At 37.2% G+C, this 72,089-nt stretch overlaps 1 pseudogene; it reads left to right on the forward strand.

Moving 5' to 3' along the window:
- The first annotated feature begins 1,236 nt into the window (after window positions 1-1,236).
- On the forward strand, window positions 1,237-33,828 carry LOC114897921 (annotated as a pseudogene).
- The last annotated feature ends 38,261 nt before the right edge of the window (window positions 33,829-72,089 follow it).

The raw sequence follows: 72,089 nt of genomic DNA on the forward strand, positions 1-72,089 counted from the left end.
AATGTGATAGAGAAGGAGCCCAGGACCAAGGGATGAATTGTGATAGGTCGAACTAAATCATAGAAACTCAATTTCCAAGTCTTCCTTGCATCTAGGCTTGGAAATGTAAACTAAGTTTAGCCAATAATACATAAGGGGAAGTGAGTTGTGCACTTTAGTAATGTTTTGCTCCCCAATAAAATGTAAGATTTGAACCATAAGTTTTTTCACCATTGTTTCCTGGCTTTGAATATTCTAATGATGTCTAACACTGTGGGAGCTCTCTTGAAGCCTTGAGCTGACAAGGAACCCCCAAATTTTTGAAAATTAATTTACTAATTCAATAAATATTTGGTCTATGGAAAAGGGGAGAATTGAGTTACCAGTCATTGTGATGGGAATTCTGTAGATAAACATATTTTCAGCGGTAGGTGAAGAGTTCAATTTTAGACATTCTAAATTTGTGATACTTATTAGACAGTCATCCAGAGATGTCTAGTGAAGCAGCTGGAAATATTAGACTTGAGTTCAGGAGAGAAGGGGATGGTGAAAAAGATGTTCATTTGAGAAGAATGTAAAAAGTAAGAAATAAATAGTTATTTAGGAATAAAGGAAACTGAGTAGACTGGGGAGTTTCAGGATTATTCGAAAACACTAAGAGCCATTTGATCTTGGGGGTCATGAATTTACGTGAGTGTGATTATCATGAATGATCATGGAATTTAAGGTTGATGAAGATGGAAGTCAGAAACTGAGGAAAATTGAGGGACAGTGAAAATTAAAGCCCCATGGAAGTGAGACACTAAGATGGAATAATAGGAGATTGTCTTTAATGAGTGAATGCCTGAAATTGAGTTTACTAATGGGATGTAATTATTATTAATGTGGAAGGCTAAGGAATGAACCATGGGATCAAGTGGCTGAAATAGGATAGAAGATGAAACTTTTGGAGGATAGGAGGTCAAGGAACTGAGAGGCCAAGGAATTGGAAGAATCATATAAATGGATAATTAATTATGAAGAATTATGAGGGAATGACATTGGAGAAAGTGATCGTGATCCAGGAGCTAAAGTTTTCAAAGAATTACAGTGAGGGCCTGTGGATGATGGTAATCTGGAGAGGATGCTAGTGACATAGTTTAATGGCATAAAATTTAAAGCTGGGAGATTTAAAGGAGAAGGAAGGAAAATGGTCATGAAGTACTAATGTGAATCAGGGAGGACACCTGAAACTCTCAGGTTCAGGGTGTGAGAAACATGGGAGAAATACCATCAGTACTAATGAGTGACTTTGCAAAGGAAGTGGAGTCTTCCAAAGAGAGCAGGTAACCATGCAAACAACAAAGGGAAGGAAACATTTTGAGAAGTATGAGTAATTAGGGGATTTTGATGATTATGATTTGATGATTTTGTATTGCAGAAAACAGAGTGCTAGGATAAGTAGAGAAGAGGTGGGAAATAATATCATATTAATCTGAGAATGGAGCAATAGATTCATGGATTTAAAGCAGCTGAGTCCTTCCTGACAGTGTTGAGTCCCTGACCTACCTGCCTCTAGTCCCCTGTTAAGTGATGTTATTTGTTTAAGCCTCTGATATTTGGGTTTGTTGTTACTTTTAACCAAACTTATCCTAATATAGCAGATATTGGTTAATTTTTAGCAGGAGTCTGAGTTAATCTAATGTACTTTGTAAAAAGAACATTCTGGCTGCTCTGTGGAGAATAGGCTACATGACAGCAAAGACAGAGGCAAAATTACAAATGGCCAATAATTCATAAAAAGATGCTCATACTGACTTTTAATATTTATTGACTGTGTTGTTTTTTATGCCATTCGCTTGGTGTGTTACTTTCTTAAGGCTGCTGTAACAACTTACCAAAACTGAGTAGTTTAAGACAACAGAAATTTATTCTCTCACAGTTCTGGAGTTCAGAGTCTGAAATCAAGTGTTGGCAGGGTCATGCCCCCTCTGGAGCCTCTAGGATAGGAGCCATTCCTGCCTCTTTCTATATTCTAGTTTCTGGTATCTCCAGGTATTCCTTGGTTTTTGACAGCATTAACTGTATCTCCGCCGCCTTCTTTTTTTTTTTTTTTTTTTTTATTTTGCGGTACACGGGCGTCTCACTGTTGTGGCCTCTCCCGTTGCGGAGCACAGGTTCCGGACACGCAGGCTCAGCGGCCGTGGCTCACAGGCCCAGCCGCTCCGCAGCATGTGGGATCTTCCCGGACCGGGGCACAAACCCGTGTCCCCTGCGTCGGCAGGCGGACTCTCAACCACTGCGCCACCAGGGAAGTCCCTGCCTTCTTCTTTAATGGCCAGCTAATCTGTGTGTCTGTGAGTCCTAGGGTTCCTTGCCTTACAAAAACACTAGATATTGGATTAGGGGCCAGTTCAAAACATACAACTTCATCATATCCTCTGTTTATTATTTTTACTGGACTATTTATCTTTCCTACTATTGTTTTATAAATTCTTTAAAAATTTACATGTGCTACAAACACTTTTTAAGATAGTCTTTTACTTTAAGAAAAAATAATCACTGGAAACCTTTAATTTTTAATAAATAGCACTCTTTTTAAAATTTATAGCAGTGTGTTACTTATAAAAATGTTTATCATTCCAAGATTATCCTTCGATGCACCCATTTTAATCAATTATCTTTTTTAATATTTAAAGAATTGATTTGTTATTATTTCAGAATTTGATTGGGATCTTAATTACATTGTCTTCCTTCATGCCCTTTAACCTCTTCCATTAGCAAAGAGGTCAACCTGTGTTTATTGCCCACATAATCAATGCTTGCCTCAGGCCAGAAAGATGCATATACAGGCCCTTCCATCACCTGGACTGGTCCCCTAATGTTTTTTCCTTCCAGTTATCAGGATGAACTAAGTTATTTATGATATATTCCCAAGATCTTCTGGGTAAGTAGACTTGGAATTTTCCAGCCTATTCCTTCTGGTCTGAATCAGAGGTTCCTCCTGGGAAATTCAGCTCTTGCAAATTTAACTTTTCCAAGTGTGTATGTAGACAATCACTAAATGGGTGTACTCTTGAGGGATTTAGGAGAGGAAATAGCCTTGAGTAGAGGGGCAGGGCAAAAGCACTAGTGAATAGAGTGTTCTTGAACCAAGATGCATCGAGTTGTTACTGTCTGCTCATAATTTTTTTTTTTTTTTTAAAGAAGGACTTTCAGTCTTATGGTTGGCAGTCATGCTTCCTTTAGTGGCCATAAATCTCTCCCAAATGCTAAGAACCTGCTCAGATTTGGTAAGCCAGCTGAGTTAAAAAGTCATCTTCTTGCCTAATGGCAAATTCTGTAGTTTTTACCACACAATTCCCTTTATGGTCATAACTGTCCCTTGCAAAAATATAGTGTTACAGCAGAATTCAAACTGCTGCCTCTGGAATAAACAGGAAAGGGCACATTCTCATTTCAAAACAACATGTGCACCAATAGAGTTTAGCTTCCATTTAAAACGATTTTACTAACAATGCAATAGTTTTGATAGACTGCCTGTTTGACCTTTTAGTGCATAGATGAATCTGTTTGCTCTTGTTTAGACAGGTATATCTTTTGGATTATAGATACGGATATGACTCTCACATACATTTACAGTTCCTATAGGGCAGAGATTGTGTCTCTTTGGTTAGTCCAGGATGCAGCACAGTTTTAAGTACAAGTAGGAGCTTAATAAAACATGTGTTTTCAGCATTTTCAGTCCTGAAAAAAAAGCAAAAAGAAAAAGAAAGAAAGAAACAGTGCCTGGTGAAGAATGGGTGCAACCTCAACCTGAAAGAGAATTTAAATTGATCTCTACACTTTGAAGTTAGCAAGAACATGATGTGTGGAAAAAGAAAAGAGGAACAGTAAAAATCCACACATGCAAAACTATTTCTAAATCAGACAGGGTTTTAGTTGGTTATTTCACAGAAACAATAGCCAAAGCCCCCTTTTAATGGGGGAAATGGTAACTTTTACATTCTGGGATGTGCAAAAGGAAATAAAAATTTTGAGAGGCAGGTTAACTGGGCAAATAGCCTTACCTTCCCAAGGATCCTGATCTGTAGGGAAAAGAACATCTCATAGGTATGTAGCTACAGGGAGGTAGACTATGGTGTGTAGATACTGAGAGCTCTAGAATCTGGATCCAAACCTATATCCTTAAATCTATTCATGTGAACAAGTTACTTACTTGTTACTTGTGGTTAGTTACTTGTTCGTTACTTAGTCTGCTTTTTCTATAAAACGAAGCTAATAATAGTACTTACCTTATGGGGTTTGTGTTGGAATTAAATGGGTTAGTAAATGTAATTCCCTTAGATCAGCTCCTGGTACCATATAAGAACAAAGTTGTCAGTTATTGGAAATAGTTGTAGAAAGAGTAATAGAAGTTGTATTAGTTTGCTTGGGCTATGATAAAAATGTACCACAGACAGGGTACATTAAAAAATAGATATTTATTTTCTTACAGTACTGAATGCTAGAAATCCCAAATTAAGGTACCAGCAGGCCATGCTCCTTCCTTGCCTTTTCTGGTTTCTGTTGGTTCTTGGTGTTCCTTGGTTTGTGCCAGTGCAACTTCAATGTCTGCCTCTACCTCTACCTGGCCTTCTTCCCTGGGTCTCTGTGTCTCAAATCTCCCTCTCCTATCTCTGGTAAGGACAACAGTCACTCAATAGGTATTTTTACACCTGGATTATTTAAAGTCTTTCATGTTTTAAATCTCAGTAATAGGTTTAGAATGGGTTGGTAATCAAGTCTTTCCTGGAGTTTTGGGACGTTTCTGTCAAAGTGATTTACTATTAGTCTTATGTAAGCAGGAGTTGGTTGTGACCACTATACCTAATCACATTGAGGAAGCCATTTACGTTCCAATACAATGAAGGCAGCTTGCAAAAAGAAGCACACATTTGGCGGTGGGAAAGCTGAGAGAGAGGAAGGGCAAGAGGGAGGGAGGAAAAGAAAGAAAATACTTTCTCTTTGTGGTTTAAATAGAATTCATCTCTTCCTCACTTACAGTAAGTATTTGTCACTATATACCATTGTATATGGACATCTCCTGCATGTCTTCTCTCTTTGGTTACATGAACGATTGCGGACTCCTTGAAGGTAAGGTCTGTATGTGATCAATTTATGTAACCTCTCACAGTTTCCATCCCATTCCACTGGGAACTCAGTAGACGTGAATGGGAGTGGGTGAAATTAAGGAAACTAATCTTTTAAAATCTCTTACTATGTTCTACACAATGTGCTAAAGACTTTCCATAAATTACGTCACTTAATCCCTGTAATGTCTTTGTAAGGCAAGCATTATTACCTTTCTTTCAGAGATACTTGAGTCATGACTCAGGAAGTTTTTGTAGATTTCTAAATGCCATATAGCTTTTACGTTGGTAGAATTGGGATTTGGACCCAAGCTACCTAGTTTCAAAACTTGGACTTCAAGTCTATCTAGTCCCCATACCTGATGTTCTAACAGAGTTCCTAATAAGGAGGAACATTTTGATCAGAATGTATAGAAATGGCCTAATGATAGAGGGGAAATGCTTGAATTGAACTTTGAGGAATGGAATTTCTATATCTAGAAAAGTATTAGGAAGATGCTTAAAATACATAAGTGAGCTCATTCAGACTCCTATTCCAAAACTCTCCACTAGGTTCTCCTTATGCTTGGAACAAAATCCAAACTTCTGTCTCGGTCTTAAAAAGCCTTTCATGACCTGTCACTTGCCTCCTACTTTAGGCTTTTCTCAGACCTCATCTTCAACTGTTCTAGAGCCTCCTTTCTATTCCTACCCCCTCACAACTTACTCCTGCCTACTCACACTAGTTTTCTTTCTCTGATACACTCTCCTGGTCTTCTCATGGCTGGTTCCTTTGTGTCATTCTGATTTCAGAGAGACCACACATCAAAAGCAGCTTCCTATTCACTTCCATCATATAAACCTACTCTAATTTTAAATTTTAACACTTTGCACTATTTGACATTTTCTTGTGAGTTTACTTGAATGTGTTTGTCTTTTATTTTCCCCGTCCGTTTCATTGGAATGTAAAATATCCTAAAAGCTAGGCTCAAGCCTGTCTTGTTGTTGGTTGTATGTACCCTCTTTAGATCTCTTGCAATCACCATCCCTCAGTAGATAACTTTTGAATGAATGAGTGAGACTACAGTAAGTAGCTTGAAGTGACTATGTATTGGCAGGGCCCACAATAATTGAACTTAAACTCAGATGTAACAGAATAAATATTTGAAAGTAGTTGGCTAGAGTACAAAGTGCATTAAGGATAGCAGGATGTAAAGCAGGACATTTTGATAGGGCCATTTTGATGCTCTAGTTTTTTTTATGTGTTTGCATCAGAATGTTTCTGGCAAAATAGAAGGAACGGTGACAAATATATCACATGAGAAGTATTCAGAGGCTTTTCTTCTCGTATAGCTGCAAAGGAAGTGCCTGAATTTTCTCCCTTTCTCCATCTTGCTGTGTTGATCACTTATTGGTAATTATCTCCCACTAGAGAGATATCATCAACATCTCTGTCTCCAGTAGAGAAGAACTGGAGGAAAGGAAAGGTGTGATTGATTTACTTAAGAAACAAGAGAATTTATCCTGAGGCCAAGGAGTCAGGGAAAGAGGGCTGATGATCAGATAGAGAAAGGAGAATTTAAGGAGTAGCGGCTGTCTGGCAAAGAGGACTTTTGAGGCGTTAGATGGGTAAACGGGACTGATTAGGACTTTGGAGGGTTTTGAATGATATTCCTCACCTACTTCACCACCTCGTCAAGGTACTTTGGTAGAGAACTGTATGATTTTTTTTCAAGGCTACTGGAATTGGATTTGTTTCTTCTGGATGTGACAAGGCCAAGATGAGCTTCTAAACTGTTTTAAAACACAGATTCATTTGGGCTACATGTGTTGTTTAGTTTTATTAGTAAGTCAAACTGCAACGTATCCTCTGATCCTGACTTCTTTTCTAACCTCCCTTTCTGACCCTCAATGAGCATTCTTTTTTACAACAAGAAAACAACCAATACCAGGATAGCAGTTTAGGAGTTTAACAACTGATGCTTTCTCGTTATTATAAAAATATTTAACAAAGTAAAACACAATATGTGAATGCCATTATTATTAAGAGAAATAATAATAGAAATATCATTGAGAATTTTCTGTGCAATTTGATGCAGAGAAAAGTAATCATATTACGACCCAACTCTCTGCTGTATTTCCCCATAAATCACCTTTCTCAAATAAATATTCTCAATGAAATAACATTGGCCTGTCGACTGAAAAAAAAAATGCTTGACCTAAAAATTGAGAGTTATGTTTTATTCAGTGGACAAAACTGAGGACTTAAACCCGGGACACAGCATCTCAAATAACCCTGAGAGGGTGCTCCAAAGAGGCAAGTGGGGGAGCCCAGACTACACAGGAGTTTTTGCAACAAAAACCAGGTAGTCGGAACATCAAAAGATTCTTGTTAATTAAGGAAAACCAGATATCTCAAGTTAATGAATTTAGTGCTCTCCTATGTATCGGAAGATGCAAGAGTATGGGGATCATTGAAATCATTCCTTTGATATGCACCTCAGCTATCTGGGGTGTATTCTGTGTTTACTCATCCTGAGTCCTCAGGGTATGCCCTCAGGGTGACTGCAGCAGCGGACTGCTAGATGGAGGGGGAATCCTGCCTCCATCCTGAGTTCCCTCAGGGCCCACCGTAGGGGGCAGCTGTAATGTGATGGCTCGATGGCTACAACATCCTTTGTTTACTGATATGGCAGGCAACATTTTTCACAGGCCAAATCAGGAAGCTTACCAAAAACAATTTCCTATATATATATAGGAAAAGTACCATTATTAGACTGACTATTTAGTCTATTTCCATTATGAAATGCTATTTTTAGGTGAGAAATCAAAGGCTGAGAGACAGTTCATACAAGGTATATGTTAATATGGAGAGAATAAGCGAACACTTAGTTTATTTTGATTAATGGTTTTTCCTGAGAAAAGCAGGTATAGTGACATGACTCCTGATTATATGTTGTTTGTCTGCTAGGTGTTTCTCACAAGCCATTTCATCCTTCAGCCCATTTCCTGCCTCACTCACCCCTGATCTCTGCATTATTCCATTCTCCACCTTGGGTTGACCATGAAGTGGTGAAATGGAGTGAGGCTGAAAAACAAGGTAAAAATATATGCTCTCCAGAACTGAAATAGGTGAAAGTTGGTGTTTTCACTTGTTTATTTCAAAATAACCCCCATCAAAAACACTCAGTTAAAATGGTCTCGTTGGAATAACTTTGGTATGAATAAATAGTTGTAACAAAGTAACAAAGCCTCTCAAAAATGCTATGTTCCCAGAGGAAGTGCTGGGAATGATTCATAAAGGATCAGGCTTAGATTTCAAAGGTACATTCATGTTAGATTCTGGAGGGTTGAATGGAAAACTTGTTGTGCATTTGGTCTTGATTTTGTAAGAGATAGGAAACTAGAAAATTTTCCTTTCAATCCAAGAGTAATGAGAATAAGGTGGCATTTTAATTGCTGTATTTAATGGACTGTAGTTTCTTGAGTATTAAAAACCTTACTTTGAAAAGTAAAAAAGTAATAAAGCATTTCCATAGTCACATAAATTTGGAAAATGCTGAGTTAAACAAAGTGAAGCGTATATCCAAGCTACAGGACTTCCAGAGCCTTCAGAGATGGCTGATATTCCACATAAATATCCCAGACGGGGAGAGTAGACAGTGCTTCTTCAACCTGAGGAATTAGTGATCTGAGAACACGCTACAGAATGCAAATGGTTTTGAGGGTAAAAAGACTGGAAGCAGAGGGAATGGTAAAAGGGTTATCCAAAAGCCCAGAAGGGAGATAATACCCTGCCTTAAACATGGCAGAATAATAGATTAGGAAAGAAAGCCTCAATGCTGTAGTATATAAGAAATGTTCCCAAAAATTTGGTATAAAATAGACATCGTTCAGATTTTAACTATCACTTATACAAGTCTATATGTCTATATCCTTAATTTTTGTTAACCTATATTTCTGCCAATTGAATGTTTCTATCTGTAATTAAACGTGGCATGTACCAAACTCATTATAGCTTGCTCTGCCTACTCTCTGCCTGTATGATTTACCTATCTCATTCGTCAATCTCTCAAGCTCTAACATATCAGCTTCATTTTTGAGTTCTCCTTCTCACCACTTGAGAACTCACCAAAAACCTGTCCCTTTTACCTTCTAATTGCTGCTAATCTTTGTCAACCCTTCATCTCTTCTGACTTCCCTTCAAATTCTATTTCCAAAATTATTTTCTTAAAAAAATGTCTAATAGCATCACCTCTATTCTGTGCTTGGAAATACTGTCCTTCCCTGTTGACTAAAGGGTAGAGCCATCCTTTTAAGTGGGGGCTTACATGTTCTGGATCAGACTCCACTTTTGCCATTCCTTCCTCACCTGAGCTGAGGCTGTTCCCTGAAATAACGCAAGCATTAAATCTCTGTATCATTGGCATACCTTGTCTCCTCCACCTGAACTGTCCTTCTATCTCTTCTCTATTTGGCAAAAGCTCACTCATTCTTTAAAATTGTTTGCTCCCTCTTTGCAATCGGTTATGTAGATATTATATATATATATATATATATATATATATATATATATGTCCTGTCACCATCCCTCACGTACTTCAATGTCACCATTTATATAAAGAAAAACAATTTAGTTCTGCCTTTGTTTCCTCTATTGAAGTCAGTTTTCTCTTCATGAGTCAGCGTTTTCTCTAATCATCTGATGAATTTGTTGGTCTGGAACCTTCCCAAGACTTTCTAAAGGTTGAAAGAAATGATTCCCATTGGTTCCCCTTGGTCTCCTATTCTTCAAAATATAAATACCACTTAGTTAAATTTAATTCCATTTTTTTGGCCTGTTTTACCTTTCTATAAAACAACTAAAAACTACTGATTTAATATTTACCACATAATTTACTAATTTTCAACTCTGTAGCAGCAAACCAATTCCAAGGTCACTTTCCAAGTCTTTTAAAAAAAAAGAGATGGCAATGTGCCAATGAATTGGTACAGTGTCCAATCCTAATGAAAGATTAAACATTTTAGCTAGTAATTCCAGTGTCCTCTGACTGCTTTAAAAACATTTGGTTGCATGGCATCTGTTCTTGGTGATTTATTTATGTCTTGTTTGTCAATTTCTTTCTAAAGCATCCTCTCAACTTATTTATTTATTACTCAATTCCTCTGGCCTATGCACTGTGAAAGTCAATATGAATGTATTAAACAGATAACCTGTGCCCAGCCTAGTGCTGGGTAATGTGAGAAATACAAAACATTTGAGATGTGCATCTGTTCTCTAGGAGCTTGTCTTTCATTGGGGTAAAAAGCAAAAACAAAAGAAAAAAAAATGGAGAACATGTAACTCAAATGACCCAGGTGCTATTAGCCGCAGGTACAAAATACATTAAGCTCCAGATTTTAACGTCTGTTTAGTTCCTTCTAGCAGCCCTCTTCACTTCCCTGCCAATCCCTCCCATTACTCTGGAATTTCTAAGACTTTTCTTAAGAAAAGTCTACTCATATTCTTTTGTGTTAGCTTTCTCTTGGGTGTTTATTGCCCAAAAATGTTTTGAGAGAGATATTTCACCATGGCCACTGCTGTCAGTGGTATTGAAATTTTTACCTCTGTCAGGCATAACTGGCACTACTGATACTTCTTGTCTGCTCTCCACTCTGGCTTGATACTACCACTTTGGTAGAAAAATGGGAAGAATTTTGCTATTCCTAAATCTCTGTTCCCTAAGCCCTGACGTGTGGCTGACTACACGCCTAGTTCCTCACTATCCTTTGTCAAAACAATCCCTCATCTTCTGCTTTGCACCTATTTTTTAGAACTTGAGGTGGCTGGACAACTGACTTCATTTTCTATTTTCTCAGCTTGGTTTCCTCTGCCTCTGGTCACCATGCTCCATCCTCTTTCTTCCTCTTGCAACCAAAAATAAAATTTTCCATTCATATAGATTTATGCAAAGAAATGCTGGGAGCTATCATTGGTCTTACATGTCCAATCTTCAGTTGCTACCTACCGAATAAATCCACAGATCTTAATTAATCCTCACAGCAACCCTATAGGGCAGGCACTATTATTTATGTTTTACAGCAGAGTGTACTAAAGTTTAAAGAAAACTAGCTCAAGAATACACAACTAGTAAGATTCCTTTACTCGAAAATGTTGGCAGCCTATTTCGTCAGTGGGAAACTATAGCAGTTTGATTGCTTTGATTTGCATTCCTTTATGCATATATATATATATATAAATATTTTGATTACAGAGAAACAAAAAAAAGTGAATTTAAGACATGATAAAACTTTAAGTTAAATTCACTTTGACTGATTGGTCTCTCCCTTGAAATTTTTTTTTTTTTAACTCTACTCTAACCCTCTAAGCCAAATTTGAAATCATAAACAATAAGGCCAGTGCTCAAATCAGGCATTATCTGCTTCAGAACTGGTCATGTCTCAGTTTCTGATTGGCAAGCAAATCACAGCCAAGTACTTATTAGACTGTTAGGCTGCCTTCCAGTATAGTCTTCTATTATCTTTGTTATTGTACAGCAAAGAATATTTGCTTGATGAAGTAGGGTTGATTTGCTTAGTGTATGTCTCTGCATTCCCATTAATCTCTCCAACTCTGCAATTTGTGTTGGTTTTCTAGTTATTAGTGTGAATTCATGACAGTGTACTTTATTATTAGTGCTGCCTCCTAGCAGTACCTAACCATTTGGAATATGCAGAAAATGTGACAAATCTCCCAGCCCTGAAGTCTTTGGAGGCTGAGTGTGAATGGCTACACTGCAGCAAATAGACAAGCACAGGTGCTGATGTTTTAAGTGATGGACCTAAAGAGTGAATAGAAATCTATTAACATTTTTAGTCATTGAAACAGTTGTCTCTTCCTTCTTCTCATCCCTGTGGCTTAAATGGAGTTTAAAAAATTGTATTTTTATATGTTTTTGCATTGTCACTTCTTCATTTTGGTCCTTTGGCCTTTTGGTAGTATATCTATTCCATGATGACACTATACCCAGGCTCTATTTTACTGTAGGATTTTAATTGGAGAGCGTCTCAAGTCTCTTAACAGAGTTCCCTGTTAGATGACTCACATGAACTCTCCAGCTTATAATTAAATACTGATTAACAAATGTTCTTATTATGTCTCTTCAGAAGATCCCAAATATCAAAAGATTGTATTCTTCGACTTTGGGGATAACCTGTCTTTTCCATTCACAGGACTTTCCTAAGCCTCTTCACATAGTACCTGACCAAGGGCAGATCCGGGTAGGGATCTTGACTTCACTTGACTACTACTTCTAGGAAAAAGGAAACACCAAGAAATTTCAGAAGTTTTCTAATGAAGTTCTCTTCCTCTCAGTAGTGTACTATTTCCATAAGACAGTAGAACTCTTGCTTCAAGGATTGAAAAATGTAAATTTAACACAGGATACAGGGATTCACACACCACATATAAAGCATAGCATGTGAGCAATAGTCAAATGGCAAGATTACTGGAAATAGTTTTTTGGACAGAATTGGAAGGTTTTTCTAAATAATGGATTTTGAAAAGGGGAATAATGGAGAAAATTAAATGTTCTTTGGAGGAAGATGGTAATGATCAAAGTATTTGTGTTTTTGCACATGGAAAATACCTTCATGTTTAATTTCTCTGAAAAGTATAGCCCCATTCTTTCCAGGTAAATATCCTGAAGTAAGGGAAACATACTCTTCAATTTATATCTCTTGTACTTTGTTAACTGATCATTTATGATCTTGTGTATTTTGGAATTGACTATTAGACCTTTCCAGATGCCAATGGGAATGACCATTTCTCCATTTCTGATCAAGTATTATCATATTCTGTATTGTGCAAAGATGCCTGGGAGGTGAAGTATATGAATAATGATGTTTTATGACTGCAATTATTCCTCAGTTGATTTTTCATTACTCATAGTGTGAAATCTGAGTGAAACTTATATTCTCTTCCTATAGTTAAATGTTACTATCAATTTAGTATTATAAATTTCTGCCAGATGTAATCATGCCTCATTTCCAATACTGAATTGTCTTTGAGTGAGTGATCATATTTCTTTACCAAGCCTTTTGAATTAATTACTAATATTTTCAATCTTGTAGAATTCCATAAATCTTATTCATTAAATGAAAAATCATGATTAGTTTGAATCATTAAATGTTAACTTATGACTAAATCTAACTCAATTCACGATAGTATCTTTCTAAATTCCATGTTTGCCTCAATCTCCATAAAACCAAATGTATGTATATGCTTGCTTCACATTTGTATTTCAGCCTTTATCCTAGTTTATTCTTTCCCAAATAGTTCTATATTTGTGCCTTGAAATCTTCCAAAAGGTTTTAAAGCCACTTCCTATTCGGTTCACTGTGGCTTGGAGGTCTCAGATTACTTTTCAAATCTGTATTCTTAGGAAAATCTCAATAGCTTGATTTTTATTTTCTTTTTAAAACATTTTGAATAGATTTTTCATTTGTTTGCTTTCTACACCAAATCATATGTTTGGCCAAAAAATTAAACAATGATTTTGTAAGACATTCATTGCAAACACAAGGGATCATTTTAGTCACATGTACCCTTTTAATTTTTTTTCTATTCTAAGTAAATAATGCTGTGATGAGTATCCTTATACATATTTTTGGTGTATATTTCCACTTATTTCCCTGAGATAAACATTTAGAAGTTGTATCACAGGAAAACATTCTTATTTAGACAAATTTTTATCTTTGCTCAAATTTGATATTAGAATAATATATATGTGGAATTAAGTGTTTGCATATATTTATTGACCATTGATGTTTCTTCAATTATAAATTGCCTGTTTATGAATTTCCTTTGTCCACAAGTCTATTGGAGTTTTCATCTTATTGATTGGCAAGAGATATTCATAAATTTGTGGTATTAACCCCTTGAAATATTCTTTGTATATACACATTTTATTTGCTCAGCTCTATTGTTTTCTTTATAATTCCTTTCTTTGCTTTTCAACCAATAACTTATTTAGTACTGCCAAATTAATATTTACTCTTTTTTAGTTTTTTTCACTTTCCCCTATTTACCACTTTAATAGATTTATAATTTGTTTTGTTTTTCACAAAACTGATCTACTCTACCCACACTCTTGCTTTCACCATTGGCCTCATGCTTAGTATGCCATTAGAATTGCCTTTTAGAACATTTGATTAATATATCCTCTTGCTTATAATGCTCATTTTCCTCTTTCTTTGTCACTAGCAGCTTTACTGCTCTGACTCCAACTGGCCCCCAGCACAAATCAGAGGTGCCACAATATGATAGGCTGAACAATGGCCCACAAAAGATGCCCATGCCCTCAGCTCTGAAACATGTGAATAGGTTACACTACATGGCAAAAAGAACTTGGAAGATGGAATTAAGGTCACAGCCCTTAAAATAGGGAGACTACCTTGAATTATCTGTGTGGGCCCAGTGTAATCAGATGGCCCTTAAAAGTGGAAGAGGAAGGCAGAAGAGTCAGTCAGAGAAATGTGATGGAAGAATAGGCAGGAGACATTCAAGGTATGAGAGAGACTTGGCACTCTGTAGCTCAATTTGACATTGAAGGAAGGAAGCCATGAGGCAGAGAGTTGTTGCCCTTTAGAAGTTGGGAAGAGTTCTCAGCTGACAGCCAGCAAGGAAATGAACACTTCAGTCTGACAACCGCAAGGACCTAAGTTCTGCCAACAACCTGAATGAGAAAGGAAATGGGTTCTCCCCTAGACACTGAAAGGAACACAGCCTTGCCAAACTTTAACTTTAGCCCATGGAGAGCCATGCTAGACTTCTGACCTATAAAACCATACAAAAATAAGTTTGTGGTAATTTTTTACAGGAGCAATAAGAAATTAAGCAAGGCTTTATGGATTTTGATATTGGGCATATCTGGTTCAAATCCTTACTCAATCCCTTAATAGCTGACTAACTGAGTAACTGTTTACCATCTACCTCATGGGGATTTTGTGAGCCAGAAAGTAGTAATGACAGTAGTAATAATAATGACAACAATAATACTAATAATATTTTAACAATATAATACTATAGATACATATGCATATTTAAAAAATAATGATTGTAGGCAGTACTTATTGAATGTTTACTATGTGCCAGATAATTTTTAAGCACATAATAGGTATTACTTCTTTTAATCCTTAAACTACATCTCTGTTGATGGTGTTATTATAATCAATTTTTTTCTTATACATGAATGATATTTATTTAAAAAATAATGAGACAGAGGAACAGAGAGGCTAGATAAATTGCTTAAGCTCATACATTCAGTCAAAGAGTGTTGGAGCCAGTACAGTAAACCTAGACAATGTGACCCAGAGCCTGCATGCTTAATCACCTTGCTGCAGCTGCTCTATTATTTTTGTTGTTGTTTTAATATTATTAACCATTATGTGACAGCTGCTCAGCTATCATTGTTTTTGTTATTACTACTATGTTATTATTATCATCCCAATATCAGTCTAAAGTCCACAAATGATACAAAGATAGTAATGGGAAGACTTGCGTATGGGGTTTTGACTTTGAACAAAGATTGTCTTTGAGCCTGTCGTATGGTTTGATAAAAGGGCCAGTTCAGATACACAGAGCCTTTAGACCTGGTGTGGGAGCTGGCATTTCATCCTGGAGTCAAGTGACCTGCCGTTAAGTACCAGCAATTATTAAATTTGCCTGTGAATTTTGAATAGTTTATTTAATTTCCATGTTCTGATTACTTAACTGATCTCCCTAATAATATCTTTTTAAAATCACTAATTAAATTAGATCAATTGTTATTATAACTATAAAAATAGGAGATAGATTGCTCAAATATGAGGTTTTATATCAGCATAATATTTTTTAAGAGTTAATTGGGAAAAGGACAGAAATATGAATTGTTGGATTTTTCACTTATACCCAGAGGCTCTATATGTTTTGTTCATCAGCATAGTTGCTTTTATAACACGTTTCCTTTGGTTTTCACAGTGTTTGGCTATGGGACTGTGGCTGAAAAAGCAGAGTGTGTGAGAAGTGAGACAGTGAGATACAATGACCAGCTGTTCAATATTATGATACCACTGAAATGAATAACTCTATCTTCCTACGTGAAACAAACAGTACCATGCTCTACAGCAGCAATGTGTGCAGAGAGGAAATAGTCTGAGTGCTTTGGATGTGATGACAAAGACAGGGCTGAAAGCCACAAATGAATTCTTAGTCAGATAAGACCCCTGGCCCCTAGTAAGTAATGTTGTACCAGGTTGGCCTTCAGGATCCCACAGATGGGGCCTGCGTTTCACTTACTGAAAGGGCAGCAATCACACTTCTCCCCCAGTCAGAACAAAAAGGATAATTGGGAGGCCTTGGGGGGTGAGAGCAGGGGGATTGTTCCAGTTAATCCTGGAAGTCCTACAAATCTAAGCCAAAGGAAACAACTTTAATCACTTCTACGATCTTCCTCACCTTGCTCAGTACTCTTCTGGCTTTTCAATTAGCGTTTCACTTCTTTGGCAAACGATTCACTCTGCTTATGATTTATATTTATGGTACTCATTTATTTTCAGTCATGGGTCACGGTAACTCAGGAAAAGTTCTAGCTTACTGATTTCATTATCCTCCTAATCAGCCTCCTGGCTTAACCTTACCATCCCATTCTTCACCCAGACACAAGTGGGATGTCTCTTAAGAGCAAGTTTGATTGTGACCTTCTTACTTATCCCCAAGCCAAAATCCAACTCAAAATCAAAGCCTCTTAGTATCAGTCACCTTACTGTGAGGAGAAATTCCACATTTCTCAATACATCCTCAGAAGTCTTTATGCCCAGGGTACCTCTCCCTTAACTTCTCCAGGCTCATACTTTGCGCAAACTACTTCCCCTGCTTTGCTCTCTGCATGCTCCACTCCTTCAGCCACCATGGACTAGACTCCTGTCTTCAATGTTTCCTGCTTGCTCTTGTTTCCATGTGTTTGCATTAGGTCTTCTTTCTGCTTGAAATATTCTACCACCAAATACTAACCTTTACCTGGAATTGCCTCTTCATCCTGAAACCCTCAGTTTAGGGGTTTCGTAGATACTAGGATGGATTTAAGTGACTTTAGACTGTGTTCTTGTAATGCCCTGAATCTTCCTGATTTTACACTTAGCATCCGCGAATAGCATCTGGCTATTTTCTGTATCTCCCAGTAGACTACAAGTTCCCTGGGAATATGGCCCATCTCTTGTGCGTATCACGGTGCCTGGCACACTGGACAATGAGCATCTTTTTGTGTTAAATCTTTCTGTTAACCTGGTACACTTTCACCACTCAGTGTGTGCAGAAGCATTTGGGTTGATCAGTGAAATCTAAATCCACAAGATAAAAATTCCAAAGTTATGCTTTATGCTTTACCAGATTGCCTTGATACTATATATCAAATAATTAAAATAATAAATGAATTATTATTTTCTGCAATTCCTTTCCCAATTTATTATCTATATGTCTACATGAGCAGGAGCCTCAAAATTTTGCAATCTGATAGAAACTGTTGCTATAACGTCACATGATTGCTTTTTTCATAAGCTAAAAGTATATTATCTTTGCCTTAATAAGCAGAACAATAATCCTTTTATGTATGTGTGCATCTGTCTTTGAATGTTGATGGTAATTTCATATGCATTGTGTTATTTATTCCTCATAATTCCACCTTGAGGTAAATAGTACAATTTTTATTACCTCTATTTTATTGATGACAACTGCACTCAGTGTACTTACTATTTAGCCTGAGCCACCAGACAGTGAGTGACAGACTAGATACATCTGGTTCACAATGTGGAGTCTAGTTTATTTTCAGTTCTGAGTTATTTTGAGACCCCTCTAGTTCAAAGCCTACAATAATTCATACTGTAAACCCCATGAGAACAAAGCCCATGTATGTTTCCTTCACCAATGTGTTCTGCATCATGGGCTTGGCAAAGAGTAGGTACTTAATAATTACATGTTAAGTGAATGAATGAATTAACCTATACTGGGAATTCTTTTCATTGCCTTTCAAGCCTTTTATATTTGCAAATGGCGTACAGAGATGGCACCTTCTAAGGTACCTAACATGAAGAGGGATGCAGGATATTGAAGGGAATAGACAGACTCAGAGATGAATCTTGGCTCTGCTATTTATTAGTTTTGTGTTTTGGACCATTATTTCAATTCTAAATCTCAATCCTATCATCTAGAATTTCCATCATCTGGCTGAAACATAAAGACAATATTACTTGCTTTATAGGGTTTTTGTGGGAGATAAATGAAATAATGTATAAAAAGTATGTACCACAGGGTCTAGCATTTAGTAGACACTAGATAAATATTAGTAGCTCTCTTCCTGCTATGAGGGAAATGTGTTAATTCATAGCCATTTAGGTCAGCAAGAGAATCAATCATTAAATTTTTTTTTCTAAATAGTCATTACATATTTATAATTCCAGGCTGCTTGATTTATATGTACTCTTCTTAGCTGCTTCTAAGCAGTTTCCAGCTTTTGCATACCCCCAGAGTTTATCTCATTCTTCTATATAGGTTGAAAATAAATTTTGAAAATCATACCAATATAACTCAACAGTCTTTCAGGCTAGTGGATTTAGTTGTGAGTTTTAGGTAGGAGAAATAACAACCGTAGTAAAATGTTTTGTAAATCCATACCTGATTGGAGAGAGGATATTAGAAGTTAAGCTCTTGATTTCAATATATCCAGGCATTAAGCTACCTTTTGTATTTTGCTTTGTATGCTAATCCACACAGAAAGCATTACAGAAATCTTTTCATGAAGTCCTCTCTAAATGATTCCTTTAACCATGTGAGTGCCAAAATGTGCAGTTTTTCCTTCCATTCCAACTACCTAAGGACCCACAAAACAACATTAGTTTTGCTTTTAAACAAAAATTATATTAGGCATGAGTTGTGTTCAGGGGGTTAAGAAAACAGTTATACCGGTTTTTGATTCCTTTATGTTGACATATTAATTAAGTTAGTTAAATTAGTTCAATTTGTCCTTTCCTTCAAATGCCTTTGTTAAGAAAAATAAGTTGAAAACAATATGTTCTTAGCTATTTCTACAGCTGATTATTGCTGCTTGTTAAGTTTGGGGGACTCCTTTCCCTGTGAAAATAGGTGTGGATTTCTGAAGCAATGCGCAATCTACATCAATTGTTTTTGTAGTCTTTGCAGTCAGACTGTCCTTGGTTTGCATAGGGGCTCTGATTTGTTAGCTAAGTCGTTTTAACTGATAAGATTCTCAATTTCCCCACTGGTCAAAAGCAGCGATTAATATCCGTCTAACCAGTTAGTTGTGTGGATGAAATAATATATGTAGATCTCTCTGTATGGAGCAGAAGCTCTATAAACATTAATCCCTTCTCCACTTCTCTCTGTTAAGTATTCTTTAACCATTTACATGCTTCTGATGGTTTTATGTGTAGTAATAATACCACTTTGCATATGTAACACATTCCAATTCTGCCAAGCACTATCCCATCCTATATTTTATTCTCATAACAAACCTGAGAGATGGGTACCCCTTCTGTTTGGAAGGTGAAAAAATTTATTAAATTGTAAAGTTCTTAGATGTCAAGGACTATGTCTTTTGCTCTTTTCTTTGTTCTTTAGGCCGAGCTTAGCACAGAACTTGGCATACATTCGGGCTGTATAAATACTTGTTGGACAGAACTGATTGATGGGAAGAACAGTAACTTGTCCAAGGTCACACACAAGGTCTTGATGGCAAGATGAGAACAGGGTTCCTCTGACTTTCAGATTTTTCCATTAGACAAATCGTGAATTACATTTTTTTCTCCACAAGGTCAATTCAGGGAAAATAAAAATATTTATATGCCACAGTTTCCCAATTGAAATGAAAATAGCTTTATTGAGTCTTAAGGAAAAATATATTCCTCTACTTAGGTTACTTACTTCTGCTGTAGAAAAGTGCCAATGAGAAATATTAGCACTATTTTTTCACCACTAAAATGTTAATATCTGGGCATATTTGAGAAGGAGCCACCCAGAGGCACTTTACAATCTTTTATCCCTTATATTTGCATAGCACTTTAGAATTCACAGAGTGCTTTCACAGGCATTATCTAATTATGTTTTTGAAACAATCCCAGGAAGAGGTATTACTACCAACCACACTTTGCAAGGGGTGCACTAAAGTTGAAAGGAGGGGGAACGACTGGCCTAAGGTCCCACACCAAGTGTGTAAAATAAGGCATTTCCTTCCATAGCATATATACTGAGGATGTCCTTTGCCTTTTCTGGGTACTGAGAGTGGAGACAAGATATATTCCCTAACTCAAAACAAAACAAACAAAAAATCTGAGCATTTGGGCATTTCTCTGTCTTTGCTCACGAGGCTTTTTTTTTTTTTATTCCAGCTGAGTACAGGAACCTAAGAATGAACCAATCCAAAAAAAAAAGAAAAAGAAAAAAAAACTACCTTATTGACCTGGAGGCTTTCTGCTCTGAAGTCTCTGCTTTGTATGGGTAGGAAGGCTACAGTGAGAATTATACTGTGAGCTACAAAATGAAGCTTTGTGGTCTTTAAGCTGCTCTGCATGACCTAGTTGGATGATTGATGCCACCAAATCAGAGGTCTGTTCTGTTTCATGGAATGCCAGTGATTTGGTACAGATTTGACTTGAAATATCTAGAAATGATCAATTTTGTTATAGTCTGCACATATGATGAGACTTTAGAAATTTTTTACTAAATATGCATGTAGTGATCTTTCCTTCCCACATTTATACATCTTATTTTTTCATATACTCCTCATCTGATTTTGTTTACTTGCAATTGAAGACTAAAATAAAACAAGTTTATCTAACCAGGTTGCCCACTATGGGCAAGTGAACAGAGGTTTTTCCTCACCATTTGTCTTCCGGGAGATCTCCAATCAGGTGCATATTTGCATAAAGCACCAAACCAGGAAGTATGAGGAGAAAGTAAGAATGGTGGTAGAGTGGGGGCGGGGGGCATGGCTTTCTGACGCTGGTCCTGTCTCTCTGCATTCAGTCTCGCCCCACTGGTCTCCTTCTCTGTCTCCCTTCTATGGTTTCTCATTTGTCACCTCTACATGAGGTGAGAATTAATTTGAAGCTTTTTTAAAAAAGATTTTTTCTTCTTTTGATTCTAATACATCTGCTTCCTCCCTCATTTATATTTCACAGTTTAGTGTTGTAAGTGACATCATTTTCCAAATTCCTTTAAAATGTCAGGGTTGTCTACAGTTGTGATACCAATAATATCTTTTGCAGGGAGAAGGAACACTTGGAGAAAGTTTTGTTGACCTCAGACAACTTGCTATCCTTGGAGAAATCCAGAGCTGCTTTATATTTCATTTTCTGCTTTCTGACCCAATAGAAATAATCATTGACTTGTTTTAGACTTGGTTGTGTTTGCTAGCTGATTGATGAAGTCCACATTTAGTGAACTTGCTAAGTTTTTCTGTTCGTTCTTTGAATAATGCTGCTGAAAGTGAAATTAGACCCTCTATAGTAAGTGCTGTCTCAGTGGATGAGTGGATAGATTTAATCCATGGTAGGGAGGTCACCTTAGAGTTGGGTACATATAATTTTTTCTTCTTATATTTTCTTACATCTGCATTTCTAAAATATTGCTATGTACTTTTTAAATCAAAAAAAGAATAAGTGCAAAGATAAATCAATAAGGAGTTCAGTGAGTTGGAAATCTCCACAACATGTAATTTGCAATTATTTTGTCACTTTTGTGATGTTTATTAGTTTCCATATTTCTAACACACTAATGACTATATAAACAAAATTTGGTTCAATGTATCTTTGTTTAATGAGAATCAAAACCCCAAAAACCCATGCTCATGTCCAGAATTTCCCCAAAATATAATTAGTATAAATGATGAGAAAAGCTTGTGCTTTTTTTCTCCCATGTGGTAATTCAGTTTATTGTCAAAGGTAACATTCAGTCCAATGTTGTTCATGTTTAACAAATACTTAGAAGTCACCTAACTGCCCAAGTCACAATGCTCAGCCCTTAAATACTAAGATGCAATCCTAGAGTATTGCAATAACTTCTTAACTGATTTCCTTTCATTCTGTCTCTCTGTACACCCCGATCAAACCTCTACACTGAGAATTCCTTTATGAAGCCATTTCTGATTCCTCATCAGAATAATTTCACCCTCTCTTCATTCATTTATGACACAACGCTTATTCTTGTCTAATGGCATATGATATATGTTATCATTAGACAACATATTCATTACAGATACTGAAGATGATTAGTTACAGATGTGTGGCAGATACAGATGCACTGTGGCTACCCCTACATCCCATGCATTTTTAAGATGAACTATTGAGAATTACAAACACACAAAGAAGTGTACAGATCATGTATATGTTTCTCAATAAATTTTCACAAAGTGAACATGTTCATATAACCCCTTTCCAGAGCAATAAACAAAACATTACCAAGTTCCCAAGTGGGGGCCTCTGCTCCCTCCCAATCACAACTCTCCTCACCAAAGGTAACACCAGCTCACCTCTTATCACCGTAGATGAGTTTTAGTTTTTTGTGTCTGGATTCTTTTACTCAATATTAGGTGTGTAAGTACTGGCATTGTTAGTAGTTTATTCATTAATACTGCTGTTTAGTATCCCATTTTGTGGATATACTACAATTTATCTATTCATTCTACTTTTGCTTACTTGTTTGGTTTACAAGTTTGGGGCTATTAGAAAGAGTGCTGCTATCTACATTCTAACATACAGCTTTCGGTAAACATTTATATACATACATTTCTGTTCATTCATTTATCCGTCTCTTGGGATATTAAATTGCCAACATGAAATCAAGAATTGCATTCTATTTTGTTTTAAATACAGGAATGTGTTTCTGAAAATATTTGAGTTTTGAAGGCAACTAAAGGGAACTTCTTAAGCTGGTCCACTTTCCAATTCCAAACATTAGGACTCTTAAGTCTGTTTCAAGTTCTATTTCCCAGAAGTAAGCAAGCTAATTAATAGAGACTATTAATTTAAAAAAATCCGTTCTCAGTTTAAAACAAATAAACAAACCAAATATTCTGTAATATCAAAGAAAAAGGAGAAATCACAAAATGTAAAGGTAATATGAATTCCTAAAGAGGAACTTTCACATGAATTCCTAGAAAGTTTTATAAAAACAACTCAATGTTTAGTAAACTGAAACTGGATCTTAACAATGAACCCAGAAAGACTGACATAATTTCTAAAGTATAAAAAGTAAAATCTGTATTGAAAACATTTAATATAGTGTAGTTGAATTGTCCTTAAAGAAAATCAGATAAGTGAAATGGAAGACAGATTGGAGCAATTTTATTCCAAGAGGAGAAGGAGAATGAAAATATACTATGTAAGTAATAGGAGCCTCCCGAAAAGAACACAGAACAAAGAGGGATGACTAAATAAGCAAGGACATAATAAAATAAAATTAAAACTCTAGAACTAAAGTAAATAAATTCTCAAGATTGAGAACTAAGTGAAATTAAAAAGGCCTACTATGTTCCAAGTAAAATGTACAAATATAAACTACTACTGAAACACATTAACAATTTTAACTTTAATTTTTAATGCTAAAACTCAAGGAAATAACATATCAAGCAAATACTGATTAAATATTGGTCTGGCCAAAAAGTTCATTCGGGCATTTTTCATAACATCTTATGGGAAACCGAAACGAATATTTTGGCCAACCCAATAATTTTTTAAAATATCTTTTCCTGAATAAAACACTGGCAGAGGTAATATAACATCTTAAACATGGAATTCCACACTTTGAGCTCAACAATGTCTTTTTTCCTTTTGCATTTTCTAGCATTTTGTTCACTTAGTACGTATTCCTATTTTATCTAAATTGATCATACTTTAGTCTTCTTATATAAATACATATTGTGCAGGTTATATCTTAATATATCCCCAGACATTCAAAAAGACTCATGGGATCACTGATGAACACAAGAAGTTAAATAATTGATTTCTCAAAGCGTAGGTACAATTTTGTACCAATAATGGAATATACACTAAATGTGGCTGTTGTTTTTGAAAAGAAACAATTAGGTTTAATTAAACAACATCATTAAGACAGGGGAAAGACTAATAAAAATAAATTAGAATACAGAACACCAAAATTGAAGGAGAGCTAGTACTGAAAAATCTTAACTGGTATAACTGTTGGAGCAAAGTAGGATACAAAAGAAAAAAAAAAGGTGACAATTAATGGACTCTACCTTCAAGATAAAATACAGATATATGGGAAGAGTGAGAAGGTAAGAGAGAAGCTATAAAAGTGTTCAACTGCTCTTTCCTCCAAGGCAGTATGGAAAAAGACTACCCTAGTATTTCAAAACTTGTAATACATTACAAAATGAGTAATTATGCAATTAAGAAGGAAAGAGTAGAGGAGCTTCAAGATGGCGGAAAAGTAAGACATGGAGATCACCTTCCTCACCACAAATACATCAGAAATACATCTACATGTGGAACAAGGGCTACAGAACACCGACTGTACACTGGCAGAAGACCTCATACCTACCAAAAGGCAAGAAACTCCCCACGTACCTGGGTAGGGCAAAAGAAAAAAGAGAGACAAAAGAATAGGGTTGGTACCCGCACCTCTGAGAGGGAGCTGTGAAGGAGGAAAGTTTTCCACACACTAGGAAGGCCCTTGCTGGGCGGAGACTGTGGGTGGCAGAGGGGGGAAGCTTTGGAGCCGCGGAGGAGAGCACAGCAACAGGGGTGCGTAGGGCAAAGCGTAGAGATTCCCGCACCGAGGATCGGTGCCGACGGGCACTCACCAGCCCGAGGCTTGTCTGCTCACCCGCTGGGGCGGGTGGGGGCTGGGAGCTGAGGCTCGGGCTTTGGTCGGAGCGCAGGGTGAGTACTGGCGGGGTGAACACAGCCTGAAGGGGTTAGTGCACCACAGCTAGCCCAGAGGGAGTCTGGGAAAAAGTCTGGAGCTGCCGAAGAGGGAAGAGACTTTTCTTGCCTTTTGTTTCCTGATGCACGAGGAGAGGGGATTAAGAGCACTGCTTAAAGGAGCTCCAGAGACAGTCGTGAGCTGCGGCTATCAGCACGGACCCCAGAGACGGGCATGAGACGCTAAGGCTTCTGCTGCCACCACCAAGAAGCCTGTGTGCAAGCACAGGTCACTATCCACACTGCCCCTCCCGGGAGCCTGTGCAGCCTGCCACTGCCAGGGTCCCATGATCCAGGGACATCTTCCCCGGGAGAACGCACGGCGTGCCTCAGGCTGGTGCAACGTCACGCCAGCCTCTGCTGCCGCAGGCTCGCCCCGCATCCGTATACCTCCGTACCCCCGGGCTGCGTGAGCCAGAGCCCCCGAATCAGCTGCTCCTTTAACCCTGTCCTGTCTGAGCAAAGAACAGACGCCGTCAGGTGACCTACAGGCAGAGGCGGGGCCAAATCCAAAGCTGAACTCCAGGAGCTGTGCAAACAAAGAAGAGAAAGGGAAATCTCTCCCAGCAGCCTCAGGAGCAGCAGATTAAATCTCCACAATCAACTTGATGTACCCTGCATCTGTGCAATACCTGAATAGACAACAAATCAACCCAAATTGAGGAGGTGGACTTTGGGAGCAACGATATATATTTTTTTTCCCCTTTTTCTCTTTTTGTGAGGGTGTATACGTATGCTTCTGTGTGTGATTTTGTCTCTATAGTTTTCCTTTTACCATTTGTCCTAGGGTTCTGTCTGTCCGTTTTTTTGTTTTTTTTTTTCTTTTTGTATAGTTTTTAGCACTTGTTATCATTGGTGGATTTGTTTTTTTGGTTTGGTTGCTCTCTTCTTTCTTTCTTTTTTTTTTTAATTACTTTTTTAAACATTTTTTTGCGGTATGCGGGCCTCTCACTGTTGTGGCCTCTCCCATTGCAGAGCACAGGCTCCGGGCGTGCAGGCTCAGCAGCCATGGGTCACGGGCCTAGCCACTCCATGGCATGTGGGATCTTCCCGGACCAGGGCACGAACCCGTGTCCCCTGCAGCGGCAGGCGGACTCTTAACCACTGCACCACCAGGGAAGCCCTAAAACATTTTTTTTTTGTTTTTTGGGTTTTTTTTTTTTTGTGGTACGCGGGCCTCTCACTGTTGTGGCCTCTCCCGTTGCGGAGCACAGGCTCTGGATGTGCAGACTCAGCGGCCATGGCTCACGGGCCCAGCCACTCCGCGGCATGTGGGATCTTCCCGGACCGGGGCACGAATTCGTGTATCCTGCATCAGCAGGTGGACTCTCAACCACTGCACCACCAGGGAAGCCCACTAAAACATCTTTTTAATAATTATTTTTATTATGTATTTTAAAAACTATTTTATTTTACTTTATTTTATTTTATCTTCTTTCTTTCTTTCTTTCTTTTTTCTCCCTTTGATTCTGAGCCGTGTAGATAACAGGTTCTTGGTCCTCCAGCCAGGCATCATGGCTGTGCCTCTGAGGTGGGAGAACCAAGTTCAGGACACTAGTCCACAAGAGACCTCACAGCTCCACATAATATCAACTGGTGAAAATCATCCAGAGATCTCCATCTCAATGCCAAGACCCAGCTCCACTCAAAGACCAGCAAGCTACAGTGCTGCATACCCTATGCTATCCAACAAGCAAGACATAAACACAAGCCCATCCATTAGCAGAGAGGCTGCCTAGAATCATAATAAGGCCACAGACACTGCAAAACACACCACCAGACGTGGACTTGCCCGCCAGAAAGACAAGATCCAGCCTCATCCACCAGAACACAGGCACTAGTTACCTCCACCAGGAAGCCTACACAACCCACTGAACCAACCTTAGCCACTGGAGACAGACACCAAAAACAGCAGGAGCTATGAACCTGAGGCCTGTGAAAATGAGACCCCAAACTGAGTAAGTTAAGCAAAAATGAGAAGACAGAGAAACACAGCAGATGAAGGAGCAAGGCAAAAACCCACCAGACCTAACAAATGAAGAAGGTATAGGCAGTCTACCGGAAGAGGATTCAGAATAATGATAGTAAAGATGATCCAAAATCTTGGAAATAGAATGGAGAAAATACAAGAAGCATTTAACAAGGACTTAGAAGAATGAAAGAGCAAACAAACGGTGATGAACAACACAATATAGCTGAAATTAAAACTTCTCTAGAAGTGATCAATAGCAGAATAACTGAGGCAGAAGAACGGATAAGTGACCTGGAAGATAAAACAGTGGAAAGAACTACTGCAGAGCAGAATAAAGAAAAAAAAAAAAATGAAAAGAATTTAGGACAGTCTCAGAGACCTCTGGGACAACATTAAATGTACCAACATTCGAATTATAGGGGTCCCAGAAGAAAAAGAGAAAAAGAAAAGGACTGAGAAAATATTTGAAGAGATTATAGTTGAAAACTTCCCTAATATGGGAAAGGAAACGGTTAATCAAGTCCAGGAAACACAGAGAGTCCCATACAGGATAAATCCAAGGAGAAATACATCAAGACACATCATAATCGAATTGGCAAAAATTAAAGACAAAGAAAAATTATTGAAAGCAGCAAGGGAAAAATGACAAATAACACACAAGGGAACTCCCATAAGGTTAACAGCTGATTTCTCAGCAGAAACTCTACAAGCCAGAAGGGACTGGCATGATATACTTAAAGTGATGAAAGGGAAGAAACTACAGCCAAGACTACTGTACCCAGCAAGGATCTCATTCAGATTCTATGGAGAAATCAAAAGCTTTACAGACAAGCAAAAGCTAACAGAATTCAGCACCACCAAACCAGCTCTACAACAAATGCTAAAGGAACTTCTCTAAGTGGAAAACACAAGAGAAGAAAAGGACCTACAAACACAAAACAATTAAGAAAATGGTCATAAGAACATGCATATTGATAATTACCTTAAACGTGAATGGATTAAATGCTCCAACCAAAAGACACAGGCTTGTTGAATGGATACAAAAACAAGACGTATATATATGCTGTCTACAAGAGACTCACTTCAGAACTAGAGACACATACAGACTGAAAGTGAGGGGATAGAAAAACATATTCCATGCAAATGGAAATCAAAAGAAAGCTGGAGTAGCTATACTCATATCAGATAAAATAGACTTTAAAATAAAGAATGTTACAAGAGACAAGGAAGGACACTACATAACAATCAAGGGATCAACCCAAGAAGAAGATATAAAAATTATAAATATATATGCACCCAACATAGGAGCACCTCAATACATAAGGCAAGTGCTAACAGTTATAAAAGAGGAAATTGATAGTAACACAATAATAGTGGGGGACTTTAACACCTCACTTACACCAATGGACAGATCATCCAAAATGAAAATAAATAATGAGACAGAAGCTTCAAATGACACAGTAGACCAGATAGCTTTAATTGATATTTATATGTTGTTCCATCCAAAAACAGCAGATTACACTTTCTTCTCAAGTGTGCATGGAACATTCTCCAGGATAGAACACATCTTGGGTCACAAATCAAGCCTCAGTAAATTTAAGAAAATTGAAAACATATGAAGCATCTTTTCTGACCTCAATGCTATGAGATTAGAAATGAATTACAAGGAAAAAAACATAAAAAACACAAACACATGGAGGCTAAAAATTACGATACTAAATAACCAACAGATCACTGAAGAAATGAAAAAGGAAATCAAAAAATACCTAGAAACAAATGACAATGAAAACACGATGATCCAAAACCTATGGGATGCAGCAAAAGCAGTTCTAAGAGGGAAATTTATAGCTATACAAGCCAACCTCAAGAAACAAGAAAAATCTCAAGTAAACAATCTAACCTTACACCTAAAGGAACTAGAGAAAGATGAACAAACAAACAAAACCCAAAGTTAGCAGAAGGAAAGAAATCATAAAGATCAGAGCAGAAATAAATGAAATAAAAACAAAGAAAACAATAGCAAAGATCAATAAAACTAAAAGCTGGTTCTTTGAGTAGATAAACACAATTGATAAACCATTAGCCAGACTCATCAAGATAAAGAGGGAGAGGACTGAAATCAATAAAATTACAAATGAAAAATGAAAAGTTACAACAGTCGATGCAGAAATACAAAGCATCCTAAGAGACTACTACAAACAACTCTATGCCAATAAAATTGACAATCTGGAAGAAATGGACAAATTCTTAGAAAGGTATAACTTTCCGAGACTGAACCGGGAAGAAACAGAAAATATGAACAGACCAATCACAAGTAATGAAATTGAAACTGTGAGTAAATATCTCTAACAAACAAAAGTCCAGGACCAGATGGCTTCAGAGGTAAATTCTATCAAACATTTAGAGAAGAGCTACCACCTGTCCTTCTCAAACTCTTCCAAAAATTTGCAGAGGAAGGAACACTCCCAAACTCATTCTATGAGGCCACAATCATCCTGATACAAAAACCAGACAAGGATACTACAAAAAAAGAAAATTACAGACCAATATCACTTATGAATATAGATGCAAAAATCCTCAACAAAACACTAGAAAACAGAACCAACAACACATTAAAAGTATCATACACCACGATCAACTGGGATTTATCCCAGGGATGCAAGGATTCTTCATTATAAGGAACTCAATCAATGTGATACACCATATTAACAAATTGAAGAATAAAAACCATATGATCATCTCAATAGATGCCAAAAAAGCTTTTGACAAAATTCAACACTGATTTATGATAAAAACTCTCCAGAAAGTGGACATACAGGGAACCTACCTCAACATAATAAAGGCCATATATGAAAAACCCACAGGAAACATCATTCTCAATGGTGGAAAACTGAAAGCATTTCCTCTAAGATCAGGAACGAGACTAGGATGTCCACTCTCACCACTATTATTCAACATAGTTTTTGAAGTCCTAGCCATGGTAATCAGAGAAGCAAAAGAAATAAAAGGAATACAAATTGGAAAAGAAGTAAAGCTGTCACTGTTTGCAGATTACATGATACTATACATAGAGAATCCTAAAGATGCCACCAGAAAACTACTTGAGCTAATCAATGAATTTGGTAAAGCTGCAGAATACAAAATTAATGCACAGAAATCTCTTGCATTCTTATACACTAATGATGAAAAATCTGAAGGAGGAATTATGGAAACACTCCCATTTACCACTGCAACAAAAAGAATAAAATACCTAGGAATAAACCTACCTAAGGAGACAAAAGACCTGTATGCAGAAATCTATAAGACACTGATGAAAGAAATTAAAGATGATACAAACAGATGGAGAGGTATACCATATTCTTGGATTGGAAGAATCAACATTGTGAAAATGACTATACTACCTTAAGCAATCTACAGATTCAGTGCAATCCCTATCAAACTACTACTGGCATTTTTCACAGAACTAGAACAAAAAATTTCACAATTTGTATGGAAACACAAAAGACCCCGAATAGACAAAGCAATCTTAAGAAAGAAAAACGGAGCTGGAGGAATCAAGCTAACTGACTTCAGACTATACTACAAAGCAACAGTAATCAAGACAGTATGGTACTGGCACAAAAACAGAAAGATAGATCAATGGATCAGGATAGAAAACCCAGAGATAAACCCACACACATATGGTCACCTTATCTTTGATAAAGGAGGCCAGAATATACAGTGGAGGAAAGAAACCCTCTTCAATGAGTGGTGCTGGGAAAACTGGACAGCTACATGTAAAAGAATGAAATTAGAACACTCCCTAACACCATACACAAAAGTAAACTCAAAATGGATTAAAGGGCTTCCCTGGTGGCACAGTGGTTGAGTGTCTGCCTGCTGATGCAGGGGACATGGGTTCGTGCCCCAGTCCAGGAGGATCCCAAATGCCACAGAGCGGCTGGGCCCGTGGGCCAAGGCCGCTGAGCCTGTGCATCCGGAGCCTGTGCTCCATGGTGAGAGAGGCCACAACAGTGATAGGTCCGCATACCACAAAAAAAATTGGATTAAAGACCTAAATGTAAGGCCAGACACTATCAAACCCTTAGAGGAAAATATAGGCAGAACACTCTATGACATAAATCACAGCAAGATCCTTTTTGACCCACCTCCTAGAGAAATGGAAATAAAAATAAACAAATGGGGCCTAATGAAACTTAAAAGCTTTTGCATAGCAAAGGAAACCATAAACAAGATGAAAAGACAACCCTCAGAATAGGAGAAAATATTTGCAAATGAAGCAACTGACAAAGGATTAATCTCCAAAATTTACAAGCAGCTCATGCAGCTCAATATCAAAAAAACAAACAACCCAATCCAAAAATGGGCAGAAGACCTAAACAGACACTTCTCTAAAGAAGATATACAGATTGCCAACAAACCCATGAAAGAATGCTCAACATCATTAATCATTAGAGAAATGCAAATCAAAACTACAATGAGATATCATCTCACACCAGTCAGAATGGCCATCATCAATCTAGAAACAATAAATGCTGGAGAGGGTGTGGAGAAAAGGGAACTCTCTTGTACTTTTGGTGGGAATGTAAATTGATACAGCCTCTATGGAGGACAGTGTGGAGGTTCCTTAAAATCAACAAATAGAACTACCATTCAAACCCGCAATCCCACTACTGGGAATATAGCCTGAGAAAACCATCATTCAAAAAGAGTCATGTACCAAAATGTTCATTGCAGATCTATTTACAATAGCCAGGACATGGAAACAACCTAAGTGTCCATCAACAGATGAATGGATAAAGATGTGGCACATATATTACTCAGCCATAAAAAGAAACAAAACTGAGTTATTTGTAGTGAGGTAGATGGACCTAGTGACTGTCATACAGAGTGAAGTAAGTCAGAAAGAGAAAAATAAATACCATATGCTAACACGTATATATGGAATCTAGAAAAAAATGGTCATGAAGAAAAGAGGGGCAAGACAGGAATAAAGACACAGACCTACTAGAGAATGGACTTGAGCATACACGGAGGGAGAAGGGTAAGCTGGGACAAAGTGAGAGAGTGGCATGGACATATATACACTACCAAACGTAAAATAGATAGCTAGTGGGAAGCAGCCACATAGCACAGGGAGATCAGCTCGGTGCTTTGTGAACACCTAGAGGGGTGGGATAGGGAGGGTAGGAGGGAGGGAGATGCAAGAGGGAAGAGATATAGGGACATATGTATATGTATAACTGACTCACTTTGTTATAAAGCAGAAACTAACACATCATTATAAAACAATTATACTCCAATAAAGATGTTAAAGAAAAAGAAGGAAACAGTAAAATAAGAGCATAAAATAGGATTATAGAAGATGACATCTAAATAACAATTAGAACAATAAATTTTAATGCTTTAAAATCTCTATAAAAATCTGAAGGACCTTATATTGAATTGATAAAATATATTAAAAATATAGAGTAAAATTTTTAGACTCTACATGTAAACACCTATGGGGAGTGCTCCAAGGCCCACACCGAGTTCCCCGGGTTAGCGCTTCTCTGAGGTCGACCTTCATCATAAATTTGGGGTCCTTAGCACAGATGTATGCCAGACAGAATCTCACTTGCTTCCCCCTTCCTTGCCAGGACCAGATTGACCCCCTTCATGGAAGCACCAGCCTAAGCATGATTATAATTGGGGACTGCTATTTTTAAGGGACAAATTTGAGGAAGGATTTTTGCTGGAACAGGTAAGACAAGGTGAAACCTTTAGCATTGGTGACTCACAAATCAACAACGCAGAATTTTTGCAAGTAATTGAAACCATTAGCCTTCTTCAAAACTTTTTAGTTTTTATAACTAAGCAAGCAAAGTTAGTAAAGACAGTTTGCATGGTATTAAAGATCAGAGAAAGTTATTGGTGGGTACAGATTCTGGCAAAACACACAGCAGATACACGCAGAGAGGAGCTTTTCCACAAGCAGCTCACCAGCGTTCTCCCCAAGCTGGACCTCCTTTTCCTTCTCTACAGTTTCATCTCCACAGCCAACAACTCCACTCATGCTTTAGTAAATGTTCTCTTTAGACTAAATCGAAGATGTAATCAAAGGAAATCCTTCGCTATTCCCAACGTAGGCAAGATTAGCCAGCATGAGTACAAAGTGCCTTCAGTGCCAAATATTAAGAGTTATGCCAGTTATTAAAGAGCATGGTAATGACTTTTTTTTTTTTAACAAGGACGGAGTAATGAAAGACATTAGGGCTATTCACAGGTTTATATCGCAGTTCATGCAGGCAGTGTGTGCAGCTGTGGAAAAGAGTGAGTGAGTTGTTGAATCTTGTCAGGCAGAAGTGAACAAATTAAGAAGACAAATCACTCAGATGAAAAACAAACAAACATAAAAAGAACAAGAAGGAAGATTGCAGCAGGCAATGGTAAGCAAACAGATGCCGTCTGAAAGTTTGGAACCCATGTTTGGTCCTCTGATGCCATGAGTCTGTAGCTGAGGTAGAAGTACACTGGGAGATGCAGAGCTTTCTGATCCTCCTCCCTCTTACTCTGATTTTCACACACACAGTCAAGAAACCACTTCGAGCCTTTCTCACATGAAAAGTAGAGTATTTATGCCTTGATCTCAAGCCATGAGCTCTTCCAATTATGCTTCCATTAGTGCCAGACTGAAATATCCTGGAAGTGGAGCAGGATGAAACTTTGATTGACCCCCGCCCCCCTAACATTAGGGAGTACTCACGTTTGAGGAATTTGCCACTACTGACATATACCCAAGAGGGCTCCAGGAACACTCAGACCTCCCAGAATTAAATAAAGAAGAAGCACTCTCCACTTAGCACTGTTTTTCTTAATTACTTATTGAGACAATATTTGAAAACTTGTTCTGAGGGAGAATTGCTTTCTTAGATCCCTGGATTCCCAAGAGGAGAGTCCTTGTTCACAGAACTTGTTGGAGCTTCACATATGCAGATCCTCACCTTTGGTCCCAGTGTGTAAGTTTTAAGACACAACCATTAAGATAATCAAATTGCCTAATTCTGGTCTGATTCAAGGGTGTACAGTTAAGTTTAGGCAAAGTAAAATAATGAACATAGGTTTTGTTCTTTAAAATAAATTAGAAATTAGAGACTAAGCACAAGTAATCTATAAATGTTCTATAATTAATCTATAAATGAAAATTTTACTCCTTGCACTATCATGCCTTAAATTTACTTTTCCCAAAAGAAAATGAATTTAGTAGAGATTTCAAAGAACTTTCTTTCTATGATAAGCCAAGTTCATCTTTACCAGAAAACTTTTAAAAATAATTCCATGAAGTCTGATTGGCACAAATCAGATATATCTTCTCTTGTCATATTGGATATGACTATGTGAGATCAAAGGAGAGGGCTTTGCTTCAACGTTTTTCTACTAGACTAATATGTATTGACACTTAAAATGATTGCCTTTTAAATAATGTAGAAATGATAATTACCAGTAAGTAATCATCCAAATAAGTATGTCATCAAATAACTTATTTTTCTTTTGGAGGATTACAGTGACTGCTATGTTGTATTAGCCAATTTATGGTCTCAGTTCCAGTCTTAAAGGAAGGATGTACAGCAATGGAGGACAGAAAGGAATTATGTACCAGACTCAAATTTTGTGATGAACAGATTTCAGACACAGTGGATTTAGTTCAGTTCCTATGTAGTGCATTTAATTCATTTAGATTTCCTGACGAATCCTGGTGTTAATTCAATTTGTGGAGAAAAGATATTTAATAAACTGTTTGGGAATCTTGATGAATAAATATTCATTTTAAATCTGGGGAAAAAATAAACCTATGGGCTACAGGTAAAAAATGTACTCAGGATCTATATTTTATCTTTATAGTCTTTTTTACCCCAAGTGTAGAGATTGTATCAACATTTCTCAGATTGGAGGAAAATAAAATAACTTTTTAAATCTGGTCGTAGCTCAATTTAAATTCAGGGAATATTAAACTAAACACAACTTTCTATCTTGAGTTTATAAATTAAGAGTGAAAGAAATATGAAATGAAAAAGCTAAACATTCCACTTAAAATCATAGAAAAGTAAGGATAAACATTAAAAGAAGCAAATTGTCAACAGCTATTTTCAGGATATTAGCCAAAGTGGACAAATTTGCCTGTAAATATCGATCAAAGTACCTGACTAATCGCCTTTACGTCACGTTGTAAAGTATAAATGTGATAACATTGGACAATATTGGGGTTCATTCTTATTTAGACTTCCAGATTACGTATTGTGGGTGTAAATCAGGAGATTTTAGTGGCACAGTAGGCTAAATGTATGACGTGATTCAAAGGTACTGATTGTGATATAATGCTTAGTACATTTAAGCTTATTAATATAGTAGATAAGACTTTCATAGAAGACTGATGATGCTCATAGTTGCTATGAATGAAAATTACCAGCATAAGGTTTACTCTAACAAGATTCTATACATTTCATGTTATTATATTTATTTTATAAATTTATTTTGAATGTAAGAAATCTGACATGAAGTAGAGTCTTCTGAAAGCTGTGTTTTCCTTTGTGGCAATTGCAGAAATTCTAGTTTTCATGAAAATGAATATAATAAGAAATACAATAGTAAGAAATCCATTTTATGCATCAAGTTCTTGAATACTTTTTTGAATGTTTGTCATGCTCAGTTTCATCAAGCTCAGTGCATAATTTAGGTATTGGAAGCATCACTTCATATCATTGTTTGGTTTTAACATCTAGCCTAAGTTATTTCCCAGGTAACAAATGTATTTGACACTATTACAGATAAATTTTTTTGTTTGGTTACATATTAACCTGCCATTTCTCCAGTGCTTTGTTTTAATATGTTCAGATTATATACAATTCATGTCACTCTACCTAAGCCATGCTGAACTATAAAATCCCAAGATATAAGCTAAAAAATGTAATAAAATATTTTTCAAGTGATGATATGCTTTTAGTCATCACCTAGGAGGTAAGTTTGATAGGCCATTTGTCATAGAAAGTTTAAAACCCTAGGTACTGAGATTATTTTTACTCCATTTATGTTTTATTATGTTCGTTATAGTCAAAATATGTCAGGTTAATCACTGTTGTCATGTGTTTTCTTACATCTGTTACTTAATATTTTTCACTCTATCTCTGCTAATATACATATATTTAGGGTCACTGTTAACTTCTTCCAATATGCTTAAAAATACATTTCATTCACTATATAATCTAGACTAGAGTTAATCTTGATGCCTTTGTTTTCACATTTTTTCATTAAGAGAGACCAAGGCATATATGGAGGAGTAAGCCATTTTTTTAAGAGGATAAATATAGTCCATTATAGTCCATATAAATGTAGTACGGTGCAATGAATTTACAGAAAAAAAAGTAGAAAATAATGCTACCTTTTGAGAATTAAGCTAGTAAGGTACACATAAAGAGTGTGGTTAGAGACTTACTGTTGATATTAAGGTAGGGAGTACTTGAATATTTACATAAAAAAGGAAATAATTATTTGTGGGAGGGGGAGGAGATGTTATGGTGAATCACTGATGGCTGAGATCTCCTGGGAGAGGAGACAGATATCTGTATTTTTAACAAACTTTCCTTGTAATTATTTTGTAAACTGTGGAAGTTTGTATGGAATTTGAGTCTGATATTTATATTTTGCTCATTTTGTTGTTAAGTAATTTTTCCTGAACTTTTAGAAAATGTCTTTGTTTAATTAGCTTGTCTTCACAGAGCTAACTAGCTAACTTCATAGAGCTTTTTCTTCTATTTGTGTGTTTATATTTATTTTATTTATGTTTTTCCTTTCTTTGCTTCTCCTTAATGTGGATTCTTATTCTAGAAGGGAGCTCCAGTGGGTCAGGTTCGAGCTCATATGGGACAAACTGCTTCCGCCCCTCTGATGATCTTGCCGGGCACCCCTTGAACTGTTGGGGAAAAGCCCTCAGTTTTAGCTGTTGTTATCAAATTGGCCTGCTGCATATTCCAGGGACTATCTTTTGGTCATTTGGTGTTCTCTCGTTTTCAGGTCAAACATCACTTTGCTTCTGTCAGACCTTATGTCAATAATATACAAATTCCTGTGGTTGTTGGCAATTTTTCCCCACCTGTGGACATATCTGTGTTTGTAGGGATATCTCATCACATAGTTTTGTTGTAAGTGTTCTCTGGGTGGTTTTGATTTTGCAGTTTAGTTACTTTGTCCAATTTTATGTGGGAATTCAAGATACAAAACTATGCCATGATATTCTAAATTTATATTTGTAAACAGTTCTACAGGTGATTCTTGTATACCACTGCTTTAAATCATAGTGTTTTAGCTTTAGAGCCTACCATCAACTAACCTCAGTCTATGTCCCTCTTAGTTTAAACATATGGGAGAGAAAACCTGAGTAATTATTAACCAGCAAAGGTTTGCTTGTCCTCAAGTCCAGTCATGGTCTAATGAGCAATGGGTGGCGACAGGAACTGATATACACTTTTGTGTAAGACTAAACATTACAGACCAGTAAAGGAAAAGGAAATGGCTGCTTAACATTTATTATAACTTTTATTCATAGTTTTCTCTGAAATAGTAAAACATGTGACTAAAATTATGAAGAAGACTTTTTTTCTCATGCTGTTGTCTTTGCCTGAACTCACCCTGTGCCCCAACACTTTGCTGACTGATTCCAACTTTTTCTTCACGTGTCCGTCCTGATACTTCCTAGAAGACTTCCTTGACATATTCCTTTCCCTCAGTCTGAGTTACATGTTTTCTCATTCACCCATCACATTTTAGTTTTTTGTCTGTTTGTTTCTCTTCAAATAAGACACTAAATTCCTTAGGGTAGGAGCTGTACTTTTTCTCTCTGTATCTCTACCACCTGGTACAATATTTTCCATGTAGAAGGAACTGAGAATGATGAATGAGTAATTTATGAATGAATGAATGAACATAAATCATAAATAATTTTACCACTAAGCATTTATCATTGGTGGTTTAATGGTAGGCTAAATAATGTCCCCCAAAAGATATCTACTGCCTAATCTCTAGAATCTACAAATATGTTACTTAGTACAGCAAAAGTGTATTTGGAGATGTGATTAAGGATCCTGAGATGGGAAGATTATCCTGGATTATCTGGGTGGGTCCTAAATATAATCAGAATGGTCCTTATAAGAAGGAGGCAATGGGAACTAGGAGATGTGATGTGAGAAGGAAGAAGTTGGAGTAACGTGAGGAAGGGGCCACAGGCCAAGAAATGCAGGCAGCCTCTAGAAGCTAAAATAGGCAAAGAAAAAGATTTCTCTCTGAACACGCCAGAAGGAACACAAACCAGATGACCCGTTGATTTTAGACTTTGGACCTTCAGTACTGTAATAGAATAAATTTCTATTGTTTTTTTCCCACTCAGTTTGTGGTAATTCGTTACAGAAGCAAGAAGAGACCAATACACTGTTGTATTTTCCTTGCTCTTTCTGATCAATAACATATACTTTTACGTTATTGAATCAACTGACAATTGTTTCATGTCATGTGGAGAATATATTCTCAGTAAAGATTTGAGGACATTCTTCATTTTAATAACTGCTTTTTGTCTATGAGTCTTCACAAGGTACTAAGGGATAGATTCTAGTCCCATAAATATGATAGTCACTACCAGAATTTTTTTTTCCTCTGAAATGTTTTTGCCACAAGCAAGCTTTTATCTTCTTCCTCACTGTTACTTTGTATTTTCAATATCTGACCTTCAGAGATTGAGGCATCTCCCAACATACATTAGACCACACAAGGGCACTTAATCATGTAAACAGTGAACTCAGTCTCACTGCTAATTTTTATCTAATGGCAAATTCCTTAGCTGTAAGTACTTTGATGGTGATAAAAGGAAATACTTTTTATTTTATTATTCCACAAGACACATTTCAATGTGAGAATCCCAACCTGTGTTGGTTGTAATTATAATTTAAAAATCTTGACTCTTTTTTTCTTTCTTGATTGCAGATACATTAGCATTGCTTTGGAATACAGTGCCACTCCAACTTCATTTTTCTCTTTGGAATGTGTTATGTAAGAGAAAAAAAAGGATGATGCACCTAGCAATATTTTATCCATGAAAAGGACATTAATTTTTCCTTTCTGCTTTTATTATGTTATGAGCTATGTTGGAGGTAATGGATTACAGTGAAGCTGTCTTCACTGTGATTCACTAGCCTTGGGGGTGGGGGGGGGCGACAACCAATCTGCTCTTAGTGATTGGTTTCTAAAAGACATGGCCTTTTGTGCCGTGAAAAAAGAAGTTAGTTTCTAAGCCTTAGAATTACACTTAGCAAGAAGGCAGAAAATGTACTTATTGCCAATGAGTAAATTAAGATGACAAAAAAAAGGATATGGAATTGTTTAGGTTTCATCTCTTTTGCAGAAATGAGGAATACAATGGTTTCTCACATAGTTACATATCCACAGGTTTTTTACCTGTAGAATTATTAAACACCAAAAGCAGCTTGTGGTTTGGAAGATTCCACATTTACAAGAGCAGCCAAATAGAACTGTTTGATTTAAGTGGCTACTCCTAGATCCCTGGCTTAACTCTGAAAAGAAGGTTGAGATATAAATCTGATTTATAAATTATCCAGTTTAAATAATTGGTAATTGACTAGGCAGTTAAAACAGCTAGACTATCTTATTTTAATCTGTTAATCCTCCAAAATTTAAAATGCTTTGATCATCACACGTGATAGACTCAGTCAGATACTAATGCCATTAATTGCTGTTATTTTAGCAAGCTTTTATTTTTCTATTTATTTTTAACATCTTTCTTTGGGTATAATTGCTTTACAATGTTGAGTTAGTTTCTGCAGTATGACAAAGTGAATCAGCTATATGTATACATATATCCCCATATCCCCTCCCTCTTGAGCCTCCCTCCCACCCTCATATCCCACCCCTCTAGGTGGTCACGAAGCACCAAGCTGATCTCCCTGTGCTATGCAGCTGCTTCCCACTAGCTATCTATTTTACATTTGGTAGTGTATATATGTCAATGCTACTCTCTCACTTCATACCAGCTTACCCTTCCCCCTACCCCGTGTCTTCAAGTCCATTCTCTACGTCTGCATCTTTATTCTTGTCCTGTCCCTAGGTTCATCAGAACCATTTTTTTTTTTTTTTAGATTCCATATATATGTGTTAGCATATGGTATTTGTTTTTCTCTTTCTGACTTCACTCTGTATGACAGACTCTAGCTCCATCTACCTCACTACAAATAACTCAATATTGTTTCTTTTAATGGATGAGTAATACTCCATTGTATATATGTGCCACATCTTCTTTATCCATTCATCTGTCGATGGACAATTAGGTTGTTTCCATGTCCTGGCTATTGTAAATAGTGCCGCAATGAACATCGTGGTACATGTCCCTTTTTGAATTTTGGCTTTCTCAGGGTATATGCCCAGTAGTGGGATTGCTGGGTCATACAGTCGTTCTATTTTTAGTTTTTTAAGGAACCTCCATACTGTTCTCCATAGTGGCTGTATCAATTTACATTCTCACCAAGAGTGCTGGAGGGTTCCCTTTTCCTTACACCCTCTCCAGCATTTATTGTTTATAGATTTTTGGATGATGGCCATTCTGACATGTATGAAGTGATACCTCATTGTGGTTTTGATTTGTATTTCTCTAATGATTAGTGATGTTGAGCATCCTTTCATGTATTTGTTGGCAATCTGTATGTCTTCCTTGGAGAAATGTCTATTTAGGTCTTCCACCCATTTTTGCATTGGGTTTTTTGTTTTTGTGATATTAAGCTACATGAGCTGCTTATATATTTTGGAGATTAATCCTTCATCAGTTACTTTGTTGGCAAATATTTTCTCCTATTCTGAGGGTTGTCTTTTCATCTTGTTTATGATTTCGTTTGCTGTGCAAAAGCTTTTAAGTTTCATTAGGTTCCATTTGTTTATTTTTGTTTTTATTTCCCTTTCTCTAGGAGGTGGGTCAAAATGGATCTTGCTATGATTTATGTCATGGAGTGTTCTACTAATGTTTTCCTCTAAGAGTTTTATAGTGTCCAGTCTTACATTTAGGTCTTTAATTCATTTTGAGTTTATTTTTGTTTATGGTGTTAGGGAGTGTTCTAATTTCATTCTTTTACATGTAACTGTCCAGTTTTCCCAGCATCACTTACTGAAAAGACTGTCTTTCCTCCATTGTATATTCTTGCCTCCCTTAACACAGATAAGGTCACCATATGTTCGTGGATTTGTCTCTGGGCTTTCTACCCTGTTCCATTGATCTATGTTTATGTTTTTATGCCAGTACCATACTGTCTTGATTACTGTAACTTTGTAGTATAGTCTGAAGTCCAGGAGTCTGATTCCTCCAGCTCTGTTTTTCTTTCTCAAAATTGCTTTCGCTATTTTGGGTGTTTTGTGTTTCCATACAAATTGTGAAATTTTTTGTTCTAATTCTGTGAAAAATGCCATTCGTAGTTTGAAAGGGATTGCATTGAATCTATAGATTGCTTTGGGTAGTATACTCATTTTCACAATGTTGATTCTTCCAATCCAAGAAGATGGTATATCTCTCCATCTGTTTGTGTCATATTTCATCAGTGTCGTATAGTTTTCTGCATACAGGTCTTTTGTCTCCTTAGATAGATTTATTCCTAGGTATTTTGTTCTTTTTGTTGCAATGGTATATGGGAGTGTTTCCTTAATTTATCTTTCAGATTTTTCATTGTTAGTGTATAGGAATGCAAGAGATTTCTGTGTATTAATTTTGTATCCTGCTATGTTACCAAATTCATTGATTAGCTCTAGTAGTTTTCTGGTAGCATCTTTAAGATTCTCTATGTATAGTATCATGTAATCTGCAAACAGTGACAGCTTTACTTCTTTGTCAATTTGGATTCCTTTTATTTCCTTTTCTTCTCTAATCACCAAGGCTAAAACTTCCAAAACTATGTTGAATAATAGTGGTGAGAGTGGGCAACCTTGTCTTCTTCCTTATCTTAGAGGATATGGTTTCAGATTTTCACCATTGAGAATGATGTTGGCTGTGGGTTTGTCATAATATGGCCTTTATTATGTTGAGGTAAGTTCCCTCTATGCCCACTATCTGGAGAGTTTTTATCATAAATGGGTGTTAAATTTTGTTGAAAGATTTTTCTGCATCTATTGAGATTATCATATGGTTTTTATCCTTCTATTTGTTAATATGGTGTATCACATTGATAGATTTGCATATATTGAAGAATCCTTGCATCCTGGGATAAACCCCACTTGATTATGGTGTATGATCCTTTTAATATGCTGTTGGATTCTGTTTGCTAGTATTTTGTTGAGGATTTTCGCATCTATGTTCATTAGTAATATTGGTCTGTAGTTTTCTTTTTTTGTGACATATTTGTCTGGTTTTGGTATCAGGGTGATGGTGGCCTCATAGAATGAGCTTGGGAGTGTCCGTCCCTCTGCTGTATTTTGGAAGAGTTTGAGAAGGATAGGTGTTAACTCTTCTCTAAATGTTTGATAGAATTCACCTGTGAAGCCATCTGGTCCTGGGCTTTTGTTTGTTGGAAGATTTTTAATCACAGTTTCAATTTCAGTGCTTGTGATTGGTCTGATCATATTTTCTACTTCTTCCTGTTTCAGTCTTGGAAGGTTGTATTTTTCTAAGAATTTGTCCATTTCTTCCAGTTTGTCTAATTTACTAGCATATAGTTGCTTGTAGTAATCTCTCATGATCCTTTGTATTTCTGCAGTGTCAGTTGTTCCTTCTTTTTCATTTCTAATTCTGTTGATTTGAGTCTTCTCCCTTTTTTTCTTGATGAGTCTGGCTAATGGTTTATCAAATTTGTTTATCTTCTCAAAGAACCAGATTTTAGTTTTATTGATCTTTGCTATTGTTTCCTTCATTTCTATTTTAAAATCTATTTTGTCTGACATGAGAATTGCTACTCTAGCTTTCTTTTGATTTCCATTTTCATGGAATATCTTTTTCCATTCACTCATTTTCAGTCTGTATGTGTCCCTAGGTCTGAAGTGGGTCTCTTGTAGACAGCATATATATGGGTCTTGTTTTTGTATCCATTCAGCCAGTCTATGTCTTTTGGTGGGAGCATTTAATCCATTTACCTTTAAGGTAATTATTGATATGTGTGTTCCTATTGACATTTTCTTAATTATTTTGGGTTTGTTATTGTAGGTCTTTTCCTTCTCTTGTGTTTCCTGCCTAGAGAATTTCCTTTAGCAGTTGTTGTAAAGCTGGCTTGGTGGTGCTGAATTCTCTTAGCTTTTGCTTGTCTGTTAAGGTTTTAATTTCTCCATCGAATCTGAATGAGATCCTTGCTGGGTAGAGTAATCTTGGTTGTAGGTTTTTCCCTTTCATCACTTTATTTTTTTTTATTTTTAGTATTTTGTGGTACATGAGCCTCTCACTGTTTTGGCCTCTCCCGTTGCAGAGCACAGGCTCCGGATGTGCAGGCTCAGCGGCCATAGCTCACGGGTCCAGCCACTCCACGGCATGTGGGGTCTTTCCAGACCGGGGCATGAACCCATCTCCCCTGCATTGGCAGGCAGACTCTCAACCACTGCGCCACCAGGGAAGCCCCCTTTCATCACTTTAAATATGGCCAGCTACTCCCTTCTGGCTTGCAGAGTTTCTGCTGAAAGATCAGCTGTTAACCTTATGGCAATTCCCTTGTACATTGTTGTTTTCCCTTGCTGCTTTTAATATATTTTCTTTGTATTTAATTTTTGATAGTTTGATTAATATGTGTCTTGGTGTGTTTCTCCTTAGATTTATCCTGTATGGGACTCTCTGCACTTCCTGGACTTGATTGATAATTTCTTTTTCCATGTTAGGGAAGTTGTCAACTGTAATCACTTCAATTATTTTCTCAGAACTTTTCTTTTTCTCTTCTTCTTCTGAGACCTGTATTATTCTAATGTTGTTGCATTTAAAGTTGTCCCAGAGGTCTCTGAGACTGTCCTCAATTCTTTTCATTCTTTTTTCTTTATTCTGCTCTGCAGTAGTTATTTCCACTATTGTATCTTCCAGGTCCCTTATCCGTTCTTCTGCCTCAGTTATTCTGCTATTGTTTCTTTCTAGAGAATTTTAAATTTCATTTAATGTGCTGTCCATCTTTGTTTTTCTAGGTCCTTTTTAAACGTTTCTTGTATTTTCTCTATTCTATTTCCAAGATTTTGGATCATTTATACTATCATTACTCTGAATTCTTTTTCAGGTAGACTGACTATTTCCTCTTCATTAGTTTGGTCTGGTGGATTTTTACCTTGCTCCTTCATCTGCTCCGTATTTCTCTGTCTTCTCATTTTGCTTAACTTACTGTGTTTGGGGTCTCCTTTTCACAGGCTGCAGGTTTGTAATTTCCATTGTTTTTGGTGTTGCCCTCAGTGAGGGAGGCTGGTTCAGTGGGTTGTGTAGGCTTTCTGGTGGAGGGAACTGGTGCCTGTTTTCTGGTGGGTGGGGATGAATGTTATCCTTCTGGTGGTCAGGGCTGGTCAGGTGGTGTGTTTTGTGGTGTCTGTGAACTTAGTATGACTTTATGCAGCCTCTCTGCTAATGGGTGGAGTTGTGTCCTGTCTTGCTAGTTGTTTGGCATGGGACATCCAGCACTGGAGCTTGCTGGCCATTGGGTGGAGCTGGTTTTTTGTGTTGAGACGGAAATCTCTGGGAGAGCTATCGCTGATTGATATTACATGGGGTCTGGAGGTCTCTGGGGGGTCAATGTCCTGGACTTGGCTCTCCCACCTCAGAGGCTCAGGCCTGACACCAGGCTGGAGCACAAAGACCCTGCCAGCCACACAGCTCAGAAGAAGAGGAAGAAAAAAAGAAACAAACAAACAGAACCCCAAACCAAGTTGTAAAAGCAAAACTAAACAGACAAAATCATGCAAAGATACATACACACATGTACTAACAAAAAGGAAACAAACAACTAAAAGAAAAACTGAACAATCAGAACCCTAGGACAAATCATAAAAGCAAACCTAAACAAACAAAATCACAGAAAGAAACATACACATACACACTCACAAAAAGAGCAAAAAGGAAAAAAAAGTAAAAAAATTTTTTTAAAAGTGTGCAACCAAACCAATAAACAAATCCACCAGTGATAACAAGCACTAAAAACTAAACTAAGATAAACATAAAAACCAGAAACAAATCAGATGCAGAAAGCAAACCCGAAGTCTACAGTTACTCCCAAAGTCCACCATCTCAATTTTGGGAACATTTGTTGTCTATTCAAGTATTCCACAGATGCAGCGTTCATCAAGTTGATTGTGGGAAGTTAATCCTCTGCTCCTGAGGCTGCTGTGAGAAATTTCTCTTTCTCTTCTTTGTTTGCACAGCTCCTGGGGTTCAGCTTTGGTTTTGGCCCCACCTCTGTGTGTAGGCTGCCCTCAGGCATCTGTTCCCCACCCAGACAGGAGGGTGTGAAAAAGCAGTGGCTGATTAGGGCTCTCTTGCTCACTCAGGCCCGGGAGATGGAGGGGTATTGGTAGTATTAATTGCAATGCGGAGAGAGCCTGTGTCAGCAGAGGCCAGCATGTCATTGCTACAGCCTGGGGTGTGCCATATATTCTCCCAGGGAAGATGTCCTGGATCTCAGGGCCCTGGCAGTGGAGGTCTGCACAGTCCCCTGGAGGATGTGGGTAGTGACCTGCACTTGCACACAGGATTCTTGGTGGCAGTGGCAGCAGCATTAGCATTTCATGCCCGTGTCTGGGGTCTGAGCTGTTAGCTGCAGCTCTTGCCTGTCTCTGGAGCTCACTTAGGTGCTGCTGTGCCTTCTGTGGGCACACAGAGCAGGAATCCCCTCTCCTCTCACTCCCCAAAACAGTGGTCTCTTGACACTTAGGCAGGTCCAGACATTTCCCTTGACTCCCTCCCAGCTAGCTGTGGCGCACTAGCCCCCTTCAGGCTGTCTTCACGCAGTCAACCCCAATCTGATCTCTGAAGCCTGAGCCTCAGCTCCCAGCCCCCACCTGCCCCAGCGGGCGAGCAGACAAGCCTCTCGGGCTGGTGAGTGCTGGTCAACACCGATCCTCTGTGTGGGAATCTCTCCTCTTTGCCCTCTGCACCCCTGTTGCTGCACTCTCCTCCATGGCTCTGAAGCTTCCCCACCCTGCACACCCCCCATCTCCGCCCATGAAGGGCCTTCCTAGTGTGTGGAAACTTTTCCTCCTTCACAGCTCCCTCCCAGAGGTGTGGGTCCAATCCCTAATCTTTTGTCTCTGTTTTTCCTTTTTGCTTTTGCCCTACCCAGGTACGTGGGAATTTTCTGGCCTTTGGGGAAGTATGAGGTCTTCTGCCAGCGTTCAGCAGGTGTTCTGTAGGAGTTGCTCCACATGTAGATGTACCTTTGATGTATTTGTGGGGAGGAAAGTGATCTCCACATCTTACTCCTCCACCATCTTGAAGGTCTCTAGCAAGCTTTTAAATTCTTCATATTATACATTTTTCCATTCTATTGAGTCCTCTTATTAGTCTCATTTTTCTTTTCATTCTTTTTGCAAAGTTTAAAATATCAGAGGTTATAAGCTATATGCTTAGGACCCCAAAGTGAGTCTTTTTCAACTGAGTCTTTTCACCTTTAAGCTCTAAAAAGACACCTAAAATTGGATTCTGGAAGATTAAGTTTCACTGATTTTCTCTAAGACAACAAACTGATCCTTCCTATAACTGCAACCTACCTTTGGACAATTTCTCACTTCTTTTTTTCTTTTAGATTATATTCCTGTTGTCAAAGCAATGCAAACAGTCATATGCTTCCAGCTTACAATTTCATAGATGAACTTGGAAAGGGAAAAATTAAATGGCTGGGAAGGATTGGATGACAATTACTGAAAGCTACCTAACCATACCTCTTTTGGTATCCTACCTCATTTTTGTAACCCCTTTGGGTTTCAACAAAATTTCTTGATTATTAATTGAAATATTAAGATGATTATTATGTTAATTAGTCATTATTTGAAAAGAAAGAAGTCTGTTCCCTTTAGGATTTCTAATGTATTTCTTTGAATAGGTAATGTATAATTATGCAGTATTTCTGATGAGAGATATATGAGTTAGAAACCATGGCCAGCCTGATGAGGCTTCCTACAGTTCTACCAAGTTGACCCCTTTATGATCCTTGTTAGTCTTATTTGAGAAAGTACACATTCATTTCATTATTTTCTCTTTGACATGTTTCATTATACCTGAAAATTGGATCCACCGGTAGCAGGTAAATTTAATAGATTTAACAATTTTCTAAATGCAGTTTGCATTTACACAAATTGAGTCAAAGCAACCCAAATCCTTTAATGAAAAGCTAAAAATAGAGTAAGTATTACTTCCTCCACACTCCCAAAAGGGGGCATTTAAAATGCCTCTTAAGATTATAGGAGAAATAAATAGTTCTTTTTTCTTAAGCTTATTCATACTGGGCCACTGAAAATGAGGCATTTTATCTTTGGAAATTTAATGAACAAATCATTTTTTTCATGTATTAAAGTGACTACTCTCTCAACCTCTTTAAGGCAGGGAAAGCTGGATGGTGGAGTTGTTAAGGACTTTGGCTTTGGCATCAAACTCTGTCTGATCCAGGCTCCATCATTTTATCTGGGCAAACTACCTCATCTGTGTTCCTCTTCTGTCAAACAAAACAAAACAAAACAAAACCTTGCTTTTGTATTATGAGGATTAAATGAGATAGTCCATATAAAACACTTGGTGTACTGTCTGGCACAAAGCAAGCACTCAATATGTTAGATATATTCATTATTCATGATAACATAATTCATGGTCATACACTGGCATTCCAAATCTGGTATCAGAATGTACAATATTCTCAACAAATATCCTAATTAGCTAACTTCTTGTTCTGTTCTATGGAGATACAAGTTCATAAAATAGAAAAAAAGGGAAAAGCCATTGGATTTTGGCATTAAAAAAACAGGTTAAACTAAGGATTCATTTGAATCATTAGTCCTTCCAATGTTTTTAAAATATGACTCAATTTACAAAAATCCAGCTTAGAAAAAAACTTCTGGAATTGAACTGTTGTGTGGAAGTGGTACACCTCTTTTGAGAATGCACTGATGTTATTTTTTTTACTTGTTCTGATGGTGATTGTCCCGCCAGGTTTTGGGTAAACCTCCATGAAGAATTCAAGTGATTTATTGTCATATTTCAGGCTCCCATTTTGTCTGTCTTTAAAACAGAATTAATTTGTTGTTCATTCTCCCTCTAAAATAAGAAGTCTGATGGTTTGGAAGAAAATTAATAGAGCAGGTTTTCTGGCTCAAACAGTGCTATAGTCCCCTCTGTGTGAATACTTAGATGAGTGTAAATATTATGCTGGGAACCACAATGTCTCTAATTTCTCCTGCATCATTTCTTTTGCCTAGAATTGTGTTTTTATACAATCATTAAAATAAAACGTTCTCACTGATTAAGCCATGTTTTCCTAGAGATAACTATTATATTTTTATTAGTTTTTCCTTTGGAAAAATGTTAATAACATCTGGGTAGGAGGGTCTGAAGATTATACAATTCCAAGAAATGTATTTTATATAGTTTATAAACTAAAAGAACAAAGAAAGAAACATGTATAAAATTCTTTTGGAGATAAAATTTTAAGAAACTTGAATTGCTTTGTGAATTACTCTGATTTACATAATTTGATAAAGTAAATGATTTGTACTTTTTCACAATCCACTTTCAGTAGGACTTGAAACTGACATTTCTGAGTCTGATTTAAGGATCTTCCTATGGTCTAGTGGAATATACCAAGTGGTACATAAAATATACATTCTGAGAAATTCTCAGAGCTCATGAGTTTAACCTTGTATATCTAAATTTCAATTCCTTTTACCATTTTCTATGTTCTTGATGTTTTTACTACCATTTCTACTATTATTTATTGAGAGTCTATATTGTAATAAATGTTTTAAGCTTTTTTCCTCATTTACTCCTCACAGTAAAATTTGTGCTAGACATTATTCTCATTCAGTAGATGAGATCAATAAAACTTCGACTGGTAAATAATTTGCATGATGTTATACAGCTACTAATTGATGGAGCCAAGCTTCAAACCTTCTAATAGCAATGCAACTTGAATAAGGTTCTGTAACTTGAGAATACTATTAGTCATTGAACAGAGAGACAAGACATACAGAACTACTACCCTCTTGATCTAAAGTACGATGTAGGTGATGTAACAGAGGGATCTCAGAGAGTTTTCATGGAGTCATTCAAAACATTTTCACCCAGGAGATGGCAACTGGGTGAGTCTTGACAAATGCGTGTTTACCAGTAAATCGATGGTTTCAGAAAAATTGTCCAAGGCATAGAAATAAGCAAAAGGTATTATTAGATGTCCTTTCAGGGGAGTGCTAAGTGATATTTAGTGGTCAGGACTGTGTACCTTTGGTTAACTTTCTATTGACTAGGTTATTTTCAAATCTGAAGGGGTAGGAGTTAACTTTTAGGAAACTGAGAGTCACACAAATCATTCATATTCATAGGAATAAAAATACTTTTTCCAGTAAAGGTAGAATTGATTTCTATCCAGTACAAATAGTAACCTAAACATTGCATTTCATCACCCTAAGGGATATGGGATACTAACTGGTCTGAATACATGTAAGCTTATTTCAGCTTTCCTAACTAAATATTGTGAGAGTGTGTGTGTGTGTGTGTGTAGGCCCAGTGCCCATTAGATAGGTAGATAGATAGTAAATAGATATAGATATGTAAATATATCTATATATCTGTATATCTTTTCTTCCTATTTCCTTTTGATGGTATTGACATTTTACTAGTTCTCTCATTAAATAGTGAGTTTAATAAAATCTTTTCTCAGGTGTTTATATTCACATGAGAGTCATATTTTTAACTTTTTGAAAGTTATAGTTTAGCAATTGGCATGGGAACTTTCATTAGAACCACCACCTTGAAAATAGAACAGACTCATAAAATTGGCTGGAATCTAAGAATTGTACATACATTTAAAATACAGGAGAGAAGAGTAGTTTAGGAAATGCATGAAAAAGGGGAGGCAAGCTGGGCCCAGTTTTTATAGGCCTTAAGTGCTATGCTAAGTAACTGTATTTATCATGTAGCTATAACTGTTAAATTGAACTAAAGAGGCACATAGGTTAAAATCAGAAAACAGTAGATTGTTTATTTAATTAATGTCTTTGCAAGTCCACTTTGTTGGCACCACTATGTCCGTGGGATGCAATTTAAGAAAAATCACAACACATTTTCTGGATAGTCTTGAATAATAAATTTTGGTAAAAAGTATCAATTCAGTAATTAACATGTTGAGTTCCAGGTTGTAATCAAAATTTCCAATTTCATTCCAGGCTTTCCCACGCTTCAGCTTGGCCTTTTTGCAAGACTGAGGAAAGGAAAAGGGGAGGATGATCATTATTTCCTTATTTTCCCCACCTAGATTCTGTGCTTCTGTTTCTCCTCTCTCACTTACCAGGAGGTATGTAATGTCTCCTGAATCTAATTTGACTCATTTTATCAAGGCGGTCAAGGGATGGTATTCTTTTGTCTTGCTTGGTGTTTAAATATACTTTCTTCACTTTTGAAGGCAATTTGGAGAAACCTCCATGGCTAGATTCTCTTACCTGTGGGTTCTTTAATACAGTAAAGTCCATCATGCTGTGAATGAGTACCACAGTGAGTTTTTTAAGTATGTGAAGTTCATAAAGTAAATAATAATGCTCAATAAATGTTTATTGTTTTGAAATAACATGTGTGGCAGCCACAAAAAAGAAATATATATTTGAATACTATTTTGAAGGATTCTAAGCATTTATATAAAAATTCTTTGCCAAATCACATCTACTTTCTGGATAGTCATCTCAAGTTACTACACATTTTTGATTTTTTATTACCAAACTGATTGGAATTAATTTTGTTTGCTCTTTTTTCAGTTGCCAGGCATCAACCTAATTGATACTGTGTTTCTGCTTCAGTTGATTAGTTTTTCTGTTTATATGCAATTTGAGGTTTGAAGGGAAACCATGATAAGCAGATTGAGTGTCAGTAAGTTTATCAGCATACGGCTTTCCTGTCTAAATTGAATGTGCAACGTAAAAATTCATTAAAACTCACCTTTGAAACCTAGAAATAAACAGTTCAGAAAATGTCTAATGAGATGGCAATAGAAATTCTCCAAATACAACTTTAACCATTACAGTCTTTATTAAAATAAACAAACCAGCTGACACCTTTTTCTTCAGAACCATCCTAGTAGGGGTAGAGATACTACCTGCAAAATCGTGACTGCAAGAAGTCGGTGGAATTCTTGCTTCCCTGCAAGGTGTTTTCTTTTGTTTTGCCAACATCCCTCACTCTTTTAATTCTTTGTTCCACAACCTTCCCCAATCTTTGTTTCTCTTTTTAAACACTCATCCCCACAACACTTGAAGTACACAGTATGCTGATATATTTATCTTCTATGTGGTTATTTTTGATTACTTCAAACCACGCACATATTGTCACCTTATCTTTGATAAAGGAGGCAGGAATGTACAGTGGAGAAAGGACAGCCACTTCTATAAGTGGTGCTGGGAAAACTGGACAGGTCCATGTAAAAGTATGAGGTTAGATCACTCCCTAACACCATACACAAAAATAAGCTCAAAATGGATTAAAGACCTAAATGTAAGGCCAGAAACTATCAAACTCTTAGAGGAAAACATAGGCAGAACACTCCATGACATAAATCACAGCAAGATCCTTTCTGACCCACCTCCTAGAGTAATGGAAATAAAAACAAAACTAAACAAATGGGACCTAATGAAACTTCAAAGCTTCTGCACAGCAAAGGAAACCATAAACAAGACCAAAAGACAACCCTCAGAATGGGAGAAAATATTTGCAAATGGAGCAACTGACAAAGGATTAATCTCCAAAATTTATAAGCAGCTCATGCAGCTCAATAACAAAAAAACAAACAACCCAATCCAAAAATGGGCAGAAGGCCTAAATACACATTTCTCCAAAGAAGGTATACAGACTGCCAACAAACACATGAAAGAATGCTCAACATCATTAATCATTAGAGAAATGCAAATCAAAACTACAATGAGATATCATCTCACACCAGTCAGAATGGCCATCATCAAAAAATCTAGAAACAATAAATGTTGGAGAGGGTGTGGAGAAATGGGAACACTCTTACACTGCTGGTGGGAATGTGAATTGGTAGAGCCTCTATGGAGGAAAGTATGGAGGTTCCTTAAAAAGCTACAAATAGAACTACCATATGACCCAGCAATCCCACTATTGGGCATATACCCTGAGAAAACCATAATTGAAAAAGAGTCATGTACCAAAATGTTCATTGCAGCTCTATTTACATTAGCCCGGAGATGGAAACAACCTAAGTGTCCATCATTGGATGAATGGATAAAGAAGATGTGTCACATATATACAATGGAATATTACTCAGCCATAAAAAGAAATGAAATTGAGCTATTTGTAATGAGGTGGATAGACCTAGAGTCTGTCATACAGAGTGAAGTAAGTCAGAAAGAGAAAGACAAATACCGTATGCTAACACATATATATGGAATTTAAGAAAAACAAATGTCATGAAGAACCTAGGGGTAAGACAGGAATAAAGACACAGACCTACTAGAGAATGGACTTGAGGATACAGGGAGGGGGAAGGGTAAGCTGTGACAAAGTGAGAGAGTGGCATGGACATATATACACTACCAAACATAAAATAGATGGCTAGTGGGAAGCAGCCGCATAGCACAGGGAGATCAGCTCAGTGCTTTGTGACAGCCTGGAGGGGTGGGATAGGGAGGGTGGGAGGGAGGGAGACGCAAGAGGGAAGAGATATGGGAACATATGTATATGTATAACTGATTCACTTCGTTATGAAGCAGAAACTAACACACCATTGTAAAGGAATTATACTCCAATAAAGATGTAAAAAAAAAAATCCATATCAATGACTTTTCCAATGTCTTGGCCTCTGTTACTTTATCTCCTAAATTCCAATGAACTTTTTCAGCATTTCACATTCAGCATTTCATACCAGCTCGTTATCAAACAAACAGCAGAACAAAACAGAGAAAACCGGAACCAAACCCTACCACTTTCAAGACTTGAACCCTGAAGTTTCTTTCTAAGGAATTCAACTTAGTGATTATAGTACATGCCCTTCATATTCTCTATTTCCCTTTCTTTGTAAAATATTGTGCAGTCATAGCTGTCGAATGATGCTATGCAACACTTCCTTAAATATGTTAAAACACTTCACTGTGGGCAAAGGGAACAATGAAAATCTTTGTATCTTCCACTCAGTTTTGCTGTGAACCCAAAACTTCTCTAAAAAAATCAAAAGACTCTTTTATATGGTCTAACCTTATACGAGCTCTTTAAAAATAACTCAGCAATCCCTGTGTACATACACCTATAGCCTCTTTTGAGGCAGTTACAGATTTTTTCAAATTATCTCAAGGCCCTAAGCTACTTCATCAATCAATGGCCTTGATAGAAATCATTGTATATTATGTCACTGAAAATATTAAAACCAGCTGACAGTATTTCTTCAAACCTCACTCTTCTGCATCTTTTCACACTTCTTTCCTCCTCCTCTTTCCTTGGGTGATCTCAATAATTCTCTCAATTTTAGTCTGCCTCAGAGCAAAATGATCAACACTTTTATAGCTCAAACTGTCTTGTCTTCTAGGACTTCTGAGATACAGAGTGAACTCAATTGGATGCATCACCTCAAACTTTACATTTTTAGAGTGCCCCTAGCACCATCCTCCCCAAAACTACTCCTCCTCCTCCTGCCTTATTTGCCTCGGCTAATGAAAGAGCATAATATGCTTCCAAGGCAAGGATCTTCCAGGTCATCTTTGACTTTTCAACATGTTCTAAGTGCTGTGTCCAGCATCTCAAGATGCTGTGAGTTTTACATGAGGAAAACAACGTGGCTTTCCTTAAAAAGCTTTGAAGATTTTTTTTTCAGTCAAGCCATAATATAGGTATTCTAGAATAAGATCTAGAAAGTAATCTTAAAATCACTTTATTTCCAGGACTTTATTATGGTGCTAAAACATTTCAAGGAAACAACAAATATTATATCAATCATGGGAGATGGCTCAGCAGAGAAAGGCTGAAGAGCAATGAGAAATAACAGTTTTCAGCAACCTCCATAGAAAACAGCTCCCAGCTCTGAACCCTGAATGTTCAAGACTTATGTCTCTGTAGTGAGGATGGGTGAGTTATGCTCTCAGAGCTCAATTACACTAGTAATCAATTTCATTTTAGTAACTCCGTTTGTTCTGATTCCATTTTCACCCAGCGACCTTCTGATTATATTTTGGCTTCCTATGTAGTTTTACCTGCAGAATCAATTAAGACAATTTTTCATTCTAAATAATATTTGTATTTTTCACTATAAATTAAAACATTGGCCTTCTGACTTTATAAGCTTGGTGAATTTTGGTACATTTCAGAGAGACTGGTCAATGTTTTCTATTTTGCTTTCTGTTGGAATACTATATCTATATAAAATAATTGTATAGCTCCATGAATTCAGATGCTGACAATAGTCATGTATCCAGAATCCTGATCAAGAAACAAATAATTAACACCCCCAAAACCCGCTAGCCCAAGCCTTTGGAACCTCTTAGTTAGGCCATTGAAATAGACTTCAAAACAATCTCCCTGTTTCTCTTCACTGCTGCTTTCTAAATAATAATCAAGGAATTTCTCTGCTATTTCTAAGGTCTTTGGAAGTGCCTACTTATTTCTCTAGCTCCAAATCCCACTATGTCTCTATCCAAAATAAATAACTTTCCAGGTCTAGAGATTTATCAGGAAAGCAAAGCAATGGGGATTACATCAGGATAAGAAACAGGAACTGCCAACAACCAATGATTCTTGACCAATAATGCAATTTGGAATTATCAGAGATGCTTTAAAATATATATGTACCTGGCCCAATTTATATTTTTAACTTCTTTCTTTCATATCTGACAACCAATATGCCAGAAAATTACGTCAGGCTCTACTTTCAAAATATATCCAGAACCTAGTCACTGCACAAAGCCTCCACAATTGACACCTCAGCTACTCTCATATCTCCTATGGGATATTGCAATAGTCTCCACTCTTCAGTCTTTTAACACCGTAGTCAGAGTAATCCTGTTAAAATATGTGAGCCAAATCTTACCTCTTTTTTTGTTCTAAAAATCCTCCAGTAGCTTTCTATCTCACAGTAAAATCCAAGGTCCTTAAAATAGCTGTCAAGTCCCTAATCTGCACTGTCTAGCACAGAGGTCATCTCCACATGTGGCTACTGAACACTCCAGATGTGGAGTCTAAATTGAGATGTGCTGTAAGTAAAAAATGCACACCAGATTCCAAAGACTTGGTACAAAAAAATTTTTAATATGTCAATATTTTTTAATTGATTCAAGTTAAAATGATAATACTTTTCATGTATTGGATTAATTAACATTATTAAAATTAATTTCACAGTTTCCATTTTTCACTTTATCTTTGTGGCTACTGAAAAATTTATAATTACTTATGTGACTCGTGATATCCATTGGACAGTGCCGCTCTAAACAATGTAAGCTTCATTACTTTTCTGACCTGCTACTTCTTCACCATTTCTTACTAGACTGTCTTCCTTGCTCTTCTATGAACTCACCAGCATGTTTCTGCTGCAAGGCCTTTGTGTTTTAGTTTCCCCTCGGTCGGGGAGGTCCTTCTCCTAACATTTCATGCTGTCTTCCTCATTTCCTCTATGCTTTTTCTTTAATATTATCTTTTCAGTGAAAACTTCTGTGACTGCTTGATCTAAAATTGAAATCCATGGAAGTTTGTATCTCTCTTCTCTGCTTTACTTTCCCCCTACAGTTCTTATCTTTACCAAACATAGTTTTCTCTGATAGAGCAAACTGAACATTAGAGAATCTTTTTAAATCTAGGGAAATCTAGTTTCTGTAGGCCAAAACACACTACTCAAAGTTTGCAGCAAACTTTACTCAAAATTTAGACAAATAACAAGGGCTTTAAAATAAGGAGATGTTCTTTCCAGGACTTCAGAGCACATGAGTAGAAATGTAGGTGTGCATCAATACTCAGGAGTCCACATGAGTGTATCTTTTATGTTCAGGAGGTATGATCATGAATAGCAGAAGTGCAGATCATCTCCTGAGAAGGACAACCGCAAGAATGTCATGGTCATACTTACAGCCAAGGAGAGGTCTGGGTCATTACGAGCAGGGGCACTTACAATGGAGATTGAAACTGAACCCCATTCTCTTTTGTTACCAATGGGCATGATAAATGGTGGGTTACCAAGAGTGAGCAGCGTTATTTGAGAGAACGTGTTGATTTAGATTGTTAGTAATACTGGAGACCTCTACTCAGTCGTCATGACCTCCCAACACCACAATACTAATCACAAAGACCTAAGGAGACCAATGTTCTATGATGTCTATTTTAATGACCATTATTTTTTTTGGCTGTCCAGCATATTATAGGCCAACTGATAATCTGCAGCTTCATGTATCTCTTAAGTCACTGCATGGGCTGCAGCACAAGAGCTGGCTCACCAAGTGTCTCATAAGGGGAGCAGTGGTGACTACTTCTCCACCTTTATTCAAGACTGGAAGGAACTTGCTGCTCTTAGCCATCAGTGTCCCAAAGTACTTTGTTTTATCAGAAAGTACACTGCATGCTTCCCTTGAAAGGGTGGTGTTGGTTACATTGCCCCAAAAGAGAGCTGGGAAAGAAAAATCAGTTATCTCTGGTCATCTTTCCGGTTTAACCATGTATTAAAGTGTGATTTCTCTTTACTATATATAAGCCTCACAAACCAGCAGATGTGATCATGCTAGCAGCAGGAAGAAAAACATGGAGGTCTTCCAGATCCATGCTGGCTCAATTTATTGTAAATATTAACAATAATATTTTATTTAAAAATGAAAAATACAGAGCAATTGCTAAATCAGGACATATGGTTACCATATCCAATTAATCATTCACTACAAATACAAACATACTACATAACGAAAGTGGAGGACAAAAAATTCCAAATCTAACTATATAATAATCATCAACAGGGACTTTAAAGCATTTTAAGATAAAATGGGCCAAACTAATGTGATTGCTCATGACATCCATTGCATACATTTGTTCCCTCTGGTCCGTATCTGAGACCAAATACGGCACAGACAGCTCCAGTACATATTTGACACTCCCCATATCCAACACGTGCAATGTTATACCTGTTTATTTCTCTCTGCTGTCAAAAAAAATTTTTTTGTCAAAAACATGCTAAACATTTTTTAATTGATTGAGCATATTTACCCACTTTGACTTTTCTATTTCCCAGAGCATTTCTATTCTTCTTTAGAGTGCCACAGTTCTTTAAAAGAAGCCCACAAAATAAAAATTCTCTAAGTGTATTTCTAAAGGAAAACTATGATGTGTCACATATTGCTTTATAGTTTAGGGATGGACAGAAAGATGGAAGCTGGAAAAGACAAAACATCACAAAATAAAATATAAAGTGCCAAGATGTTGTTAGCTGTTTTAAAAACTGTGAATCACTAGCCTGGTAAAGTATGGGTGGAAGAAGAAGTGACTTTGGGCAGCTTACTTAATACTTCTGAAACTCAGTTTCCACAGGGGTAATGTATGTTTATGTGATGCTGTTTCTGTGAGAAGAAAATTATATGATCCACATAGAACACTGAACCTGATCCATAGGAATCATTCTGTCAAAGTATATTTTTATTATTATACTTATTGTTTATCCCTTGGTTGGGATTCAACCCTGATTCTTCACCCTCTTTAATACATACATTGAGCAACTAACTTTTTATCCTTGCTAATATTGTTACCATTTGAAAATGATGTTACAGTGTTATCAAGAAGGAGAAATTGCTCTTCACAGAGTTTCTGTTTACACAGAATCCCTGCCTCCAAGGAATTTGCAATCCAATCATACAAGTAATATTTACACATGTGAAACAACTTAATATCAATACAAAGGGCTTCTATGTACTTACCATGGATGGGATCCATGAAAGCAGTGATCATTCTTCAAGTTATAATGATAGGAAGAAGTAGCAAGAGAAGAAGTTTTTACTATGTGTCAAAAAAGTGCTAAACTTTTTAAATTGATTGGTCATATTTAATTCTCATAGCACACTGCATAAGAAAGCACTATGATCCTCCCATTTTATATATAGTGAAACTGGAACTTGAAGGGGTAAAACATCTTGCCCGCAGTCATTTACTGTGGAAGAACACAGAAGTGATCTCAGTTCTGACACCAGACTCCACTTTTCTGTCCACAGTTGTACTCAGGGGACCTAGCATGATGCTTGACACACAGAAAGTATCAAATAACGTTTTGTTGGAAGAATGAATCAATGAATGAATGAATACAATGTGAGGTACAGGCTATACATGCTTTGAGGAATTCCAAGATTTGAGAAACTATTTCACTTAATGATTTACTCAACATAGATTTATCAAGCATTTTTCACATACCAAGCATGGTAATAAAACCTGGGAATACAAGGAAGGATGAGATATGATTTTTGTCTTTAGTAAGTTCATATTCAACAAATAAATACTTTGATAAGTTCTGTCATAGAAGAATGCTCCAAACAATGTGGTAAGATAATTGGAGAGATTCCTCTTGGCTCTTTTGGATAGAGAATGTCTTAGGTTATTAGAAGATGTTCCCCAAGTAGAAGAGAAGAAAGAGAAATCCTACACAAAGAGAAGGAACTCGTGACGAGTATAACTACTTTGGGATAATAATCAGCTCTGAGTGGTTGGTATATGGGTAGAGTAGGAAAAGCAGAGGTTAGGGTTAACCAGATGTCAGACTGGTCCCCTGCAGCTGCAGCCCAGAGCAAACACCAGCCTTATGTGTAGAAGGACTGCTTGGAGAGGGAAAGTCAATGAATGGAAAAAGACGTAAGGTATGCATAATCTAGTAGACTACATATAAGGCAGAACAAGATTTCACCACCTCTTACTACTCTAAGTGCAAACCTCAGACCAGCTGCTGACTCTTTCTAGGGAAAGCACTAGTGCTTCCATTATCTTGTGGTAATAAATCCTACAGTCCAAGGGCCAGGACCCCTCTCCTTGTCCTCAAGTCCTGCTAAGTCCCTTTTTGCTGCCTCAGAGCTGCAGACAATGGGGGGATTGTGAACTCATTACTAAGTTCCGCCCAATGAACATTGTTCCAGGTGAGGTCAATGTACTCTCTGCTCATGTACCCTCAAACGATCAATAGCTGATGAAACTAGAAGGGCAGGTTGGTCATTTAATGATGGACATTAACTTGGACCCCCAAATTTGTGTGTTGAAGCCTTATCCCTAGTATGACTGTATCTGGAGAAAGGGCCTTTAGAAGATAATTAAAGTTAAAAGAGGTCGAAAGGGCCAGGCTCTAATCTGATAGTGTGGCCTTATAAGGAGAGGAAGAGAGAGATCTCTCCACCATGCCATGTGAGGACAGAGAGAGAAGGTGGACATTTGCAAGCCAGGAAGAGAGCCCTCATCAGATCCAACCATGTTGATACCCTTATCTTGGATTTCTAGCCTCCAGACTGTGAGAAAATGAATTTCTGTTGTTTAAACTACCCAACCTATGGTATTTTGTTGTGACAGCCCAGAGAGACTAAGACAACCAAGGATTAGAAATGCAGTTTGGAGACACAGAGACAGTCACGGAGAGTGAAAAATAAATGTAATCTAGAATTATGAGGCAGCAGGGACTGTAAAGTGAACAAAACTTTCTAAGACACATCGCATCCTTTTCTGAGGTAATTCATCCTTTGCTTACAATTGCTATTAAACTTCCAAGAGAAGAGTGTATTTTGAAAAAAAAAAAAAAAAGCACAGTTTCATTAAAGATTGAATGGATTATGTCTTCCACGACTATTTTAGAAGTAAAAGGGATGTAAAGATTAAAGTCAATGATAAACAAAAAGGAAAGAATCTGATCTAGAAACTTCAGTCATTAGCCGGAAACTATTCTTGGGAAGAGGAATTTCAAATCCTTGAAAGTACTTAAAATAGTTTTAAAACAAAAATAAATAACTTCACTTATATACCCCTCCATCTTGTTTGGAAAGCTTAAATGAATGCAGATCTTGACAGAAAAGAACCTTCCTTCTGTTTAGAGGAGGAGGAGCTCTTGCTTTTTCTGAGGCTTATCAGTTCATTTTTGCTAAAATCCCATCTCCTAAAGAACATCATTCAAGCAGTTGCCCTCTCTTTTGTCCCTAACTTTATACTCTTTTTCTCTTCAAATTTCTCCTGTATTAAAAAAAAAACATAATAAATCAACCTATTCCCCAGATCTTGCTACTTTCTCTTCTGCATCCACAGCAAAGCTACTTTAAAAAGTCATTTTCTGGGCTTCCCTGGTGGCGCAGTGGTTGAGAGTCCGCCTGCCGAAGCAGGGGACACGGGTTCGTGCCCCGGTCTGGGAAGATCCCACATGCCGCGGAGCAGCTGGGCCCGTGAGCCGTGGCCTCTGAGCCTGCGCGTCCGGAGCCTGTGCTCCGCAACGGGAGAGGCCACAACAGTGAGACGCCCACGTACCGCAAAAAAAAAAAAAAAAAAAGAAAAAAGTCATTTTCCGTTTTCTATCTCTACTCACTCTCCACCTAATCATGCCGGGGCACACCGTTATCTGATTTCATCCTTGAAAAAATCCAACACCCTTTCTCTGCTCCAAGTTACTCCTGACTTACTAGATGCTCAATCCAGACGACGTATTTCATGCTGTAGCACTGATCAACACGCAGATTTTGAACTTTGATAATGTTTCCTACCTAGACTTCCTGCCTTTATACGTCTTACATCTTCACTGTGTTCCTGGGAGATAGTCTTCCCCAGAGGTTTGCCTTTGGTCTTCCCTTCTCATCCTATACATTGTATCTGTGTATTTTCAGGGCTTCAACTACAAAGCTAGTAAGTTCTACACTTAAACACCTATGAGAGTGTTCTCTTCTGAGCTTTAACCACGTATTCACAACAGTCTACTAGGCATGGAATTTAACTATTTGGGTAAACTTGAAAAGATTACTTAGTTTATTTAAATTTCCTAATTTGTAACATGGAATGATAATAATAATAATAATAACCACCTCACAGAGATATTTTGTGAGGAGAAAATGAGATAAAGATAAAAATAGATCAGAGTAGTGCCTGTTAGTCTGTATTCTTAATTTTATTATTATTTCACAAGCTATAGTTTAATTAAATTCATGATTTCCAACCCTCTCTCCAAAAACACCCCATCTTTTGTTTCTTTTAGTTCATGTCTCTGTAAATAGTGATATCATCCATACAGGTTTTTCAAGTCAATGACTAGGGAATCTTTCTGAGTTTCTCATTCTCCATTACCTTCCCCATCTTGCTGTTCACCAATCGAGCTGACATTTCTGGAATCCATTCTATCTCTATTCTCACAGCCATTGCCTTAATTCAATCAGTTGTCGTCATTTCTCCCTGGGGAAGAAATGCACTTTAGTTTACTTCTAAACAAAGTCTTTAGTCTTAACTTGATTGAATCTATTATCCATATTGCTTGCAGAGTTGTCTTTCTAAAATACGATTGTGTTCATTTTTTCTTCTCTATTTAAATTCTTCTTTTACTCATTCTAATGTTCTGGATAGAGTCCAGGCTTGGTATATCACACAGACCCTCAAGTACCTAAACCTAGCCAAGATTTCTTACCGTCTCTCCTATAAAATACCAATTCTTTATTCTTTTTCATGTAATTCTTCTTCTTTCTAAAATGTCCATTAACTAATCTTTGCCTGGCTAAATACTATTTCCTCTCCAAATGTCTCTCTAACAATCTGAGCTGGGAGCATCACCTGTAAGTCCCCATTACACCCTGTTTTCACTTCTTCTATAAAATTTATCAGTTTGTGATTTCCTTGAAAATAACAGTGATGAAACAATATGCAAAAATAGTGCAGAGTTCAAGTGGCCAACCTGTGTTTCAGGAATAATGGGGAAAGCAGTCTTTATAGGTAAGGAAGCTTGGCTATACTGGGGAGTTGTTGTGCCTTTAGTATATGAACGGGTCAACCTATCAATTTTGGAGAATCTGGGACAGATCACCAATTCTTTAATATTGATAATATTCTTTCCAAATAAATTGAGTCCTTAGCCACTCAGAACATCATTACACCAGATGGAGGGTATTAAAGGGGAATTATACATAATTCTTTCTTTTCTTTTGACAAGGGGAAAATATGTTGAAGTGACTGTCATATTATTTACAATATGGCATTTGGAGCAAGAATATTTAATTTTTTAATTTAAAATATCCCTTGGAAGTATGTAATATCCTCTTACAAGTTTTTAAATAATCCATGGTGGTAGACTTCAAAATTGTTTGCAGGAATATTAACTTGCCTCCTTTCTTTTGTAGTTTTCTTTCAAATGGATAATATAAAGCCCTTAACATATACTGGCTTACTGCAAAATAGATTTTGCTTTAAAATAAAAATGTTGTACTATTTGGCATTAATTGGGATTTTTGACAGTCTCCAAAGACTGGCTTAAAAAAAAACAAATCACTGCAGAACTTCATCTAAAGGTCCCTCTGTATAATCCACATTGAGAACATAGACACTGTATTCCTTTTTTAAAATTTTAACCTAATGTTATCTCTTTATAAGAGAAGAGCTGAGGTAATGAATGGTCTTGTGACCACTAATAGTACTGCTGCTCTTATTTATTTTCCTATGAGGATACAAGTACAATTTTCTCCCTTGAATGGTATGGTAATCTATGGCTGGTCTTCTTCAGGAAGTCCCCATGTGTGAAATAAGTAAAACAAAAACAAAACAAAACAAAAAAACATAAAAGCATGCAAAGTCTTCGAGCCAGGTACACACAGGGAAGGGGGAATTTTCCCTGTGCCAATACAAGAGAACTGCAAGAACCAGATCTTGTGATGTGGTTTCCTGAGTAGAAGAGTATGAGCTGATGCTATGCGCTGATGTGATTCTGAATATAAGTCAGGGAACCCATCATACCATGAGCCTCTGACCCAAAGGGCTTCTCTCTCCTCAGAGGCTTCTGAGAGCTCTGAACTTGAGGACATGTTTAAAGGGAATAAAAAGAGGCAATGGGAAGCTGTGTCCACGCTCTGATTCTTTTCTAGTTTAGATTTATTGTAAAACGTATTCACTGCTCTGGAAGTAAACCATAGTAAATGCAACCTTGAACTGAGCTTGTCCTTTGAACTGGGACCAGAGTTTTTGATCAGTCAGTCAAGAGTAACAAAATCCTTGGTATTTGGAGAACTAGATTTAAAGGCAAAATACTGATGCATTATCTTAGTTATAAAACCTATTGTTTTCAGACCCTTTTCCATTTTACACAACTGAATCCTGGAGGAAAAAAGATCTTGGGAGTTTCTCACATAAGTTTCTTATTTATGCTCATTACACATATGTGGAAAAATAGAAACTAGTTTAAAATGACATTTTTTATAAGAGAAAAATGTATTAAAAAAAGCTATTCAAGACAAAAGTCTTGGAACAAAGGTATCATAAAACCAAAAAAGAAAAAAATCAGGCTTGCTATAATTAGGTTTTTTTGGAAACCAGAAATAGTCTTAATAATTTTAATTTAGAATTATGGCCATGTCAGTTCCTTAAATGCTTTTAGATACTATTTCTTAAAGGTATGCCCCTTTGCTTTTCAAGAAAAAAACAAATATATATTTTGAAGTTTAAGGTTCTGGATCAATTATACATACAAGCATTTCGCTATTTGTTCAAATGTTTTTAACTGGAAGGTAGTAATTAACTCACCTTCATTCATGGTAAATACTCATTATTAGGCCTCTAAATGTTCTTGGTATGACCACATATATATCTCATAGTTTCTTGGGGGGCAATTACTATAGTTTATTTCTACACATTGTCTGCTCTGTGTGTGTATGTGTGTACATATGTGTGTGCTTAAATAATGGAGATTGTGTCTATAGATGGTTTTTGTCTTAGAAAACTCAACTCTCATGCAATTAACCTATCTGTGAGAAGACAGGTATTAAGAAGCTCAGTTCTCTGTGTAGCAGTTGTTAATCTCGCTGTACATTCAAGAGACAGGAGTATTTCCAGCTCTCTCTAAACATTGTTCTGGCTGAAACAATCTATTGCAAGAAACCTGATCATTCCATTTCTTTTTATTGAATAAGTACAGGATGGCTTTAGACTCCTATGGGGAGAAAGGAATTGGGCTTGTGATTCATATTATTTCTAAATTAAATATTGTATTAGCTTTTGTTTCTACTCAGGCAGAAACCTTAACCTCGTAATCAAAATGCCACTGTCATCCATAGCTGGGGGAATAGATATCTTATCTTTGTCCATCATATCAAATGTCCATGCAAGCATTGCATTGTGGAGAGGGTGGAGTGAGAAGCTAGGTATGGAAGAATCAGAGAGAAGCAAAGCAAGAAGATGTAGAGTGGGCAAGGCAGGATGCTGGGTGATGGCCAGGATACTTAAAGTCTTCTTTCTGGCTCAAAAACTAATTTGAACTCTCTTGGCATCAGTTTCTTCACCTGTAAAGTTACATTAATTTCAAAGCTCATTCCAGATTTAATCATTTAAAAAAATCATTAACATTCATATGTGCTTCTAATCACAGCTTTTTATATGTAATCCAATCGTCCACTTCAGGCACTATTAGTAAATCAATATGATAATTAATTAAGAGAGTTATTCAAAAGCACTTATTGAATGTTTACTATGTGCTAAATGGTACAAAAGATACAAAATATAATAAATGAATCAGAGCCTCTCTGTCCCTAAAACTTACTTAAAAAGCCAAAGGGACATGGTTATTACTGTGAAAAGTTCTATCTTGGAGACATATGAATAGTGCCAAGAGTTTCTTTCTGAAGGAAAGTTTCTTTCTGAAGAGTTTCTTTCTGAAGGAAAGGTGAGATTGTCTCAGGTGAGGACACATAAGTTTCACAGAGGAAATGACATTTAAGTTGAGCTTTGAGGCATGAGAAGGAGTAGGACAATTCAGGGAATAAGAAGAGTATTGAAGCAGCATGAGCACACACATGAGAATAGTTCATGCATGTGCCAGGAAACCACAAAGTCCCCTGTTACTTTCCTTTCAGTTCAAAGAGCAGCTATGGCTTGCCCTCCATAAGCCAGATAATATAGTTAGCCTTGCAGATAGAAAAATGTAGAAAGTATAGGCAATGACCTCTTAGAGCTATTGTCCACTGGGCAGATGTCTAAACAGATCATTCCAGTGACAGGTGTTAACTATTATGACAGAGAGGAGTGTGGGGTGTTATAAGAGCATAGATATGGAACATCTTACCCAAATCTAGAGGAGGCAACATTTAAGCTCTGCCTTATAAGATGGGGAAACATTAGTCTGTCAGGGGTGGAACATTTATCTCAGAAGAAGGAGACTAGAAGAAGCTAAGTAAGGAAGAGAGATTAGAAAGAGGATACCAGGAATTCATTCTTGTTGGATCACAAAGTTAGAGATAGGGAATATGAGACCTGAGGCTGAAGAGGAAGGGAAGAGGTGGGTTACAGAAGTTTCTTATGCTATAATACCGTATATGGACTTTACACTGTAGGTTGTAATGTAGCTGTTGGGAGGCTTTAAACTGGAGAATGACTTAGTAGCCTCTTTATTTTAGGAGTGTGGAAGATGCATATGAGGGACACAGACCTGAGGTGGAAGGCTCAGTCAGGAGGCTGCTACAATCATCCAAGTAAGAGGTAAGGAAGGCTGCAAATACTAGATGAAGGATGAAGGGGGAGAAGGGGAGATTAACTAGATAAATATCTAAGAATAAAATCAGAAGATTTTTTTCAGCCAATTACTTGTAAGAACCCTTCTCCCCAAAGTCTCTCCTTCTCCAGGCTTAGAAAGTTACTCTCTAGGTTTATTTCATTGAGTCTCCTATCTTGTGTCTCTAAATACTACCAATCTGGTGCTGTCCAATAGAAGTTTCTGAGATGATGGAAATGTTCTATATGGATGTCTAATACAATCGCCTGTAGGCACATAGGCTGCCAGCCACACCGAGCACTTGAAATGTGGCTAGTGGGACTCATTGATTTTTTTATAATTAATTTAAACTTAAATAGCCACATGCGCCTAGTGACTATCATATTGGGCAGCAAAAATGACAATTCCTAAACTTCTGTCTCTAGCTTAGATAGTTCCTCCTAACACAAGACTACGTCCAACTGTGTACTCAATATCCCCACTTAGATTTCTAACGGATATTAGACTTAGCAGTTTAAAATCCAACTTCTGGACTTCCCCTGAATCCTGCTTCTCCTAATGTCCTCCCCATCTCAGGAAATGACAACTTGACTTTCAAGTTCTCTTTGAGTTTCTTTCATTCTCTCACACACATCACATTTTATGTGATATGAATCAATCACATAAAACTTCATCCAGAGTCTAACTGATTCTTCATACACAACTGTCACTTAGTCCACAATAATACTGCCTCTCATCAGGTTAGCACGATACCCTCCTGACTGGCCTCCCTGCTTTGAACTTTGGGTTTTATGGAAGTCTGAGTCATATTGTATTATTCTTTTACTCAAAATTCTTGCTCTAAGTAAAATTTAAAATCCTTAAATGGTCAATACAGTCTGGCCCTACATTTCCTGCCACCTCATCTTCTACTTCTCTCCTCCAAACTCACTCTGCTCTGGTCACACTGCGTTTCCTTGCTGTTCCTGGGATACCCCAGACATGGCCCCACTGCAGAGCTTTGCACTCACACTCTCCACAGCCTGGGATGCTCTTCTCTTGGATATCTGGATGGCTTTCTTCTGCATCTTCTACATGGTCTTGCTCAAATACAGCTTGGCATCAGGTCTTTCCTGACAATTGTATTTAAAATTTCATTTCCCTCAGATGACACATTTAATCTACCCCATCCACTCCCCTACTTTATTGTTCTCCACTGTACTTAGAGGCACCTGACACAGCAAATATTTTGTTTATTTTGTTCGTTGACTTTGGTCCCCCTACCTAGAATGAAAGTCCCCTGCAGAAGGTACTTTAATCTATTTTGTTCATTACCACATTCCCAGTGCTTAGAACATCTCCAGAAACATGGAATGTGCTCAGTATATTTATCAATTACATAACTAAGTAATTTTCAGGTTTCTAATTCATGTTGATTGGTTGTATCATTAGAAAGGAGGAAATAAGAGGAACTCGCATGGTGTATAGTATATGCTCAATAAATATTTGTTGACTGGGATTTTTTTTCATCTTTATTGGAGTACAATTGCTTTACAATGGTGTGTTAGTTGCTGCTTCAAGACAAAGTGAATCAGTTATACATATACATATGTTCCCATATCTCTTCGCTCTTACGTCTCCCTCCTTCCCACCCTCCCATCCCACACCTCTAGGTGGTCACAAAGCACTGAGCTGATCTCCCTGTGCTATGCGGCTGCTTCCCACTAGCCATCTATTTTACGTTTGGCAGTGTATATATGTCCATGCCACTCTCTCACTTTGTCACAGCTTACCCTTCCCCCTCCCCATATTCTCAAGTCCATTCTCTAGTAGGTCTGTGTCTTTATTCCTGTCTTACCCCTAGGTTCTTCACGACTTTTTTTTTTTTTTAGATTCCATATATATGTGTTAGCATACGGTATTTGTTTTTCTCTTTCTGACTTACTTCACTCTGAATGACAGTCTCTAGGTCCATCGACCTCACTACAAATAACTCAGTTTCGTTCCTTTTTATGGCTGAGTAACATTCCATTGTATATATATGTGCCACATCTTCTTTATCCATTCATCTGATGATGGACACTTAGGTTGCTTCCACCTCCTGGCTATTGTAAATAGAGCTGCAATGAAAATTTTGGTACGTGACTCTTTTTGAATTATGGTTTTCTCAGGGTATATGCCCAATAGTGGGATTGCTGGGTCATATGGTAGTTCTATTTGTAGTTTTTTAAGGAACCTCCATACTGTTCTCCATAGTGGCTGTACCAATTCACATTCCCACCAGCAATGCAAGAGTGTTCCCATTTCTCCACACCCTCTCCAGCATTTATTGTTTCTAGATTTTTTGATGATGGCCATTCTGACTGGTGTGAGATAAGATCTCATTGTAGTTTTGATTTGCATTTTTCTAATGGCTAATGATGTTGAGCATTCTTTCATATGTTTGTTGGCAATCTGTATATCTTCTTTGGAGAAATGTGTATTTAGGTCTTCTGCCCATTTTTGAATTGCGTTGTTTGTTTTTTTGTTATTGAGCTGCTTGTAAATTTTGGAGATTAATCCTTTGTCAGTTGCTTCATTTGCAAATATTTCCTCCCATTCTGAGGGTTGTCTTTTGGTCTTGTTTATGGTTTCCTTTGCTGTGCAAAAGCTTTTAAGTTTCATTAGGTCTCATTTGTTTAGTTTTGTTTTTATTTCCATTTCTCTAGGAGGTGGGTCAAAAAGGATCTTGCTGTGATTTATGTCATGGAGTGTTCTGCCTATGTTTTCCTCTAAGAGTTTGATAGTTTCTGGCCTTACATTTAGATCTTTAATCCATTTTGAGCTTATTTTTGTGTATGGTGTTAGGGAGTGTTCTAATCTCATACTTTTACATGGACCTGTCCAGTTTTCCCAGCACCACTTATTGAAGAGGCTATCTTTCCTCCACTGTATATTCTGGCCTCCTTTATCAAAGATAAGGTGACCATATGTGTGCGGGTTTATCTCTGGGCTTTCTATCCTGTTCCATTGATCTATATTTCTGTTTTTGTGCCAGTACCATACTGTCTTGATTACTGTAGCTTTGTAGTATAGTCTGAAGTCAGGGAGCCTGATTCCTGCAGCTCCATTTTTCGTTCTCAAGATTGCTTTGGCTCTTCGGGGTCTTTTGTGTTTCCATACAAATCGTGAAATTTTTTGTTCTAGTTCTGTGAAAAATGCCAGTGGTAGTTTGATAGGGATTGCATTGAATCTGTAGATTGCTTAAGGTAATAGAATCATTTTCACAATGTTGATTCTTCCAATACAAGAACATGGCATATCTCTCCATCTATTTGTATCATCATTAATTTCTTTCATCAGTGTCTTATAATTTTCTACATACAGGTCTTTTGTCTCCTTAGGTAGGTTTATTCCTAGATATTTTATTCTTTTTGTTGCAATGGTAAATGGGAGTGTTTTCTTAATTTCACTTTCAGGTTTTTCATCATTAGTGTATGGGAATGCCAGAGATTTCTGTGCATTAATTTTGTATCCTGCTACTTTACCACATTCATTGATTAGCTCTAGTAGTTTTCTGGTGGCATCTTTAGGATTCTCTATGTATAGTATAATGTCATCTGCAAACAGTGACAGCTTTACTTCTTCTTTTCCGATTTGGATTCCTTTTATTTCCTTTTCTTCTCTGATTGCTGTGGCTAAAACTTCCAAAACTATGTTGAATATAGTGGTGAGAGTGGGCAAACTTGTCTTGTTCCTGATCTTAGTGGAAATGCTTTCAGTTTTTCACCATTGGGGACGATGTTGGCTGTGGGTTTGTCATATATGGCCTTTATTGTGTTGAGGAAAGTTCCCTCTGTGCCCACTTTCTGCAGGGTTTTTATTATAAATGGGTGTTGACTTTTGTTGAAAGCTTTCTCTGCATCTATTGAGATGATCATATGGCTTTTCTCCTTCAATTTGTTAATATTTTGATTGATTTGCATATATTGAAGAATCCTTGCATTACTGGAATAAACCCCACTTGATCATGGTGTATGATCCTTTTAATGTGCTGTTGGATTCTGTTTGCTAGTATTTTGTTGAGGATTTTTGCATCTATGTTCATCAGTGATATTGTCCTGTAGTTTTCTTTCTTTGTGACATCCTTGTCTGGTTTTGGTATCAGGGTGATGTTGGCCTCATAGAATGCGTTTGGGAGTGTTCCTCCCTCTGCTATATTTTGGAAGAATTTGAGAAGGATAGGTGTTAGCTCTTCTCTAAATGTTTGATAGAATTCGCCTGTGAAGCCGTCTGGTCCTGAGCTTTTGTTTGTTGGAAGATTTTTAATCACAGTTTCAATTTCAGTGCTTGTGATTGGTCTGTTCATATTTTCTATTTCTTCCTGGTTCAGTCTTGGCAGGTTGTGCATTTCTAAGAATTTGTCCATTTCTTCCAGGTTGTCTATTTTATTGGCATAGAGTTGCCTGTACTAATCTCTCATGATCTTTTGTATTTCTGCAGTTGACTGGGATTTTTAAATGAGTTAGTGAAAGTAGGATGATAAGTTTAATCTTATGTGTCAAGAAATAGAATAAATGTGCTGAAGATCACTCGTGGGGTGGTAGGTTTAGTGTAGCAAAAATGAGGTTGAACTTTATTCTTTAGAGAGTAGAACCATTAAAGATGATCTTAAGTTGTGGAATGGTACCTGTGGATTCTGGCAAAGCAACAAACTGTGTTTGTATTACCTCTTTTGACATCCAAACTAATCTCGACCACTGCTGGTCCAGGTCAGGTCCTCATCATTTCTTACCAGCCATAATCTCCCAACTGATCACTGTGTCTCCAATTTTTATTCTACAAATCCATCCTTCCTCTTTCCACATATTGATACTATAAAATATATATTGGTTCCTGTATTGTTGACTTTCTGCCCCACTGACATTCCTCATCTTTACATATAAACCTGCGGCCCGTTGGCTCTGACTCTTCAGGGGCAAATAACAGGATATACTGAGAGAAGTTGTTATTATGGGATAAAGACTAGACCCTCATATAGAGTCAGAGACTTCTCTTTACTTACCAGTTTATATGAAAAATGGATATTTATTTGTAAGATTCACTCTCTCCAAAAATATACTATCCTGATTTGTTATTCACTAAAAGTTCTTCAAGTGTAGGCACTTGTAAAAGGTCACCCATATTCTCTAAGGATTTCACTTCAGGATGACAAATTCTTGGCATTTTGTAGCTGGGTTTTGGGAGATAGGTACAAGGTGTACCATTAATGCATATATAAGGGGAACCTTTGCTGGCTCCAGTGTCAAGGTGTTTCTGACACAGCCCTGTAATTAATGGGAATGCACTTTCTGGGGTGTATGTCAGTAACTTGGCAATGACAGAAACATATGCCTTGTTTGATGAAGCTGAGAATGAGAGGAGGTGGGAGAAAACTTGCTAGAAACCTTATTCCAGTTGACAGTCTACCCTGGGTGACATTAATGAGGCTTTAAGTATGTTGATATAAATCAAGATATAGCCAGAAGCAAGGCCAAGGCAGACTGCAAAAACTGTGAAATTGGCTGTGTTAGTGTCCCTTGTGCAGAGGAAGCAATGATGTTGCTTTCAGCACAGAGAAAATTGCCAACACCTTTAGACAGTTAGCTAATGAAAGGGGAAAGATCCAACATCTGTTATCATAAGCTAACAACGCAGACATCCAGGCCATAGTGAGGGGAATTCACTAGTGAAACCTCCAGTGGCCTAAGTCAGAAATCCAGGAGCCATCCTCCTTCTCTCACTCCCAACATCCAATCATTACTGTGCTCTATAACTTTCTGTTTTCAGTGTTTTTCAAATCTGCCCCTGCTTCTCTATCCTTCCTCCAACTGTGTACTCTTGGCACACATGAGATAGTCTTCTAACTGGTCATTTTGTTTTCAGCATTTCCCCCCACTGAATCCAGCCATTAAAAAGCTACCCGATTGACTTGGCTTAAAAATTACTCAGGGGCAACACATTGACTTCAGCGTAAAATTAATGGCTAATGTTTAGTGTGTGCCTATGTTCCAGGAAAATTATAAGTCTATAAGGTAAGGTTGCTATCTCCAATTATAGATAAGGAAAGTGAGTCACAAAGCAATTAATTATCCATATTTTCAAATCTCTTAAAAGAAGTGCTTGGAATTGACTACCTGTAGTTTGTCTCCAGATCCTGTGCTTCTATACACTATGTGACAATCCCTTCCAGGATGGCAAACAGACCTCTCGTGATCAAGCCTC

This window comes from Monodon monoceros, unplaced genomic scaffold, assembly GCF_005190385.1.
Source record: "Monodon monoceros isolate NGI ecotype Baffin Bay Population unplaced genomic scaffold, NGI_Narwhal_1 Super_Scaffold_18, whole genome shotgun sequence".
NCBI lineage: Eukaryota > Metazoa > Chordata > Mammalia > Artiodactyla > Monodontidae > Monodon > Monodon monoceros.